Source organism: Durio zibethinus, chromosome 2, assembly GCF_047325235.1.
Source record: "Durio zibethinus cultivar Kanyao isolate XHJ-2024 chromosome 2, ASM4732523v1, whole genome shotgun sequence".
NCBI classification, from domain to species: domain Eukaryota; kingdom Viridiplantae; phylum Streptophyta; class Magnoliopsida; order Malvales; family Malvaceae; genus Durio; species Durio zibethinus.
The window spans coordinates 9,678,004-9,750,092 of NC_143163.1; the positions used below are offsets into that span (position 1 = coordinate 9,678,004).

The window sequence follows — 72,089 nt, forward strand, 5'->3', positions numbered from 1 at the left end:
GTTTTCCCTTTTTACGTTTTCCAACCTTTTTTTTTTACTTTGACTCTAGAAAAACAAAATAATAAAATTAAAAGTTAAACTAAAAAATACAAATAAAATTTAAGATTTAATTTTTAAAATCAAAATTTACTTTTTTTAATTAAGATCTAATTCATAATTCAAAATTTATTTTTAATATCAAAAAAATTTTAAACAAAATAAAATATTTATACTGTAAGGTCGTAACATATTTGCAAAGAAGCTGTGACGACTATAATATTGTAGCAATATTGCCTGGGATGCGTATGGTTTGTGGATAAATCCAAGGCTAATTATTTAGAAATATTGCAGACAAAATTATCACATAAAAAACGAAACCCCCAAAGATGAGGACCACGATCTGTTCCTCGATTCTATTGTCAGGTAGAAGTGTAGTTTTCGTGAATGACATGCACAAGAACAAAAATATGGAGACATCACAAACCAGTGAAGAGTCACCATGAACTGTAGTCGGAAATTCAGTTTATGTGACGTGCCCCAAAGAAGATATCCCAATCACCCACCAGCACAAAAACAAAACAGAGAAGGGGCCAATAGATTCAGACCCTTAACCTTCTGACTTCTGATAGGCCTCTTCTGTCTAACTGGTCATGAAAATTAGTAGTCGTGTTGTTTGTGAGATATGATTGAGGGTCCATGTCCCCAGCACCATTGCCACCCATTAAGCATGTGGAGCACTATGCTGGAGTGCAGACCAAAAAAGTAAATTAAAGCTCTACTCCCCCCACTCATCTTCATTCTTATTATTTCATGCTGCTATGTTTAATTTGACAAGATGAGGAGCAATTCCTAATCCATGAATATTTTGACTATTGTATTGGGTTTTGGTGCATTTTTTAAATTAGATCGTACCATACCACTATCATGTTCATTGCCATCCTCTCTACTCCCACCCTCTCCTTGTTTGCAGGCATGGTTTATACATAAAAAAATGTATAATATTGTTTTACCCTCACTAAACGTTTCCTCACTGATCTCCTTTAAATCCAAAAGCATCAAAATTTTTAACACGTATGCATCTTCTTAAGGATCTTTCTCTGTCTCTCCTTTTTTTAATTGAAATTTTAAAATTTTTAGATAATGATAAGTGTTAAATATTTGCTTTTGCCTCTCTTCCTTTTTCGTGGACGTACCCCTGTTTGTCTCCCTATAAGCTATGAACCAAAAATTTAACCAAAGCTCAGTAATCTGATGGCTTGGTACATATAATATTTCATTTATTTGGAAATTTGATCATTAGATGCATAAATTAGAGCGTTGAGAGTCAATTGGTTACTGAACTAACTTGGATCAAAATTTTATTTGTGTCATTAAACTTTAATTTATTTTAAATTAAAATTGAATTTTGTAAATTATATCAAATCGTTAAATTTTATTCAAAAAATTGACAGTCACATAAGCTATCAACTACCAATTAGCGTCTTTTTGTGCAAATATATCAACATTTTTCAGACACAACAAATGAAAGAAAAAACTTCATAACAAAGTTTCTGCCTAGCTCAATCTTGAATGCTTAATCCTTATTCCAATACCTCAAAACAATAATAACTATCACAATTTCAGCTAAATCAAAGGTAAAATAAAGAAAATTTCATGTTAAAAAAAAAATCTCTATATTTTTCTAAATCTATTAACATCACATCTATCAAAACCACTCATACTCGGCATCCAAAACTCCACCAAAACTCCATCTAAAAATTTGATTATTGACTTGATCTTTCAGTTGATTTATGAATTTTGAAGAGTGTATTTTGAACTTTTAATAAAAATAAAAAAATATTATTGTTCTGATAATACAATCATGATTATTCTCAAGCTTTACTTAAATTTAATTCCATTTTCTAACTATTTTAAAAACACAGCCATATGACTTGCTGCATTCATTAAAACAACCCCCAACCTCCTGCCATGAGCAAAGGCTTGGAGAAATTAAAGGTTGGTGAAAGAGGCTAATCTGGGCCATGAAATGATAGTCACTGGTCCTACACGGCCCTCGCTCTCTGATAAATCCCCGCTGGGCCGCCGGGACACTAACCTTAAACGTAACAGAGAAACAGTTCTGATCTGAATTCTGAAGTAACGTTGGATAATAACAGTAACAAATCTAAATCCCACCTGCAAGAAAACAGAATACAATAAAAAAACCCCTACAACGAACAAACATAGTCAAGTCAAATACTTCGGTGCCGGAGGGAATGCAACACTTGAGATGAATTTATTACAGGTGATCTTGCGTTGCGGTCCTGAGGGAATCCTGCGCAGAAGAAAAGGGAAATATCTCTCCATCTTCACAACAGTCAAAAGGTGAAGCAATAAGTTTGTTTGGAGAATCAAGTTGTAGTCTGCTGTCATAATCATAATCTAAACTCTTGACACATTGCCATTGGTGACAAGTGTCTTTCGCTCACCCTTTCACTTCCGTAGGTTGAAGTGAAATCTAGTAACCCAACAATCAACCCAAACATTTTATTTTCTTTCCGCCCCAAAAACCAAACTCCACACCACCGACCATCCATTAAATCCCAACTTTATTACTCCGGCAGGACCCAAATCCAAAAATCTGGAAATATACCTTTTTTACTATTTCAAAATCAAAACCACACCAAATTCTTAACCATCCATGTTCTCTCTATATATATAGCTTCAGCAACCCACATAACATAAATAACATAGCAAAATCCCTTGCTTGTGTTGTGTGTTGAAAACAGTTCTGGCACTCAAGAAAAAAAAAAAAAAAAACTAGTCAACAGCTCAATATTTCATTTTCTTAATTTCCTAAAACATGGGTTTGGGAAAGGTCGTTTTGGTTTCCTTGGTTTTGGTCGAGGTATTGCTGGTCCATGCAATGGCTGATAAATCCAAGGTAAAACCATCCGAGATTAAGGTTCGTAATGAGGATGTGCCAGGTTGGGTGGTGACTAGAGAAGCAGACGAGCCTGCCACAAGTCCTGCCGAGTCGTCTAATGAGACCAAAGATGCTGAAGCACCAGAGATCAGACGGCTCGGAAAGCATCATTTACCAGATAAGTCTGTGGCTGGTGGTGGTGTCATTATTGGTGGACTTGTCACCGCTATTTTCGCAGCTGTTTTTGCCTACATTCGAGTTACAAGAAAATAAAATGGTGTAAAACTTTGAGCTTTAATCGTTTCCTTTGTTGACTCTAAATTTTATGCTTTTTAATTTGAGTTTATATTTAATCAATTTTTAAAATAAATATTTTTAAAAAAATTTACTCATTAATAAGATATTATTATCTTATTCACTTAATTAATAAAATAACATCATCTTATTCACTAATAATATATAAAATTTATATGTTAACAATACATCAAATATAATTCCTTTTAGTTTTCACAATTTTCTTTTTCTCCTTTGTTTCATAAAACTATAGGTAGAAGAAAAGTAACGAACTTCATACATAATTATTTCACTACAATAGGAATTGTTATTCTTTTTTGTAATGTCAGGCGAATATCAGATTGAAAATTGAAAATGTATCCTTATAGCGTGAAATTTTTACTTTTGCGTTTCGTCTACTCTGTCTATATATGAGAACAAATTACAAGTGTGTGACACTTCCATTGTTTTTCTAATTTCGTTTTAATTTTTTTGAAATAGTTAAATATGATAATTTTAAATATGATATGATATGAAAGAATATGATATGATTTAAATTTTAACAAAAATTATATATGAAATTTTGTAAAAATAAAAAATATATTTTATATTTGAAATGTTGATATGATTTTATTATGGATATGATAACTTTTATATTTTATATATGTTAATCATTGCTTAAATACATAAACTATCATATCTATTTGATTTTAATATTATACATAATCAAGGAAGGAGTTGATTTTGAGAGTTGCATTTTAAGAGTTGGTCCCATATTAGGAAAAAATGCAAATCTTTCATTTTTACATGAATAATGGAGAATCATTGACATGGTAGTCAGCAGATTATTTTTTTCTCTATTTTAGCAGGAAAGTGGATCTATCAGAGATGCTGCTCTTGCCTGCTCCTTAATTTAAGAATCATCTTTCACATGAAACTGTTGGGTGTTATTTTAGTGCTCGGATCTGATAGTCCATGGTCCGATCTAATTTCTTTAGAGCAGGAATCTTCCAAGTTTGTTTCTCCTAATAAGAGTGAATATTCTATTCTTTCTTGCTTGTTTCAAAGTGTCCTGGTTTCCACGGTGCGTGAATTATGGTATCGGCCAACTTTATTATTTCAGCTAAATTAAAAATTTGAGTCGTAACTTTATTGTGCTTGTACTATATGAAGAAGGAAAGCTGAAACAGAACACGCAATTTTAGCCTACCAGACCAGGCCACCACAGGGCGCAATTATTAGCCGAAAGCTGTCTTTAGTTTTTTGCATGGCGTTTCTGAATAAATAGGGAACCTGTCAAGCACCACAAATTAAATGAATGCTAAGAAATTAGCTTCGGGGTTTTCGAAACACCGAAGCCTAAACAATTTGGTTGCAGCCTTGCAGGCATAATTTAACACCACCCAAGTTAGTTAAGACCATTAAGTCTCCTCGAGAAGGTATTACGGGATCATGTGCTCTGTAACCAAATTCTTGTACATGTCTCTATCATGCCTTAGCAGCCATTTATGGTCCTTCAACCTCTCTATTAGCAAAAATTAGATTTGGTGATAGATATTCCACGTTGACTGAAGTTCAGATCTTCAACCACAGGTTGGCAACAGATGTTGATGTTAAGTTCATTCTTAAAGAGCAAAGTGGTTGCATAATCAATTGATGAATAACTAACATTTTCGTAGTAAACGATCTTGCGAATGAAATTTGCGAAATCGTTGACAACATTTATAGAGAAATTATTAAACATACTGTACAATTTTTAGATTTTATAACTGAAATTCATAAGTGACATGTACCTTTTAAAGTATATTTAAAAAAATAAAAAAATAAATTAAAAATAAAAATATGATATATTTTAATTTTTTAATACCACTAGTAAAATTAAAAATTTACACTTGTAGTTTATCAAAGAAGTATATCACTTACAATAATTATATTACAATTAACCAATTAAATTAGTGTTGGATCCTCACATAATTTTTTGTTATGATTAAATAATTTTAATGTTATAATAAAAAGAATTATAGTTGAAATGCTTCAACGTATCAAATACTAAATCTTATTTATAGTCACTAGAGTTACACCCCTGCCATATTGCGGGATAATTTTTTATTATCTTTTTGAAAAGAAATTTTAAATATTTTATATTCTTTAATATATACTAATATCAATGTAAAATAAATTATTCATATATATTAATAATAGAAATTTATTTATGAAGTTATTTATATTCACATGTCATTTGTGTATGGAATTAAGAATTTTAGCGTTTTGTTTAATAATATTTATAGAATAAATAAGTAAAAATTTAGTTTGATAATTAGCAAAAAAATTTTTTTGATAAATAAAATGTCTCATAGAACAATTTAATAAATCACAACACCAAAAAAAAGAAAACATATGAAGCATGAGCTTAAATCCTTTCGTAAATCTGGTACATTAAGCATTTTACATAATCATATTATATCTGTGTTCAATTGTTCAAACACAACAAATCAGAATTCCATGATCAAACAAAAGAGAGAAAAATCCTAAAATAGCTCGAATATCCATTATTGTACATAGTTACATATGTTGTTACAATACACTCGCCATATACTCAAGTGTTAAACATAGGAGAAGGCAGCCCTAGACGAAATAAAACCTCGTAAATTTATCCCTTAACAAAAAGCCACACCACAACCATAGATGACAAAAAAATTGAAAACAAAGATAACGGATCAAGGCAAAATGCATTTATAAGCCAACAAAGATTACTTCTGATATATAAGGAAAGAAAGGACTTGTATTATTCAGGTGCATGCTTGAATATATCTTTAACTCTCGATAAGAAACTCATAGGAATTAAAGGATATAAAACATATCACAACCACACACATACATATAAAAAACCAATTTAAAAATGTTTTTTTCCACCAAAATATAATGTAGAAACATAATAAAAATATATAGGTATCAAATGCTACGGCCCATTTGGAATAAGAAACTTATAGGTAGAGGAGTTCATGGGTTGGACAGGATCGAGTTTAGGCTGGACTTATGTTTGTTGTTAATAGTTTATATACTTATTTAGGCTTGGTTCGATCTGAAATTTTGGGTTTCAAAATTTTTTCAAATACAACTTAAATTGAAAAAATAAATTTCAAATCCATCAATTAAACTTAATTTTTATAATAAAAAATTTAAAAATAATTAAATTAAATTTAATGGGATTATATTTAATTCATATATATATATAAAATAAAATATATTATATATATAAATTAAAAATTAAAATTATATAAAAATTAAAATTTAATTTAATAAAATATATATTTTTAATTTTTAATTTATATATATTTGTGATTAATTTATATACAATTCACGTATATAGAAAAATAAAAATTTTATACATATAAGAATTCACATCGGGTTGGGCCAGACTCGAGATTTAAATCTTTTATCCAAAGTCTAGTACGAAATTTAAATGAGTTTAAAAATTATATCAACCCATTTAACGGATTTTAATTTTTTGTTAAAACATTCTCAAAACTTAGATAGACTTTTGGATTTGAGCAGATAATCCAACCTTTAAACAAATCTACCTATATGGAATCAAATGGTTATAAAACAAAATAAAAAACAACAAATTGCATAGAAACATATTAAAGACCATTTAAAAATGAAATTTTGTAACTAAAATAATGCAATCTTAAGAATTAGAAAAATATGAAAAGGATATTGAAAGACTTGGCTATGGACCCATGCACAATCAATACAATCAAGTAAAAACAAAAAGGGAAAAAATACAAAAAAATCATATTTTTTTTTCAAAATTCAAAAAATATAAAATTGATTGCAAAAATAAAATAGTATACCTTGAAATTTACAAAACAAAGAGTTTAATTAGTAAAATTACCTACAAAAAGAACTGCAAAGAGTGTAATTAATTAACAACTTCCTACTTAAATGGGAATACAAAAAAGCATAATAAGTGAAAAAATTAAAAAAGTAATCCAAATAAATATTAAAAAATAAAGTAATTGCACATTAGAATTCCATAATTAGAATGGTTTCCATTTATTTTCTAATTTATTAAATTTTAATGATGGAATAAAAAATAACTTTGCAAAATAAAATTAGATTAACCATTTTATTTTATTATTTCTTCAAGGTTCCTAAAAATATCTTATTTTCAATTTTCAATTTGATTTATTCTTTTCCATTTGTTTATTTTTTAAATGTTAATTAGTGATATTAGAGTTTCCCTCTAAATTTTTCATAATTATGGTAAAATTTAAAAGAATTTTCTCATTCAAAACATCCTTAGAAAGCAGCACATTAATTATTATTTAGAATTTTTATCATTGGGATGATTTTCACTTATTATCATGTAGGCATCCTATTTTGCCAAGAAAATTTTCAGAAATCCATTAGGTTTCAAATTTTAGATCTTAATACAAAATTTTGGGCTTAAAAGATTAAAAGCCTAATAAGGTATTGATTTGGAGTTTGAATTTAATTGGTTTTAATTTGGATTGTGATCTTTTAATTTTAATTTTAATTTTTGGTTTAATGTTGTTTTGGTCAAAAATTGTCAAAAAGTGAAAAGTAAAAAAAAAAAAAAAAAAATCACATCAGAAAGAAAATCAGAAGAAAATTGTGTGGATTTTGGCAAAAGGAAATGGTAGATGCTAGGATTTATTAATTGATCATGCATGGAAAATTCTTAGGGTTTAATCTACTCAAAAGAAAAAGACTACAAAAAATCAAATCATGAAAATTTTCCTAGATTTGACAGGGCTTAAACTTTTCCAAATTAGAAAGGGTTGAATCTTTATGTAAACAACTCTAATCTGTAATAAGGAAATGGGAGCCTTACAAAGAATTCATAATTAATATAAAGGCAGTTTTAGGCAAATTTAAAAAAAAAAAGCAATTAGACAAAGGCAAATATAGAGCAGCATAATCAGGCTTTACTTAACAGCAAATAGGTAATTAAAAGGCAATCATAGAAGAATGATCATCAATAATGAGGAATCAAGAGCAAGATTAACCAAGCAGTAAAAACAAGCTCAATTTCCAAAGACAATTAGTAGACATAAGTAGTTTTCAACCAATCACAAGCAATTCAACAAGAAAGTAGGAATCGATTTGACAATAAGTAGCAAGATCAAACATATAGCAACAACTTTAATTTTTATAAGCAAATAAGCTCGCAATAGGAGGAAGGGCATGCATCGAGCAATCAAGTAGTAAGCAAAAAGAAACAACACATCAGCAACACATAAAGGTATTATTATGAGAAAATAAATAAAAGACAAGCAACAAGTAAATTCCCTAGAAAATTTTTAAAACTATGAATGAGTAACTCCGTGGCTTTGGTAGCAACAGCTTATGGTAGAGCTTGGAGTTTGTTTGAATAAGATGGAAGAGGAAAGCTAAAAGAAAGTGTAGGATCTAACAATTAACACTTGACGTAATTATTGGAAGCCTGATTCAAGTTTTAGCCTTAAAGCAAGCATAAGCTTTTGTCTAAGTCCAATTTTGGTAATTTTCTTTCTTATTTTTTTTTCTTCTTTTGATTTTGTTATTTATATTTTTATGAATATCTTTAAAATTAAAAAAAAAAACTTTGAAAAGATATTTTATAATATGATTTTTTTATGATTTTAATTGCATGATTATATATTTAGTTGCCTGATTAATTATTATTTGCATGATTATATATTTAATTGTATTATTTGCATGATTAATATTATATTTGCATAGTTAATATATTTGCATGGTAATTAATATTTTACATAGTATTTTATATTATTGCATGATATTTTTGCATGGATATTTTGGTATGATTTTGACATGATTTTATAATTATGGCACGATATCTTGGCAAGATTTTTGGTTTTTTTTTTTATATTGTCATGATATTTTTATTATAGCATGATTGCATGATATGATTTATGATAGAATTTTCTTGTATGACAAGGTTGTGTAAATAAATAAAAAGATTGGAATTGTTTTTATTTGCATGATCAAAACTATTTTTAATTAAGGCTTAGGTAATTTAATACATAATTAACTTAGTACCAATTTTTGGCATAATAGGGTACCAATACCTTTCCTGCACATAACCGACTTCCAAACCTTATATCTGTGATATAGACTATAACCTATTCTTTTTATGGTCTCTCATTTTATACTTAGGATAACCTTAGAAAGGATAGATTCACCTAAGTGGCCAATCACACATAACTAAAACTATTAGTGATAGCTCCATGATTTTTATGTCTAATGGATAGGTTTTCCTAACCTAAAAATTATGACAGTTTGGCGATTCCACTGAAGACATTAGAGAGTCAAGCCAATAATTAGTTATAAGTTATCTTAAGGCTTATTTTGATGGTTTTATTATGTAATTATTTGTGATTTTCATATTACTAACCTATTTATTTTCTTGTTTTGCATCAATTTATTTGATTATTTGGTGTGTCCCTTTACACACACCACTCTTGCATTCATGTATAAGCTCTAGATGCAGGTTTTATCCTTTATTAGGATGGAATAACTATTTACACTCTTATGCGATGATAATCTTTATGTGCGTTGTGAAAACTTCCAATGAAATTGAACATTTTTCATTTGAGTGTATGATGGTGGGTGAGAATTGAAGTGTTTTACTAGTTTATAATAGATGATAATGTAAGAAATAATTTGAAAACTTTTAGAGTGTCTGACTTTTAAACCCAGCATGTACATAAACTGTAAGAATCAGAACCTAAGTTAGAGTTCTACCCTTCCTTTTGTTAAAAAACCCTAAATAGGACACATGATGGGACATTTATTATTTTGCTTATAAAATTATAAATTGTTTCCTATATATATATTATGTGCATAATAACCTGTTATATTGTTTTTTGTATATATTATGTTATATTGTTCGTTGTATATATTATGAATCCTAATACTTTCCTTTTACTGTATATGTATGCTTTTACATCATTAAATATTTTTAGGGTATTCATGCATACATGCATTCATAAACTAAAGATAGGATGGTTTCATGAACATCTTTCTAAATATGCACCATAATTATGGTAAATCAAGGTTTAAGGATAGCTCAAATTTCAAATAATTTGAAGCGCTACAACACTAGATGCCAAATAAGGATCATGGAAGAAAAAAAATACTCTCCGCTTCCAAAAGCTAAAAAAGGCACAAAAAGAACTGAAGGGGTAGTTAGAGACTATTACTGAGTTTCTAAAAAACATGAATAAGGAAAAAAGTGGTGGAAAAGGTACTGATACAAAATAAGACAAATCCATTATATCCTTTTGGCTTTGGCCCATATTTAGTACATGCATCTTAAGGGGCCAAACACCAAATACCATTTACTGTAAGCTACCATTACATACAGATTGACATGCTAACAGCTACTGCTCTTGCTCTCATTAACCCTATTCTTCATATCAAGACATCTGATCCTACATAATTTTAAATCTTGATGACCCAAAAAGTAAAAAAAAATTAAAAATAGGCTTTATAGATGCCAAAAAAAGCTCTTATTCTCAAAAGATGGATCTCATAAAATAGAGGTTTAGAGCCATTGAAGAGATAAATTTTTATGGGTCAATGGATGCTACTGGATTATGCTTGGTTTTTGATATCGTGATTCCACTAAAGTTCAAGGTGCTTGAGTTTAAGAAGTATTATAAAACCAAATGCCCTGTTACACATATGACTATGTATTGTCACAATATGGCTGCATACATGCATAATGAGAAGTTGTTTATCTATGTTTTCTAGGATAGTCTTACTTATTCAATTGCTAGGTGGTATGTGCAATTGGATAAAGCTCATATCCATGGATGGATAGAACTTGCAAGGGTTTTCACTACACAATATAAGCATATTATAGATTTGACACCATACCACATGTCTCTACAAAGATGAAAAAGAATGATACTAAGAGTTTTAAAGAATGCTTAGAAGTGAAGAGATGCTATTGGTCAAGTTTAATCCTTGTTGATTGAAAAATAAGCTATAGTTATATTTTTTAACATTTTTTAGGCTCCTTATTATGAGAGGATGATTGGCAATGCTACCAAGAACTTTGTTAATATAGTAATTTCTAAAGAAATCATTGATAATACTATCAAGAATGGCAAGCTTGAAGGTGGTGATACAGCTAATGAAAAGAAAGAGATTATATTGAAAAAGAAAAAAAAAATACTCAAGTAGTAATTCATAAGGGGCAATAGGTGGGAGGCTTTAACCTATATTATCCTTATTCAATGTACCAGCCTTATTACCTAAGCATAAACAACATTTCCTAAAGTCTTCATGCTTATCAACTAGTCATGTAACCACCCAAATTTGCACTTTCAAATTAGCCAGCTGCTCAATCTAAGAATTGGTCCTTCAACTCATTGAGAACAACTTGGTCGCACCAATTTATTTAGAACCTATGAGGCCTCTTTATTACAAATGGTATGATGCTAATGCTAATTATGACTATTATCCTGGGATTGTTAGCTACAAAAAATTGCATAGCATTGAAGTATAAAGTGTAAAGTTTGATCAAAATTATATTGGTGAATTTTGATCAAGAAGCAAAGATATATGTTATCAAGAACCCTTTACTTAACGACACTAGGGCATAATCTTGAAAAAGTCTTTATGAATGCTTGTAAATTTAGGAAATAATGCAAGTATTTATAAATATTTTGAGAGTTTTTTATGTTAGTCTTTTTTTTATCTTTCATCATTTCAATAAAATGACAAATGCATTTTCATTACATTTTCTCATTTATTCCATTACCTTCTTATATGCCTATCATATTTCACCCATTTTCTTATTCTAAATAATGAATGTTTAAAGAATCATGACAATAATTTAAGATTCAATTTTGAAAAAATTGTTCATGTTGATGTGATTGATAAGTTGAGGTTCTTAATCTATTGGGACTATTAAAGTAAAAGAAGGTATATTTCATGAAATAAGCAAGGAATTTCAATCATTGAAAGATGAAAGTGATGCAGCTTGTGATTTTTTTGTAATAATTTATTCACAAGTTTACTCTTAGTCAATAAATATTTTTCATTGAGAGCATTTATGTTTGAAATGAGAAATAGTCATACTTCTTCTATCTTTTACACAAAGAGTAAAATTATCCATTTGCTACCCTATTTAAGCCTATTAAAATTTTTTTTAGAAGAAACCCCAACCAAGGATCACCCTTACATTAGAGGGATAGAGTTTGAAAAGGTTGTCCATAAAAAAAAAAAAGAGGTGAAGGTCCTTAATGATTTTAAAAACAAAGCTATTTTGTTCTTAGATCTTTTTTAAAAAATGATGAAAAATGAAATAAAGTATGATGAGAAAAAAAAAGAATAACAAATTGATGGGGTAAAATGTCAAAGTGTTCTACATGAAAAAAATTATTCTTTGTTTGATTACTCTTCGAATAGCCTACTTTATCAATTTATTTCATAACCTCTTACCTTAGCCACTGTTACATCTTTTAAATGTCTATTTTGATTGAATGTGAATACTAAAATTGAAGTGTTATGAATTGAATTAAGGTAAACTTGTAATATGTTGTCTAAGATTTTGATCAAAATGTCACTGATGAATCAAGAGGAAAGAAAATAAAGAGAAAAAAATGTGCATAAAAAAAGAAAATAAAGCAAAAAAAGCAAAAAAAAAAAGTAAAAAGAAAATAAAAAAAGGAAGACTTAAACTGAAAACTCGAAAATGGTGATTTAAGTAAAACAAAGACTTAGGAAAATAACTTTAATGAAGATCCCATAAGATATGCATAATGCCTGAATTAGTGAGCTCAATGATCAAGGATATCAATGGAATAAGTTTTTGAAAAAGAATTCATAATTAATTTGTTTAAAATTGTTTTGATATTCATTATCTTAGATGTGGTAAGCCTTTCCCTATATTTATCTTGATGAATTACTTTGGAATGGTTTCTTGGCCTATTTATTCTTTCCTAAATTTGTTATTATATTGAATATCTTTTTTTTAATTTTTCTTGTTCTTTATATTTATTCCTTAAGGAAGTCTGATGGATTACATTTGTTATTGAATTGGAATGATAATGAATAAACAAATGACTGATGCAAAAGATCATTGCTTTATTTAAAAAAACTTGAAAGTGATTGGGGCAAATAAAAAATGAAGGGTAAATGATGAAATAAGTCAAAGGATGTTGGTCTTTAGGGCTTACAAATGAAAAGAAAAAGTTAAAAATGATTGAGGTAGATTGAAAATGAAATGAGAATGATAAAAGAGGTTTAAAAGGATATTGATCCTTGTGGCTTATAAATGAAAAAAAAAACATTTCAAATGCTGAGATCAAATGATGAAATTAGAGAATTTTGGTCATAAATTAGCTAATACATTTGCTAGTTAGCTCAAAAAAAGTTAAAGAAGAACATGATAGAAAGTTAAAAAAGAGAGAAAACATGAAAAAAAGTCTTGAAAAGCATTTATCATAATTAGAGATACATGATACTGACCTTTGCATTACATTCATTGCATGCATTATAGTCATTGCATTCATGCATCATGATAAGATTTTTGCATTTCAGGCATTGTATTCACTGCATTCATTGCATCCATTACATGTTACATATATTATGTTGAGAATTTTGCATTCATCATATTCATTCTATGCATCATACATGTTTAGAAAGGTAGGAAAACTAAAGTTTAAAATTTGAAATTAAATTTAAGAATTTTGAAAAATCTTTTCATTCTTGTATACATTCGTTGCATATGTTTGGAAAGTAAGAAGAAAAAACTAGATGTTGAGATAATTTTAAAAAGAAACATTGGAAAATGATCAATAAAGATCTAGTTCAAATGATAGAAACCATTTTGTGGTAAGAATTTTAATGTTTCAAGCCTTTATTGAGAATAAGCTTTCCTGGACATGAATTTTAAAGTTTCAAGCATTTGTTAAAAAGGAGCTTTCTTGGTCATGAATTTTATTTAAAGTTTCAAGCCTCAGTTATAGTGGAGCATTTATTTAAAGTTAAAGCCTTAGTAGAGAAGTACTTTATTTGTTCAAAGTTAAAGCATCGACGAAAAAGTACTTTATTTTATCAAAGTTGGCGCTTCGATTAAGGAGTACTTTATTTTTCAAAGTTAAAGGCTCGGTGGAGGAATACTTTATTTTTCAAAAGTTAAAGTCTTGGTGGAAGAGAACTTTATTTTTCAAACTTGAAACCAAGAGTACCATTTATTTTTTCTTTTTCAAAGTTGAAGCCTCAGCAGAGATTATTTTATTTTTTAAAGTTTTCAAGCTTAAGTTGTGGGGTAGCTTTTACAATTTTATTTTTCAATTTTTTTTTTGATCCAAACAAGATGTATGTCTTTTATCTTCATACAATTCCTGTTTCACAGCAAGTGCAAAAAGAAAGGTAGTTGTAGACATTTTATTTTGTCAAAATTTTTTTTTGAAATCCATTAGGCTTTGAATTTTGGGCCTTAATGCAAAATTTTAGGCCTAAAAGATTAAAAGCCTAAAAGGTATTGATTTAGAGTTTGATTTTAATTTTTAATTTGGATTGTGATCTTTTAATTTTAATTTTAATTTTTTAGTTTAATGTTGTTTGGTCAAAATTTTTCAAAAAGTCAAAAGTTAAAAAATGAAAAGGAAAACAAAAAGAAAAAAATGAAATCAGAAGAAAATCATCTGGATTTTAGCAAAAGGGAGTGGCGAATTCGATCTTGATTCCAAAATTTAGCCTCAGGTTCTAGGATTTATTGACTGATCATGCATGGGAAATTCTTAGAGCTCAATTTACTGAAAATGAAAAGATTACAAAAAATCAAATCATGAAAAGTTTCTTAGTTTCGACAGGACCTAAACTTTTCCAAATTAGAATGGGTTGAATCTTTATATAAAGAACTTTAATATGTAATCAGGAAAGGGATATCTCATAGAGAATTTATAATTAATATAGAGGCAATTTTAGGCAAAATTTTGAAACAGGGAGCAATTCGACAATGGCAAACACAAAAGTAGCACAATCGGCCCTTAATCAACAACAAGAGGAAAATAGGCAATTATAAGGCAATCATAGAAAAAAGACCATCAATAGTCCAATGGTAAATAATCAAGGGCAAAAGCAATGAAATAGTAAAAACAAGCTCAATTCCCAAAGGCAGTTAGTAAACATAAGCAGTTTTCAATAAACTACTAGCAGTTTAACAAGAAAACAAGAAGCAATTTGGTAATAAGCAACAAAAAGATCAAATATGCAACAATAAACTTAGTTTCCAAAAGCAAATAAGCTCATACAGAAAGAAAGGTAAGCATCTAGCAATCAAGTATTAAGTAACAAAGAGCAACACATCAGCAACACATAGAGGCAATTATTGTGAGAAAATACATAAAAGACAAGCAGCAAGCAGATTTCTTAAAAAAATTTTTAGACTAGGAACCAACAACTCTATGGCTTTGGCAGCAATAACAAATGATGGAGCTTGATTCTATTTGAATAAGATAGAAGTGGAAAGCTAAAAGAAAGTGTGGGGTTTAATGATTAACACTTGACCTAATTACTAGAAGCCTAATTCAAGTAGGGATGTCAATGGGTAGGGTATGGATAGGATAGAGCATTCCCCATCCCTATACTTAAACTTAATGGATATTTTAAATTTATCCACATCCACATTCCTATCCCTGTGGGTATTTAGTGGATATAGGTAATCCCCATACCTTTAACTTTTTAAAAAATAAAAACTAAAATTTATTTTTTTAACTTTTTTTAATTTTTATCTTGTATATTTAGGTAATTTTTTTTATAAATATATATATTAATACATATTTTCAATAAAAGTATATTAATTCTAATTAATCTAAAATAATAATTTATATTATTTAATAAAAAAACTCTATTTACTAAATATGTATAAATATATATAGGGTATGGGTATGGAGCGGGTACTATATTACCTATCCTTATCCTCATACTCAATAAAAAATTAAAATCATATACATCTTCATCTTCATACTCATAATATAATACCCATCCTTATTTTCATTTAGATAACAAGTCGGCTTCCCCGTTGAGTATGAGTAAGATTAATATCTCTAAATTCGAGTTTCAAACTTCGACCAAACATAAGCTTAAGTCTTGTCTAAGTCCAATTTTGGTAATTTTATTTCTTATTTTTTCCCCTATTTCAATTTTGTTATTTATATTTTTATAAATATCTTTAAAATAAAAAAAACTTCGATAAGATATTTTATAATATGATTTTTTAAAATTTTTATTGCATAATTATATATTTAATTGCATGATTAATTATTAATTACATGATTATATATTTAATTGCATTATAGAAATTTAATTGCATGATTAATTATTACTTACATGATTATATATTTAATTGTATTATTTGCATGATTATATTTCATGATTAATATTATATTTGTATGGTTAATATTTTTGCATGGCAATTAATATTAGCATGGGATTTTATATTATTACATGATATTTTATATTATTGCATGATATTTTTGCATGGATATTTTGGTATGATTTTATATTTATGGCATGATATGTTGGCATCATTTTTGCTTTTTTGTTTTTTTTTTTTTTTTTCTATATTGGCATAATATTTCTTATTATTACATGATTGCATGATAGAATTTATGATAGAAATTTTTTTTTTTGTATAATAAGGTTGTTTAAATAAATAAAAGGATTGAAATTGTTTTATTTGCATGATCAAAAGCTTATTTGATTAAAGCTTAGGTAATATGACACATAATTAACTTGGTATTAATTTTGGGTGTAATGGGATACTAATATCTTTCCTGTACATAATCAACTTCCCAACCTTAGTTCTATAATGTAGATCAAAGTCTATTCTTTTTAGAAATCTTTAGTTTACATTTAGAATAATCTTAAAAATGATATATTCACATAAGTGGCCAATTATGCCTACTTAAAAAAAATTGTTGATGACACCATAATTTTTGTATCTAATAGATAAGTTCTTTCAACCTAAACATTATAACATGCCATATGCTTATATTTTAATTCTCACATCCTTTACCAAGTACATATGATACAAACAAAAAACGTGATAATGTAAGTTAATTCTATTATTAAGTTATTTAATTTTCTTATGCCATATTTAATTTACTCTCTTATTATCATAAAGAAAACTAATCATAATTCTACTAATGCTCAAAGATATTCATATATGTATATATATATATATATAGCATAAACTTGTATATACTTAAATAATGAAATTAGCAAATAAAAGACAAAAATTGTACCACAATGTTAGGTCAAACCCAATTCAATAAAAAGGTACAAAATAGGTGGGTTTGGAACGAGTTAAGATTGAGGATTCATTTGGATAAACAATAAGAGTAGTTCTAGCGAAATTAAAAACAGTAATGGAGGTGAAATTAATTGTTATAGTGATAAGATTAAAATCAATAATAAAAATATGTGTTTGGATACAAACACAATAGTGACGATGAATTAAATTATAATGAGATGAAAGATGACCATTAAAAACATTAGTTTAAAATTTATATGTAATAACAAATTTAAATTACTTAACTTATAAAAATTAATAAATAATAAAAATATTATTATAACATTATATATTGAATTTACAATATTTTTGAAAGGCATATGTAATAAATATTTTAAATTATTTTAAATTTATAAAATTAATAAATTATTAAAAAATGTAAATTATTTTTATGTTAAATAATAGTTTTGCTAGTAAATATTAATAATTAAAAATTTTATCTTATAAAAAAATAAAATCATTTTGAAAACTATTAAATAAAAAATTAAAAATAAACAAAGTTGAAAAAATATAAAACGAAGGAGGATAAAAATGGCAAAAAAGTTGTAATTGAAATTAAAAAAATTTTCACTGGACCAATGAGGCTCCAGTGCGCAACTGAACTCCATCAATCATCACAATGGTACACCGCACTGGTATCACGTAAACACAAAAATTACATGATTCACGTCTTAAATTGCGCCTCACCGTGGCTCCGTTGAAATCCAAATCAAGCATTAATCTTGGATACGGTTTGTTCAAGTTTTTAGGACTGAATCAATTCGAGTTTGGTTCACTGATTTGTACCTGACCCGCCGCAACTCTTTCATTTTTTTCTTTTTGTTTTTCACAACATTCCCCACTCAATCTTTGTAGCCCCGTCTTTCTTTTTTTCTTCTTTCCTTTTTCTTAACCCTAACGTCCATCTCAAACATTCAGACTTTCTTACCTACTCACCATCTTCCTTCTGTTCAACAGTCATTTCCTTACCTTTACACATTTTTTATTAATAAAAAAAATTCAAATATTTTTTAAAAAAAGAAAAAAAAAAATAGCAATGCCATGTGCACAGCTTCCCCAATCTGAAATCTCTATAACTTTAATTGCATGGATATATATTTTTTAGAGTAAGAGTGCTTTTATCCTCAGGATAGATCAAGTCCTTTTGTCTGCCAAACCTGACCTAAGCGTATCTTCTCTTAAACCTGAACATGTCTTGCCTCACCCTAACAGCGGGAGTTCGACCCAACTGAAATATTAATAACCCACATCTTGTCTCGCTCGAAAATTGGTTTTATGATTTTATTTTAATGTAATTTTGATTAAAAACTTTATTTTTAATATAAATTATATTTTAATTATTTTTAAATATATATTATTGAATTAATCTCTTGAATTAGCATCAAATAATAGAGTTTTTAATCTAGTATACATTTATAAGAAATATAAAATTAAATAAAAAATCAAATACATTATTACTGTAAATAAAGGCTCACAAGATACCTTACACTTACCTCAACTCGACTCCCATTTTTTTATTTTTGATCTCGACCTAGCTTATCTCTTCCTTGATTTTGAAATAAAAAAAACCCGTATTGAATTAGGTGAATCGGAGCGTTACAAGTTATTTTATTTTCCCTAAAGCTCAAGCGGTTATGCTTTAGATGATGTGAACATTTTGGGGCTATTTAGGTCTTAAATTGCCCAAGGCCCAAATGCTGAAGCCTGAATCTGGGCCCTTTGGTTTGTCCAAAGTGAAATTCAAGCCAAGCCCAAGAGAAAAGTTTATGTTGTGACTATGTCAGGCGGTGCGATTTATTTATTTCTTCAAGACCTACTCTGTGTCCCTCTCAAAACTCAACTTTCACAGCAGAAAAATGGCCTTTTCTTCAAATTGGTGGCGTGCGCCAGTCTACTTCACCATCTCGGTTTTGTTAGCTTTCCTAGCAATCTCCACAGCGATACATTTACTACCAAAAGATGAACCACTACCGACCAAATCGACCACAGCACCACTCTTTTTAGAAGCCTCTGCCGCTCTAAGAAGAACAGGTAATTTTAACATCATAGCCGCCCTCCTTCAAATCACCCCTGAAATGTTCATTTCCTCTCCACACTCCACAATCTTTGCAATCCCGGACTCTTCCATTGCAAAATCCTCTCACACTTTTTGGCTCTTGAAGCATCTTTTCCAATATCATGCCTCTCCTCTTCAGCTTTCCATGAATGATCTCTTGAAGAAGCACCAAGGTAGTTGCTTCCCTACCATTCTTCATGGAAAGAATGTGGCTATAACGAAGGTTGATGCGAGAGAAAGAGTGGTAGAGATCAATCATGTGTTGGTTTCCCATCCGGATATTTTTCTTGAAGGGCCCTTAACAATTCATGGTGTTCTTGGTCCATTTACCTCTATGGATTCTCTATATGGTGATCGGAGTTGGGATCATATTCAAGCACCGATATGTGATTCTAATCTTAGCTTGGTTTCAGAGGTTACTGATACCAAGAAAATGGTTGAATGGATGCATATTATCCATTGGCTAAGCTCCAAGGGATTCGTTTCGTTTGCAATTGGCCTGAATTCTGTTCTTGATGGGATTCTTGACGATCAAATGAACTTCAATTCTGTTACAGTCTTTGCTCCACCGGAATTTTCGTTTGTAGCATCTCCTTCAGCTTTGCTTGAGAAAATAGTAAGGATTCACATACTACCTCGAAAGTTCACCTTTATGGAACTTGCTTCTTTGCCTGTTAATGCATCACTAAGTACTTTAGTTCCTGATCATGATCTGGTGATATTGGGGGGTGTCAATATTACACAAGAATTGATCATTAACGGAGCTAAGATTGTTGCACCAAATATCTTTCAATCCAAGAAGTTTGTGGTCCATGGAATTTCTCAAGCTTTCGAGTTGGATGAGATTCCTAATTAAAACCTCCAAATAAGTGCAGTTGTATAGTCAAGAGGGTCGAGGCTTGTTAAGTCCATTCTAAGGAGCAGACCTGATTTTCCCATGTTTTTTGAAGCTCCAGATGAATAATCCTTTGATTTCTCTTCAAGAAGTTGTAGTAACGTTGGCTTCCCTGAACTGGAAGAACTGGAACTGCATTATGCAGGTACCGGAGACAAGATTAAAAATCTTTTCACTGAAACATTATCTCCGGAATAGTGTGATAATATTAGTTGGATCAGGATCTCCTCTCTCTCTCTTCAAACTTTGTATTGGTTGGGGCATGAGATTACTCAGAATTGTTCTATAAAGAGCTTCCTAAATTTGCGAACTTGCCACATTTGTTTTTGTTCATGTTCATGTCCTGCGCAAAACAAAAATAGCATTCTTCACCTTGGTTCCGCCATCCCTAAAAGGGAAGCATGTCACTTGGAAAATTGCGTTTGGCAGTGTCAATCAAATCATTAATGTTCTTAATTATTTGGAAATTGGCCAAGTAAATCCTAAATTACAATCGCTTATGTGCTTAGGCATTTTTAAGATCGTGCAATCTCTGACAATGTCAATCAAATCATCTAGTTTGGTTTCATAAAAAAAATCCAGTTTGGTTAATTATAAAATCAAGATAATATTTATATTTAATATACTAACACAGTATAACTACTATTAATTATAAAAGTTTTTAAACTCTATTATCGAGATTATTAATAAATTAATAAAATAAAAAATGACATGATAATAGAGTAAAATTTTCATTGATAGTGCATGAAATAATAATTTTAATATTAATAATGAAAACTGTTTTCATTTAGTATATGTGTGTAATTTATAAAAAGTGTATAGTCAATAGGTAATTTACTTTATAATATAAGATTTCATTTTCATGGACTATAATATGATTTTATTGTGATAGATTAGGTGCTCCCTAATCGTGTTTTATTGGGTTAACAATTGAGCAAGAGGTTTTTCTGGCCAACAATTAAACAAGAGTAAGGTTGGATATCATATAGTACAAAGTTAATGCATATATGTATACTATTTTTAGGATATAAATGAAATCCTGGCCAAATTCCAAAGGAATTTTGGATATAATATGCGAGGTTCTTTGCCCAAGTTATCGTTATGATGAACAATATACGTTTTCAAACAATGAATTTGGCTCACAATTTATTTTATTATTAAATCTTTCATATTTAAGAAAGTTTATTAATCTAATTTGGATGATAGTATAGTTTACAACATACTGCAACACTAACATATGGCAAAATAAATTTCTGTATATTTTTATTTATTTATTTGATTTGAGATTTCAAACAAACTCAAACGCACTTCTCGTTATCACCTTACTTCATTCTTTTGAAAAATTCAAACCTTAATTACCTCACCATTTCTCAACATATAGATTTCACTGAAAAAAATAATATTTGGCAAACGAGAAAGAAAAGAAAAAAAGAAAATACCAATGTTTCAATGAAAACAAGATCTGCAAAGCGAAAGAAGTTTTGGTTTGAAGGCGAAAATGGGATTGACAGGATCACTGATCTCCCTGACGTTGTTCTCCATCACATTCTTTTCCATCTTCCTATCAAAACCATAGCACAAACCAGTGTCTTATCAAAAAGATGGAGATCTTTGTGGTCATCCTTCCCTGACCTTGACTTCACCTCCATTAACCCAATTGGATCAGTTCCTTCAACAAACATCAAGCCTAGTAATGAGAAAAGATCATCCCCCGATTCTTCCTCTGCTAAAAGAATGGACTTCATTAGCCAGGTATTAGCTCTCCGCAACAAGCATTCCGATATAAGGATCCTTCGTTTCCGTGCTTCTTTGAGTTTTTCACGTCTAAATGGCTTGATCCGTCGTGCCGTAAGGCAGAATGTGCAGGAATTAGATGTTGAGGTGGCCACGGATGATTATTTTAATTTCCCCCGAAGTGTTATCACAAGTGAATCTTTGCGGGTCTTCAAGTTGAGATCTCGTTATCCTGGTTTCAGGTTGCCTCCTCCACCGGTTATGAAAGGTGGTTTCCGCTCGCTCCACACTTTATCTCTCTCTCTTGTCATTTTATACAGCCAACCCTCTCTTTCAGATTTGTTTACGGATTCGTCATTTCCTCGGCTCAAGAAATTGAATCTCGATGCTTGCTTCGGGTTGAAACATCTAAAGGTTAGTTGCATGGTCCTCGAAGATTTGACCCTAGAAAATTGTTTCCAGTTACATGCCTTGGAAGTTTCCGGGGCAAAATTAAAGAGATTGCAAGTTGCAAGCTGTTTTGATGCTTATTTTGACAAGAGTTGGGTGAAGATTAATGCTCCAAGCCTCAGAATTATGGTTTGGGAATATAATGCCATCACCGAAACTAGCTCGTTAGAGAATTTGATTTCGGTGCATGAGGCCTCCATTGGTTTCTTTGTACTTCATGAAGATAAAAGTGTAACAAAGCTTCAGAGTGTATCTAATCTTTTGTCAGGACTCTCTCGGGTCCATTGCCTAACACTTGAAACCCAATGCGTTGAGGTACATTTTCTTCTTTATTATTGGATGGTGACTATCCATGCATGGTAATTAATAAAGTGTAGTTTTTCTTAGAAGTTGATTTATTCCCCTATATGCATGAAACTTATATTTAATTATACTTTTTTTGAAGTGTTTGGAGAAAGGATTTAGTTTCACTAATTTTTTGGATATTGTCAAACATTTTCTACTAAGAAGATCATGATGTTCACAAATCTTCCTCTCAACTGTTCACCATTGAACTCATGCATCTAAAACGATTTTTTTTTTTTTTGCAACAATGATTAGGTTGCATCATATTTACTTAAAGGAAATCCAATGCAAGAACCCCTCTAAAAAGATTTGTGAAACATTTTTTTCGGAGCAATTAAACTTGCATTAATTACATTTACCTAAAGCCATTCATGAATAGTCAAAATTTGTCCATAACTGCCTTCCTCTGGATGTAAACCTTACCTGTAGTTGTCAATATAGCAGATGTTGTCAAGCAAGAATAATTATATTGCAAATGTAATGCAATATCCATTCAACAATCTCAAATCTCTGGAGATTCAAACTGGCTTCAACAAACATAACTTCCCTGGATTAGCTTATCTATTCAAGAGCTCTCCCATATTACACACTCTAATTCTCAAGATTGTAAATGATTACAAGATTGAAAGAAGAGTAAGTGCCACAAAATTTTCATTTCTTTTTTCGTTTATATTATATATAAGCTTCCTAGTTGAAGTTCAATTTGATTCACCTGGTCATTTTCGCCTTTTTGTTTTTTGGTTTTCACTAATTTTCAGAAATGGAACAAGGACTTGTGGGACATGCCTACCTCAGAGGAAGAACAATTTTGGGAATCTCAAACCCAGTCTTTGAAATCCTTCCTAAACCACCTTAGTGTTCTAAAAATCCACGGATTCTTCGAATATGAGAACGAAGTTAGTCTAGCAAAGTTTTTGTTGAAGCATGGAAAGGCATTGCAAGAAGTGACTCTTTTCTCAGGAAATTGCAACTGCGGAGATTCCCTACGAAGACAAAAGATTAGATCTCAGATGATGGGGTTTTCCCGCGCCTCTTCTAATGCTAAGATTGCATTTCTCTAGAGTCTCTAGACTTAAGATCTGTCCGGATGGTACGGCTAATTAAGGCTGTTAGTGAGTCGCATTCCAGTGATTATAACTGTTTTAATCAATTCTATGGGAAACAGATGTTTGATGTAGATTTGCAGCATCAACGAGGATTGGAAACTTCATAGTGACTTCTGATAGCTGTCAGCCAAAATTTTCCAAGAAAATGGGTTTCTTCAGCACTTGTTGCATGAGACATTTGGTATTTCCGTATTAGTAATTAGCAAATTTCTCAGCTTCGTTGATTGCTAATATATCACGGTTTTATGCAGACAGAAGAAAGAAAAGGCTGAAAATCAGATTCCTGATTGATTGCCATGGCACTGAATGATTGATGTCCGATATTAATTAGTCAGTGAAATTGTTGATCACTCAAGACACTTACTATTAGACGGTGAAGTAGAGCCAACCTAGTTCTATAATTAGTTTAGCCATTGGCTGTTCAACTTTCGTGATATTTGCAAGACTTGTAATGCTATTGCACTAGAAAGCAGCTTTTCTAACTACAACGGTGGTCAAGAATTTAATTTACAAGGCCACCTGCACAAAACAACAATGGTTAATTTAACAGTTCTAATTCGGAAGGGGACATGTGGGGCATTGCCATCCAAGTAATGTGGTTATAACTTTTAAGTCCTTGCGTGCATCTGCAGGAAGCTGTTTTTCATATTCCAGTGCTAATAACTCGATCGAGAACTGTCCCGTCTCATATTCAACATCAAAATTTTTGGGTCTCATTATTGGTATTGAATAAGAATATATTACTGACATGTAAATTAGATGTTTATACAGAAAAAAAAAAGGGTTACGTAATTGGGCTTAATTTGTTGAAAATACCAGTCTAAGTTATGATATGATGGTTTTCTAAGGGTCACCCAGTATTGGAAAGTCAATTTGTGAAAAAAAAAAAAAAAACATTTGAAAAGAAACTATTATATATATATATATATATATGTAAGTCTAACGTAGTAACTTGGTTCTCAAATAATATCTATTTAAAATTATTAAAAATACTTAGTGTGTATTTGAATGAACAATGTGATTCATATGATACAATAACTGATGCAGTACACCCTTTTTAACATGACTAGTGCAGCGGTGAGGATTAAATCACTATAAGAAATCTGACATATAGTGACGTCCAATTAAGCGTCGATAAAATCTTAAAATTCATCAGTATAGCACTATAAACTCTCTATATTGACAGTTAAAATGTGCATTTTATTGAATTTTTAATTGTTAATATATCCCTTATCGATATAGACCTATACTGACAATTTTTAAGGTATCGAAATAACTTGCAGAGATATACCTATGGTTCAAGACCGTCAATAAATGTATATATGTTAATATAGCATCTGTTGTGTATTACATCATTATACTTTTTACCGACGATTAATACCCGTTAGTATAAACTTGTATATTTTAATTTTTCTTATCTATACTGACGGTTAATGATTGTTAGTATAAACTTGTAATTTTTTTACCTATATTGATGTTTAAAGCCCGTCAGTATAGATTTTTATATTTTAATTTTCTCACCTATACCGACGGCTAATGCCCGTTAGTATAAACTTATATGTTTTAATTTTTCTAACCTATACTGACAGTTAATGCCTGTCAATATAGACTTATAATTTTTTTTACCTATATCACCACTCAACATTCGTTAGTATAAACTTGTATTTTTTAATTTTTTTACTTATACCGACGGTTAGAGATTGTCAATATAGAATTGTATGCTTTAATTTTCTTACCTTTACCTATTGTTAGAGATTCTCAGTATAGACTTATATGTTTTAATTTTTTTATTATATTTTACTAACTGTTAGTATTGCCTGAAATATTCCAACAATCAAGTATATCAGTATAAATGTTAAGACGTTGGTAAATTTTTTTTAAATTATATTCTTAATTATTAATATTAATTAATTTATAATCATAATATGATATCTTTTCATATAAACAAAAAAAAATAAAATAAAAGATATTTAATAACATTAAAACTACAAGTAAATTATCTATAATCCACAACTTAGTATAAATGAAAAACTAAAGTCATTACTATGTCTAATAAAACAAATATCAATAAAACAGACATAGATAAATAGTTACACTACCTCACCCTAAAAAACACAATCATAAGTTTGCACCACCAGACACCTAAAGACCTTTTGATCACCTTAAAACTTCAACAAAACTCTGAACAAAATAATTTTAAAAAACTTGTAAATGAACAAACAATTGCAAAAAAACCTCAATAAGAAAAAACATACATGCAACTATTACAAACCCTTTCCAAAACCAAAATATTTTAATTTATACAAAATATCACAAGTCTTGAAAAAATCAACAAGTATAGCTACATCATATAACTAACAAGCTCAATGAACCCAACTCATTAATAGTATTCAATATACCAATCAAGCATAAAAAAACACAATAGTTTTATTTCAACAAAGTGCATAACATCCAAAATAAAACCAAATCCTCATACGAACATAATGCTCTGAGTAAATAAACAACTTCCTAAAATAAATGATCCCATCATAAATTTCTACAAAGAAGCATCTATATAGCATAAAAAATTTCAATTAGAATTCTTGTACATTATTTTATATATACAGAGGTAAGAATATAATCATCTATTCATATATCAGTAGAAATAATTTTATAAATATCTTATTCATTCATATATACAAAAGGTAATCATCCATTTATATACCAACAAAAATAATTTTATAAATATCATATTCATTAGTGTAATGCATGAATGAATAAGAAATAACCTAATTTGCATGTGTAATCTCCTCATTCTTTTAATTTAATTCCAAACAATAACTTAATGAAACTAACCTCAGATTATTTTAGTCAACAGAACTATCATTAAACAAATATTTTCACTATAATATTCAAGTCTACAACTACAATGCGTGCTTATATCATAAGGAAGCCTTTTCAAAGGAACAAAAAAAAAAAAAAAGGCAAGAAAGTCTTCTCAAGGGAAAAAGAACAGGTTTTAAATCATAATGTGATTTAATGATTATGGAAAATACGATAGATAATGTTTCAATATCACAATTACATGATTCAAAACTTAGATTCAAAATTGATTTTGGCATTCTATTTTAAGAAACAAGTATCAAGTAAAGCATTTTCACATATTTATCATATGATGACGAGTTTACCATTTTCATTTTCATTAGGTTGATGAGCTGAATTTGGAGAACAATAGTTTTCACATGCGATTTTTAGAGCGCTACTAGCATTAGAAACCTAAAATTAATTCAAAAGAAATTTCAATAAGATTCAAGATTTATGAGCAAGATGACAATTTACATACATATAAACTAAAATAAATGTTATATACACCTTTTTATTTACCATGTGAGTAACAGTACCCAAGATATTCATATTCTCATTAGAAAATTATCTTTTAAGTACTGATAAGATAGTATTTAAAATTTCTTTCAAGTTTTTAATTTCAACCTTTAACTCTTGTACCTTTTTCTTATGCTGAACCAATTTAGAATATGAAGGACCATATTGTTTAAATGATGTAGATACTATACCCATGCAACGAACATGCCCTTTTCTCTCTAATCCTTTAACTTTTGAATAAACATCATCTTTTCAAAAAACCCCTTCAGAATTCTGAGCACTAGTTTCACTCAAACCTTATTTCATGAGTTCATAAAATTGTAAACAAATATTTTAATATAAAGAAACTAAACATAAGTAAAAGCAAGTAATAACTAAATTAAATACCACAATTTCAACTGCCTTGTCATTCACAACACTTCCACTTTATGTGTATAAGAAAGAATATACACCTCAACACGTGATGATGGAATTCCATTAGCTTTTTATTTCTATAAAGGTACAATATTAATTATTGTAATGACAAAATCGCACATATAAAAAGTAAACTTCATATTTATTTAACTGAATATGAATAAGAAAAATTGATATATGTACCAAGATTTCAATGATCCTCGAGATTGATTTTGTTCTTATGCAATGAGGCTCATCTAATTTTGAGCAGTTTGTTTTGTTCGTCTTACTTTGTTCCTTTAAACAAATGAATAAGAAAAGATATATTATAATAACCTTGTAATTATTATCATAGTGTTAAAATAAAGTAAATAGTATATTTTGTAAACATTTACCTTCGTTTTATTAGTCAACCAATGTGTAACAAGAAACAAGAATTGACTTTTATCTACTCGAGAATCATCAACCTTTGCAGCCATTTCCCCTGATGTCTTGTGTTCATTATAAAATTTAAACTTCAATTCATTCTTCCATTGCCTCCACTTAGCACCCATGTTTCCTAGTGCCCAAGATTTAATTTTTTGAAATATTTCTTCATCAACAAGCTTATCATAATCAAATTTGTAAAATTTAAACTTTAACTGCAATTTGACAAAGGTAATTGGAAAGAAAATGTCAATATATATTATATGAATTGCTACTATTAACTTGAAACTAAAAGATTATTGTCATGGCATTAGCTAGTAACTAAAATGTTATCATATTGATACCTTTAATGTTTTTCACATATCTTCCTTCTTATCATCCAACATTTCATGCCAATTTGTATAATTAATTGGTGCAAAGCTAGTCATTTTCACCATGCTACCAACGAATCAAGTTAAAGAGCAAGATTCATTACCGATAGGTATAACATCATCATTGACCTTAACAACAACATGTTCCTTTTCTTCCAAATCCTAAATATCAACTATACATGTAAAACCTTGAGTTTTTTTATGTTGAACATTTCTTACATAGAAAAATTACATGTAAAGAAAGTAATTAAATTCATTAAAAATTGTAATTGTACAACATTATAACACATAAAGAATTGTACTAACAGAATATAGTATTTTTATATCTAAATTATGTTCAACTTGTTCATCTTGATTTTCATTATTTGTAGATTGAGAAATTGGTTCTTGAAATTCTTGTAAAGGCTTATATTGTGAAGCTTTTGGATCTACAGGCATATATTATTCTTCATATTGTGTTTTCAGTTCAGAACTAGAGGCATGATTTGCCCTAATGACATCCATTTGTCTACGTTTTGCCATCTCAAGTATAATAATACACAAAATATACTAAATACAATATAACAAAGAACTTGATAGTGGCAAACCATATGAAGCACTAAGTACAATTTAATATATTACATGATCACAAAAAATTAAGTAATTCAAGCTAGTAACACAAAAACAAAATATTAGTGAACTATGTCTTACGTTGCAAAACCTTAACCACAATTTAAACTATTACATAGAATTAAAAAATGTCCTTTCAATTATGTTTATCTATGGAATCTTCTTCTATTAGCTTATTTTCCATCTTTGGTGTGACCTCCATTCCTTCATCATCAACTTCACTTCTAACCCAATTTGAAGTACCATGTGTGTCATCAAATTCAACATAGATTTCTCCATTCTCTTACTCTTTATATAAAGATGATTCATCACCTATATCAAATACATCTCTAAGTTTTGCATGCTTGACAAGAACTCAACTATCATGTCTTTCATCCTTCACATAAAAAACTTTCCTAGCTTGTGATGCCAAGATAAAAGGATCATGAACTAAATTAGTTCCACTATAAGCTAGATGTGAAAAATTCACAAGAGTAAAACTAAATTTATCCTTCTTGTAACCTCTATTTATGTTAATCCAATCACATTTAAATAACATAACTTTCATTTTACTAGTTTAATTCAACTGAATAATGTCTTTTAAAACCCTATAATAGTTAACTTCTCCCTCAATAGGTTATGCATCTCTTGTACTTGCATAACTCATCATCTTGGTTGTTATAACAATCCCATTGTTTTGAGTTTTCAAGTATCTCTCACGTGCCTTGGTATGAAATCTAAAATCATTAACAATATAACCAGTTTATTTCTTAACAATATCAGTTGGACCACGAACAAGCCATCTAAGTTGATCTGTGATATTTGCATCTCCTTATTGACACAAATTAGCACCTATCCAATTTTATATTTGGTTAAAATAATAATCTAACTATAAAAACTTTAATTTCTTATTCCAAACCATGATGTGCGACTTACATGATCACGAGACTAATTATGAAAAATGTCACTTTGTTACTTTTGTATCTTATATTGTGTAAGTTGAGGAGACCGATTACGCCTCTTAATAAATTGTTTATGTTTTTTGCATGAAATTTTTTTTAAAGACTATATAATGTACTATAAAAGAAAATTATCAAGTATAATATACATGTAGATAAATGATCTTACTTTATAAAAGGATCAACCTTAGTAGAATTAAATAGCACATATTGATATGCTTGAACAAAAGTTATAGCATTAAGTACAATTCATGAGATCCTTTTATGCTTGTTAACATTAAAACCTTTACATTTTAATGTTCTTAACAGTTTTCCTATAGTAGTAAGAATGGATATTTCTTTTTCTATAAAGGGATTTTTATCTTCATTTTGGATGGGTCGATTAAAAATAATTTTCATCCTATCAAAGAATCTTGAACAAAAAGTTATGCATTCATTTGCTAAGTACCCTTTTGCAATTGAACCTTCAAGATAAGCTCTATTGCGAACATATGATTTAAGAGTAAGAAGAAACCTATATAAATGAAAGTCCAATAGAAAAGATCATTAGAAACATCATAGTTGAAATTTAAGTAAAAAAATTTATAACACTTTAAGGTATACCTCTCTATAAGATACATCCATCGATAAATGATTAGACAGGCAATTTTTGCTTTATTTGCCAAATGGATAACTAAGTGTACCATTATTATAAAAAAAGATAGAGGGATAATATTTTTTATTTCATATAAAATTGATGCAGCCCAAGACTTAAGTAATTTAGGCTTATGTTTTTTGAGAACTTTAGAACAAAGTTCTTTAAAAAAGGTACACAAATCAATAAGAACCAAGCACACCTTACCAGGTAAAGACCATCGTATTGCTACAGGAAAAAAACTTTTTCATTAAAAGATGATAATCATAACTTTTGAGCCCCATTAGCTTTTGTTGTTTAAGTTGTACACAACGTGAGATATTTGAAGAGTATTCATCTAAAGTTTTCATTTCCTTGATAGTATTTAAAAAAGAATTTTTTTTCAATTAAGCTCATTTGATATGAAGCTTGAGGCAAGCATTGGGTGTTAGTGCCAGGACGAGTCTTTGGATAAAGAACACTCCTTATACCTATTTCTACAAGGTCAAATCACATTTTGTAGTTATCCTTTGACTTCTTTTCTTGCCCAATCAATGTACCAATAATGTTATCACAAACATTTTTTTCTATATACATCACATCAAAATTGTGATGCAATAGAATATGTTCCCAATAAGGTAATGTGAACCAAATACTCTTTTTCTTCTATGGCCCATCTTCATTACCATTCCATTATTTTAACCATCTCAATACTTCACTCTCGGATGGTGGTGAATGAGCATTTCTAAATTTTTTAGTCTCATCAAATGAGTTTTTATCATTCCGAAACCTATGATTAAGTTGTAACCATTTACGATAACACATGTAATAATACTTTCTACCATGTTGTAACTACTTAGATGCAATATGAAATCCATAACAAGTACATGTATACTTGAAGACACCTATTTTATTTTATTTTTTCTTTTTTTTTCTTTTTTTGGCATCTTTTCTGCCAGCCACCTGATAGCCACCAGTCACCTTCTGACAGCTGCTTATAGCCATCCTAGTAGCCACCCTAACCTAGGCAACCAAATCCCAGAGCTTTTGGGATTTTGATTTTAATTTTGCTCTATAAATAGAGCCATAAAAATCAGAGTAAAAATAACGAAAAAAGGGGAGCCTGCAAAAAAAAAATTCTTTCTGCCAAAAAAAAAAAAAAAAAAAAACACACAAAGTCATTCCCGTAGGGAGGAACCATCAGCGCCAAGCTCCAACAACCAAAAACCAAAAGTCAATTTTGGTGTATAAAAAAAGAGAAGAGAGAAAAGAGATCAAAACTTTAAGCCCAAATCTACGTCGATCGGGGTTGTTTCCGATGAAAAGAACATTGGATCCTAAAAGAGGGCATCAATGAGAGCTTTTTGAAGGATTTTGGCATTTTTCGACCACCGACAACCATTGACAGCGATTGTCAACGATGATCGGCGTGGTGGTCCAAAAGTCGAACGGTGCAAAGCTCTGGGGCTCTCCTTGGGGCTCTGAATTTTTTTTTCTAAAAGGGGTTTGGAATGAACTAAAAAAAAATTTTGGTTTTATATAGAAAGCCAAAGCCCAAAATGACGTTGTCTTGGGACCCCAGGGTCCACGCGTTGACTCACGACCCAACCTGGGGTTCGCGCCAACCGACCCATTGACCCATTCCTTCGATAGCCTTTAACCAGTCTAGTTGAACCGGATTAGACTAAACTAAATCGTAGATCGAATCGTTGAATCATTGATTGGATCGCAGAACCACTCAAATCGCCGAATTGATGTTGACCGGATCGTTGACTGGTCGAATTTATGTAAAAAAATATTTTTAATTTTTTAAAATATTTTTTAAAATATTATTTTTTATTTTAAAATTTTATTATTAATATTTATACATGTTAAAATATTTAATTTGCTAGAATAAATTTTTGTTTTTTTATTTTATAATAATTATTAATAAAAATAAATAATGAAATATATAGTAAAAATTTGTGATAATTTTGTTATTTTTGAAAATAAACTTTATAATAATAATAAAAAATTAATAAAGATGCAAGAAAAGAAAATTTTTATCCGACGATGAGATTCAAGGGTACTTCGAGTAGTGATACCTATGAAATCTCTAGGTGAAAATATCTTTTTTAAATACTACCAATGTATTGGAGTATTTATAAAAAGTTTTCAATACAATAAAATTTTTTTATTAATAAAAAATAAAATTAACTAATAAACTATAAAATAAGGTGATAAAAAAAAAAGAAAAAAGAAATTTTATCCGATGACGGGACTTTAAAGGTATTTCGAGTAGTGATACTTTACGAAATCCCCAGGTGAGAAGTTTTTTTTAAATATTACCAGTATATTAGAATATTTATAGATAATCTTCAATATCATAAAACTTTCTCTTTACTGCAAAGATTTAAATAAAAATAAAAATTAATAAAATTTCTAAAAAGTAAAATAAAATATATGCATCAACATGTTAGCATTTGCATTAAATACACGACATAATTTTTTTATGAAAAATAAATTTAGACCTCCGAAGATGAGGTCTAAGGTATTCCGAAGAGTGATGCCTAAGAAATCTCTAGGTCAAAAAAAGTTCTTTTAATGTTACCAACGTCCTGGAATATTTTAAGAATGATTTCAATAAAAAGGTTTTAATTTATTTTTCTCGAATAATATTTGAATAAAAAAATCAATTCCCAATAAATGAAAAAATCAAGAGAATTATTTTTCAAACATTGAAAATAAGACTGTTTTTTATCAAAATCAACAGATAACATGTAATTAATTGGTACCGTTTTAAACGGGCGTTGTGAGGGTGTTAATCCTTCCCTACATGTAACCGACTCCCAAACCCAAATTGTTGTACAGACCTTAAAATTATCCTTTTAATAAATTTTAATTAATTTTAAGATTCATTAAGAGGATATGTTTTAATAGGTGGCCAATCACATTTAGCCAAAAAAGATTGGTGGTGACTCCATTTTTCGTTCTTTTCATTTCATTTTCAAATTTCTTGAGTGGATACAAACCGTTACAATAGCTTGGCGACTCCACTGGGGATGCCATTTGTTTTCGAGAGTCAAGCCAAAATTAACTACGTGTTATCCTCAAATTTTGATTTAAACAGTCCTAATCGAGTTTTTAGATTTTCTTTTTTCACTTTTAGCAAAAAGTCAAAGAAAAAAAATCAAAAACAAAAAAAAAAAATTCATACATGTTTCTTTTACTAAGCCTTTTAAGCTTTATTTTTCTGTAAATATTACTCTCAATAAATTATGATATATTTGCACACACAATAACATGATGCATCACATGCATAAGTTTTATACTTGAGCTCTGTCCCTTATAAGAGGAAGTAGAGTACCTATGCCCTCATGAGGTGATAACCTGTACAATGGCAAGTGAAATACTTTCACTCAAATTGAACCCTTTATGTTCATAGCCTGTAATGGGTGAGGATCGAGGTGTCTTATTGATCCAGTGTAGATGATAGTGAGGAATAATTTGGGAACCTTTAGACATATGTCAATCCAAATCCAGCATGTAATAAGCCTAAAAACTAGCCTTAGGTAGAGCCTCATTCACCTTCTTATAGGAAATACTTATGTCTAATACAAAACAAAACAAAAAATCTCAAAAACACAAAAAAATATTTTTCTCAAACCACATCCTCACACTAACTCGATTTTGTTTTTTTTTTTCTTTTTTGCATAATCATATCATACAGTTTTGCATCGAGGTATTTGTTCTAGGACATCTTTCTCTCGAGAAGTTCTTCATAAATCTTATAGAACTATAGATTGCTCAAATCTCATGTAACAAAAGTTGTATGGAATTAATGAGAATTTTTAATGTTGAAATTTGTCTAAGAGCAAATATTTCCCACTTGCATTCATGCATCGTGTGCATCATTTTTTTAAAAAAATCAAAAATAAAAAAATGAAATTTTTAACACATGGCATTCTGATTTTAAAATTTTTTTTTGTTGGTAATAAAGATTCAAGAATAGCTCACTCACCTAAAAATTTTGACTCAACCTATTCGTCACTCATACAACACCAGAGCTTAAACAAGAATCATGGAATAAGAACATGCTAGTCGATTTAAGAGAATCAAGAAAGCTCAAAAAGAACTAAGAAAGGATCTTAGTATAATAATGGATATGCTAAAAAAAAACTTAACAAGGGAAAAGTAGTGGAAATAAATCCTAGCCTCCAAGAGCAATCATTAGATATGGTAGATCCTATTTATCATTTCGAGTTTGAGCTACGCCAACCCTACCAAAGTGTAAATTTCTACTCTCGGAGGATATTTCAATCTTTATCTAAGAATGACATCCACACCTACTCCAGGATAATTTCAAAATTTTATCAATCCTATTATGATAAAAAAACCACCTGAGCCAATCTTGGTTCCTGATTTAGATGATCCTAAGGAGAGAAAAAAGACAGGGATAAAGATACCTGAGAAAGCGAAAGATACTAGTGCCTGAGACAATATGAAGTTATTAGAAGAAAGGCTTAAGGCCATAGAGGGAATGAATTTTTATGGCTCCACGATGCAGCCGACCTTTGTTTGGTCCCAGATGTGGTCATTCCACCAAAATTTAAAGTCTCTAAATTTAAAAAATATGATGGTACAAAATGCCCAATGACTCATTACACCATGTATTGTCACAAGATGGTGGTACATGCTCGTGATGAGAAGCTGTTAATACATGTATTTTAGGACAATCTTATGGGATCTGCAGTCAAATGATATGTTCAACTAGACAGAACTCATATTTATTCTTGGTAAAAGCTCATAAAAGCATTTCTTATACAATATCAACACATCATAGATCTAGCTCCAGATCGTTTGTCTCTACAAAACATGAAAAAGAAAGCAACAGAAAGCTTCAAAGAGTATGCATAAAGATGGAGAGATATTGTTACACAAGTAAAACCTCTTTTCACTGAGAAAGAGATAACTGCCTTATTTGTGAACATTCTAAAAATACCATACAATGCGAGACTAATAGGCAATGCAGTCAAAAACTTTACAAACATGATGATATTTGGTGAGATTATTGAAAATGCCATAAAGAATGGTAAGCTCGATGCAGGAAAGATAAGCGAAATAAAGAAAGGTGAAGCTTCCAAAAAAAAAAAAAATAAAGCCCAAGCAATGAACTATATGGGGCAACAATTCGAAAGTTTCACCCCATAGCCTACACCAGTGTACCAAACCCCTTACCCACCTATAAACAATGTTACATCCATCCCTTATCCTTGTCAATCGTATCAACCACTACAATAATTAACTTATCCACCCTATTGCCAGCCATCTTTTTAGATACTCAACTATTCGTACAACCATCCCACTACACCTACTAAATCAAAACGAAGATCCAATCCAAGTAGACCCAAGAAAGAACCATTTTCAACCTTATTCCCATATCTTATCTAGAATTGTTACCTTGACTTATCCAGAATCAACTTTTAGAGCCTGTCCATCTAGAACCCCTTTAACCCCCGTACCCAAAATGGTATGATCCTAATGCAAAATGTGATTACCATAGTGAAAATCAGGGCCATAATAGAAAATTGTCCCGCACTGAAATATAAGGTTAGAGATTTTATTAAAGTTGGAAAAATAAAATTTGAAACTAACGGTTATCATTGTGTCTTTGATATATTGGAAAAAAGGTGAACCGAGGGTGTTAAAGCATTGATATGAATAATTTACATGTAATGGACAGATGAAGAATTGGAGAATGGTTCTGTGGGTTTTCTAAAAAAATGATGGTTCGTTGGGTGTTGCAAAGAGGTGGATTGATTTTAAAAGTGTGCAGCTTTTGTTTTCTTTTTCACTTATGTATCAAACATACATATGAACTTCTTGACTTGTATGAAAGTTGAATTTAAATGCTAATTGAGAGAGTTTTTTTTTTTTTTTTTTGCTCAAATTTAAAAAAAAAAATCTTTTCTCTTCATAATAAAAGTCTCAAAAAATTGGTGGTCATTATTATGAATCTACCTGAATAAAATATTCTCGTGTCCTTTTCATGTCTCAAAATCACTTGAAAAATCATAATGCTCCAAAGGATACAAGTTTGAACTTTGTGATACCTCTCGTCAAGGCAACAAACATTGAAATGATCAATTTGGAAAAACCTTCTGAGTTATTTGAAAATCAGACTAATATGATGTTTTTTTTTTATCTAGTTGATTGATGAGTTGATAGGTGTCAAGACTATGCTTCAAATAAAAAGTCATAGCCACGAATACATAATACATTTTTTTATCTATGAGGCATGTTGACAAAAGAGAATGATTGTCCCAAAATTACCAAGTTCATGCCACTATCCGATTTGGTGATGATGTGCACAATTGAGACCTAAATAGATCATTTTAACTTGATATAAGATAAAGATTGATTGTCATATGAGTTGTAAAAAAAAATCAAAAATAAATAAAAAATATTAATGGTTACATTGTGCACTTTGGATATTCAAACGATCCTAAAACAACAGAAAAAAAAAAAAAGAGAGGTGATAAAAATAAATTTTAGGAATTATTCTTCAATACAAGTGACCAAGCTTATGATGACAAATGGCCATTTTTCTTCATCCTTTCATAAAACAAAAATTATCCATTTGCTACCCCTTTGAGCCTAGTGAATTCTTTCTAAATGAACCTTGATCAAGGATCACCTTTCACATTAAGAGAAAAATACAAAGAAAGATTCATCTGATGAAGTCATTCTTCGACAACAAAGGAAGAATGCTTTAAGTTGTAAGGGCAGATGTCAAACAAATTGAGTTTTGAACATATGCAAGAAAAAGTAAAAGTGGAAGCAAAAGCAAACAAAGAGAAGAAAGACAAAGAGAAAAAAAGAATGAGATAACTGAATGTTATGACTGAAGAAATAAAAAGAAAGAATGTCCAAAAGAAAACCCTTCGCAGGATATGAAATGATCAATGGTCTAATCACCTTCAAACACATGATTTGGGCCACTTATCCATTACTTCAAACCTCAAACCCTGGCCTATATTACATACCTTGAAAAGTCCATTTTGATCAAACTTGGACATTTGAACTAAGAATTTATTCCTTGCAGAATCTTCATGACCAATTTCACTTTTATCTATTTTCTTTACAAGTTTTTCTCTTTCATAAAAGTACTTGAGCGCACGATGAAATCATCAAAAAAAAAAGAAAAAATAAGAGAAAAGTAAAAAAATAAAGCCCTAGGGTGAAAACCTAAAAAAAAAAGGGTAGTCTAGAGTAAAAATGAGATTGCAGCATGAAAACTCATTACAACCAATGATTGAGATAAAAAATCTTGGCATTTCCCAATATGATCTTGAATTTACCACAGCTAGTCTTGACATCTATTAAAATATCACATTGTGATACTAAAAGGGTGTCAAATCTGATTTAACCATAAAAGAACTTTCAAAAAGAATTTATTGTTGAGCCTGGATAAAAATTCAATTTTCCATATAAAGTTGCAGGCTTCATTTTGACAATTAATCATCCAAGCCATTTGAAAAGTTGAAATTGCCATTCTATTCAAACATGTGCATAATAATTATCACCATTTTTTATAGACTTAAGAGTGACATTATTTCATAAAGGTTGACTAAGGTAGTTTTTTGTGAGAATTTTATCTTTAAAATGTTTTTGAGGAAAAAAAAACTTTGAAGAAAATAAATGACATTATGGGAAACACTTTTTAATACAATAGTATGTTTAATCAGTTGAGTTGCACCATAGTTCGATGGCTTATTTTTTTCAATTCACTTTCACTAAGTTCTGGTTGATCATAAGCATGTTTGATTTAAAGATAAAAATGGAAACAAAAGTCGAGAAATCCAAATTGTGAAGAAAGAAAGCAAAAATTGATGAAAAATGAGCAAAAAATAAAAGGATTTGGAATTGAAATAAGATGAATGATTTAAGTTTGAAAGAAAAAGAACTTTAAAAATTTTAAGAAAATAAGATTTTAGGTAGTTGCATATCTTGACTTGGCTATTTTTGAAAAGAAAATTTTGAGCATTTGAATCTTTGGACTTTGTATTTGCATCATTAGCTTGTCCAACATTGATAGGAAAGTATGCATTAGTATTTTTAGAAAAGACATTTGCATTTCATGTACATATTTTAAGAAAAGACATTTTCATCTCATGAGCACCATTTAAGAAAAGACGTTTGCATTTCATTTGCATCATAATGGTGTTCACCAATTTTGGAAACATTAAAGAAGAAAAAAAATAGGTCAAACACATATTCAAAAGATCAAAAGTTTTTAAGAATTTCAACGATATGGCACAAGATGAAAGCTTTAAGCCCAACCTGGCTAGCAGGAAAGTTGTTGACCTAATGAAATTGGCTTCAGTCAAGAAAAATATTGCAATAAATTATTTTCAAAGTTCTCGGTGGTGATATCCGAGTATTAAAATATGAATTGCATTTTCTCGATGGTGATGTTTGAGATTAGTTTCATTCGATGGTGATATCCAAAATCATTTGTATATTTTCAGTGGTGATATTCGAGTGTTAAAGCTTAAATTACATTTTCTCGATAATGATATTTGAGATCATTTTTTCCTTTAATGGCGATATCCAAAGTTACTTGCATCTTTTCGGTGGTGATATCCTAGTGTTAAGGCTTTATTTACAGTTTCTCAATGTTTGATATATGAGTTTTCTTTAGTGGCGATATCCGATATCATTTGCATCTTCTTGGTGGTGATATCCGAGTGTTAAAGTTATTTGCATTTTCTCGATGGTGATATTCAGTTTCCTTCGGTGGTGATATCCAAAATTATTTACATCTTTTTTATAGTGATATCCGAGTTTAAAGTTTGAATTTACATTTTTTCTCTGCATTTGCATTTTCTCAATGATGATATTTGAGTTTCTTTGGTGATGATATCCAAAGTTATTTGCATTTTCTCGATGGTGATATTTGAGTTTCCTTCGGTAGCGATATCCGAAGTCATTTGCATATTCTCGATGGTGATATCCGAGTGTTAAAGCTTTATTTGTATTTTCTCGATGGTGATATTTGAGTTTCCTTCGGTAGCGATATCCGAAGTCATTTGCATATTCTCGATGGTGATATCCGAGTGTTAAAGCTTTATTTGTATTTTCTCGATGGTGATATTTGAGTTTCCTTCGGTGGTGATATCCAAAATTATTTACATTTTTTTGATAGTGATATCCGAGTTTAAAGTTTGAATTTACATTTTTTCTCTGCATTTGCATTTTCTCAATGATGATATTTGAGTTTCTTTGGTGATGATATCCAAAGTTATTTGCATTTTCTCGATGGTGATATTCAGTTTCCTTCGGTGGTGATATCCAAAATTATTTACATCTTTTTTATAGTGATATCCGAGTTTAAAGTTTGAATTTACATTTTTTCTCTGCATTTGCATTTTCTCAATGATGATATTTGAGTTTCTTTGGTGATGATATCCAAAGTTATTTGCATTTTCTCGATGGTGATATTTGAGTTTCCTTCGGTAGCGATATCCGAGTGTTAAAGCTTTATTTGTATTTTCTCGATGGTGATATTTGAGTTTCTTTCGATGGTAATATCCGAAGTCATTTGTATATTCTCAGTGGTGATATTCGAGTGTTAAAGCTTTATTTGCATTTTCTCGATGAGGATATTCCAGTTTCCTTTAGTGGTGATATCCAAGGCATTTTCGAAATTACTCGATCGTGATATCAGAGTTTAAAGTTTGAATTTACACTTGTATTTTCTCAGTGGTGATATCCGAGCATTAAAAAAATCATTTGCATATTCTCAGTTGTGATATCCGAGTGTTAAAGCTTGAATTACATTTTCTCAATGATGATATCCGAGTTTCTTTCAATGATGGTATCCGAAGTCATTCACATCCTCTCGATGGTGATATCCGAGTGTAAAAAAAATCATTTGCATTTTCTTCAATGGTGATATCCAAAGTCATTAACATATTCTCATTGGTGATATTTGAGATTGAGTCCCCTTTTATGGTAATATTCAAAGTTATTTTTCAAGATGAAATTTTAAAGTTGTTGAACCTCTACTTAGAGAGCTTTTCCAAGATGAGAATTTTGAAGTTGTTGAGCCTCTGTTAAGAAGAGCTTTTTCAAGAAAAATTTTTAAAGTTGTTGAGCCTCTATTGAGAGAAGCTTTTTCAAGATAGATTTTTAAAGTTGTTGAGCCTCTACTTAGAGGAGCTTTTTCAAGATGATGAATTTTAAAGTTGTTGAGCTTTTGCTTAGAGCAGTTTTACCAAGATGATGAATTTTAAAGTTGTTGAGCCTTTGATTAGAAGAGCCTTTTAAATTTCAAAAAAAAAAAAGTTTTATGCTCAATGTTTCTTCTTTTCAAATAAAATGGTTGTCTATTAGTCTTTGCCTTATTCCTAATTTTCAAAAATAGGCAAAGATGGGTAATTGAAGACACCCATTTTATTTTATTTCATTTTATTTTTTGGCATCTTTTCTGTCAGTCGCCTGACAGCCACCGGTAGCCATCCTTGTAGCCACCCTAACCTAGGTAGCCAAAATCTTAGATCTTCTGGGATTTTGATTTTAATATGACTCTATAAATAGAGCCATAAAAATCAGAGTAAAAAGAACGAAAAAAAAGGGAGCCTAAAAAACATTTTCAGAATAAAAAAAAATTTTTTCTGCAAAAAAAACCAAAATAAAAAAAACACAAAGTCCTTCCCGTAGGAAAGAACCATTAGCGCCAAGCCCTAGCAACCAAAAACCAAAAAGTTAGTTTTTGTGTATAAAAAAAAGAGGAGAGAGAAGGGAGATCGAAACTTTAAGCCTTGATCTATGCTGATCGGGGTTGTTTATGATGAAAAGAATATCGGATCTGAAAAGAAAGCATCAAGAAGAGCTTTTTGGAGGATTTTGCCATTTTTTGGCCATCAGCGAGCACCGACAGCAATCGTCGATAGTGACCTTGATGACGACCGATGCGATCGTCCGAAAATCGAACAGTGCAGAGCTTTGGGGCTCTCCTTAGGGCTCTGAAAATTTTTTTTTCTGAAGGGATTTTGGAATGAACTGAAAAAAAAATGGTTTTATATAGAAAGCCAAAGCCCAAAACGACGTCGTCTTGAAACCCCAGGGTCCACGCATTAACTCGTGACCTGACCCGGGGTCCGCACCAATGGACCCATTGACCCGTTCCTTCGACAGGCTCTGATCAGTCCAGTTGAACCGAATCAAACTAAATCAAACCGTTGACCGAACCACTGAACCATTGACTAGATCGCAGAATCTCTTGAATCGGTGTTGATCGAACCGTTAACCAATCCGATTCAGGTAAAAAAATATTTTTTAAATTTTTTTAAAGATTTTTTTATATATTATTTTTTATTTTAAATTTTTATTATTAATATTTATGCATGTTAAAATATTTAAATTTGCTAGAATAAATATTTGTTGTTTTGTTTTATAATAATAATTAATAAAAATAAATAATGAAATATAAAGTAAAAATTTGTGATAACTTTGTTATTTTTGAAAATAAACTTTATAACAATAATACAAAATTAATAAAGATGCAAGAAAAGGATATTTTATCTGATGATAAGATTAAAGGGTACTTCAAGTAGTAATACCTACGAAATCTTTAGGTGAGAAGATCTTTTTTAAATACTATAAATGTATTGGAGTATTTATAAAAAATTTTCAATATAATAAAATTTCTTTTCCATTAATAACAAATAAAATTAACTAATAAACTAAAAAAATAAGGTGATAAAAAAATAAGGAAAAAGAAAATTTTATCCGATAACAGGACTCTAAAGGTATTCCGAGTAGTGATGCTTTACGAATTCCCTAGGTGAGAAGTTTTTTTAAAATATTATCAGTATATTGAAATATTTATAAAAAATCTTCACTATCATAAAACTTCTTCTTTACTTCAAAGATTTAAATAAAAATAAAAATTAATAAATTTTCTAAAGAGTAAAATATAATATATGCATCAACATATTAGCATTTGTATTAAATGCATGACATAATTTTTTTATGAAAAATAAATTCGGACCTTCGAAGATGAGATTCTATGGTATTTCGAAAAGCAATGCCTAAGAAATCTCTAGAAGGAAAAAAGTTCTTCTAATGTTACCAACGTACTAGAATAATTTAAGAATTATTTCAATAAAAAGGTTTTAATTTATTTTTCTCAAATAATATTTGAATAAAAAAATCAATTCCCAATAAATGAAAAAATAAAAAAAATTATTTTTCAAACATCGAAAAGAAGACTATTTTTTATCAAAATCAACGGATAAAACATAATTAATTGGTACCATTTTAAACAGGCGTTGTGGGGATGCTAATCCTTCATCACACGTAACCGACTCTCAAACTCAGATTGTTGCATAGACTTTAAAATTATCATTTTAATAAATTTTAATAAATTTTAAGATTTCATTAAGAGAATATGTTTTAATAGGTGGCCAATCACACCTAGCCAAAAAAGATTGGTGGCAACTCCGTTTTTCATTTTTTTCATTTCATTTTCAAATTCGTTGGGCGGACACAAAACCATTACGATAATACTCTCTCATAGTATTCCACCCAGAAAAATTAGCATACGCAGGAAAGTCATTAATAGTCCAAATTAATATTGCACGTAATTAAAATTTTTGAATTTTTAAGGTATCAAAAGTTTGAACACCAACTTACCAAAGTTCTTGCAACTCTTCTACCAAAAGTTGTAGGTATATATCTATATTATTTTCAGGACCTTTTAGACTAGGAATAAATGGGAAAAGAATAAAGTTTGGCTATTTCATGTACATGCATAGAGGCAAGTTATAAGGTATCAATATAAGAAGCCAAGTGCTATGTGTCACATTCATAGTTTTGAAAAAGTTAAAGCCATCAGAAGCTAATCCCAACCGAATATTATGAGGGTCAAAAGAAAACTCAAGATATCAAGAATATAATTCTTTCCAAGCTAGAAAATCTATAAAATGTCTTACACGTCCATCATTAGTATGCTTATATTCATGCTAAGTCATCAAGGGAGTAGTTTTTGAAGACATGAATAACCTTTGCAATCTTGAAATTAAAGGAAATCAACATAAAATCTTCGTAGCTTTTTTTTTTTGACACTGTATCTTGGGGATCACTTTCTACATCATTCAAGCTCTTTTTTTTCCTAAAAGTGTCACATTTTGAACATATTTCTTCATTTGCATTATCTTTCCAAAATAATATGCAATCATTGAGACAAGCATGGATTTTTTCATATCCCAAACTTAAGGAAAAAATCATCTTTTTCTATTCTTAATAAGACTTTGGCAATATATTACCCTTTAGTAGAGCAAGTTTCAAAACCTTTAACAATATTGTGAAAGATTTATTTGTCCAACCATTAAAACACTTAATGTGAAACAAATAGATTACAAAGGAAAACTTTGTGAAGTTTTTACAATTTAGATATAGTTTTTCCTCTGCATCTTTAAGTAAACTATAAAACTTGTCACTATCAATTCTATGACCATGATGTTGCTCTGTACTAGTATCTCTAGCTTATATGTTATCCATATCAACATTCATAGTTCTTTCAGCCATTATATCATGCAATAAATCATGAATGTCAGGACCTAGCCTTCTTTCTTCATCATTAGTTGTTTTAGTAGGTAAATATGCATCCAAGACCTCCCCATAAAATACCCATCGAACATATCATTTGAGAAAACCATCACATATTATGTAATCAAATACATCTTTCCTACAAACTCTAAATGTGTTGACACATTTAACACAATAACACCAAAATTTTCCATCTTTAGATGATATTATAAAGGTAAAGTCTAAAAAACTATTGACTCCTTTCATGTATTCTTTACTAGCTCTTGACGTGAGATTTATCCACGCCCTATCCATAGAATGTAAGATGATTTGCCCTAGTAATAAAATTATATTTAATTTAAAAACTTAAATAAAAACAATAGCATTTAATTTAAGCACTAAATAAAATTTGACTATGTAAACATAATGTCACATTTTCATTAAGAATAATATTTCAAACATACCTTTGTAATTAAACTTATGTATTTTTAGAAGAAGCATAACCAAGATCAATTTTGATTGAATAAGCAAGAGAAAGGTAGAGGATAGAAGAAATGTAGCTCAAAACAAAAACAAGAAAGTTATATATGTGAAATAGGATTACTAATGTAGGGTTATTTGGGTTGGGTTTTAGGGTAATAGGGAATATTTGAAATAACTCACAATTCCAAAAGGATAAAATTTGGGTAGCTTGTAAAAACTGTGCAGAAATGAGGGTTTTTTGCAAGGAAAACAAAGTTTTAAAGCTTGAAAATTTAAACAAGAATTTTAGCTACAAAGTTAAAAAGATCAAAGGTAAGAGAGAATAGACGAGATAAACTTCAGGCGACGAAAGGACTAAAAGACAAGGTAAGGATGTGGGAACAAAATTTTCACTACTTTTGTTTTAATAAGTTAAGATATTTTTAAAAGGTTTTCATTCCCAAGACGTGGGAGCATAAGGTAAGGATGGTGGATTATTGAAAGCATTTTTTACTAGAAAATACCTTGAATAATCTTTTAGAAATCTTGGCAACTAGTTATTCAAGGTGTTTATGGCAAAAAAAAGCCTTGAATAATCCTCAAAAATTTTTTATAAAAAATTATTGAAGGCATTTTTTGTAAAAAAATACCTTCAATAATCTCCTTTATTTTTTATAAGAAGATTAATCAAGGCGTTTTAGCCTAAAAAATACCTTGAATAATCCTCTTATATTTTTTATGAATGAATTATTCAAAGCATTTTTAGCAAAAAATACCTTGAATAATTCCCTCCAATTTTTTAAAAGGGATTCTTCAAGGCATTTTCTATCAAAATGGCTTTCAATAATCCCATTCCCTTTTTTTGGGATCATTCAAGGCATTTTTGTGATAAAATGCCTTGAATAATCCCTTGAGATTAGTCAAGACATTTATGGCTAAAAACACCTTGAATAATCCATTTCAGGCATTTATAAGGAGATTATTAAAAGCGTTTTTGCCCAAAAAATGCCTTCAATAATCTTTAACAAAATATTGAATAGAGTTATTAAATGCGTTTTTGGCAAAAAATGCCTTCAATAATTCTTGGATTATTTAAGGCATTTTTGGCCAAAAATACCTTTAATAATCCCCTTCAATTTTTTAGAGGGGTTTTATTTGAAGCATTTTATGCCAAAAACACCTTCAATAATTCCCTCACATTTTTTTTGAATCAATCAAGGCATTTTTGTGATAAAATGCTTTAAATAATCCCTTGGAGTTAGTTAAGACATTTATAGTAAAAAATGCCTTAATAATCCCCTTCAGGTGTTTATAAGGAGATTATTTAAGGTGTTTTTTCCCAAAAAATATATTGAATAATCTCTAACAAAATACTGAATGGGGTTATTGAAGGCATTTTTAGCCAAAATGCCTTGAATAATTCTTAGATTATTGAAGGCGATTTTGGCAAAAAATGCCTTGTAAAATTTCTTCTAATTTTTTAAAGGGGATTATTCGAGGTTTTTTCTACTAAAAATGCCTTCAATAATTCATGGTTTTTTTATTAGGATTATTCAAGGCATTTTTGCCTAGAAAACACTTTGAATATTTTCTTACAAAAAATTGAAGGTATTTTTTTTGGTAAAATGCCTTTAGTGATCATTTTTAAAATTTATTCCCATGTTTTGAACTTTAAAATCCCAAACTGCTATTATAAAGAATGATTAAAAGCTGCATTGCAACCAAACCAAAACCGCTAAACCCATTTAATTTGTCTTTTGGTTCTTTATCTCTCTTGTTGCCATCGACCTTTAATAACTCAACATTGACACATCTCTCTTTTTATCGATATGCCCTTATTTTATTTATTTTTTGTATTATTTATATTCTTTGATATATGTATTTTTTTTGTTCCTTACTATATATATTTTTTATTCATTCCACCGTCACTTTAATCATCCAAGCTCCCTTCATTGCATGTTTGCTGTTTATTTGTAATTTGGTTTAAATATTATGGTTTGCTTAATGATATTGTGGAAATTATGTGTATTTTTTTACTTATCATTTTTTTTGCATGAAACTCTTATTTACAGTGGGAATCATAGTATGGCTTGTACTCGTAAAAAATTATTGGTTTGAGGATATTTTATGTATATTAGTGTAGTAACTATAGTATGATTATTACATATTGTGTGAAATTTAAAGAGATAGTTTGGTGTATTTTGTATAATTATGATAAAAATCACAGGTATTATAGAATCTGAACAACATACTTCTCCTACTATTGAACATAAAGAAGACACACCTGTAGTAAAAAAAAAAAAATAAGGGGATGAAATAAACAAATTCAAGTGACTAACTTGAAAATTCATGTTAACTTCAATCAAAGTAGACAGCCTATATCTAATAGAGCTACTAAGTTAGCTAATCATATTGGAGTGGTTGTCTATAGTAACATTTCTATTACATACCATAATTGGCAACGAGTTCCTGATGATTTAAAAGATCATATATAGGAGTTAGTTGTGGTAGGTTTATTCAACTATTTCATAAAAATTGTTAAATGGTCATTTAATTGAAATTTAATGTGTTCATACTAATTTTGTTAAATTTATTAAGAATGGTTCTATGTCCCAATTGAGTGTAAAAAATTTGTGTTGCAATCGGTTGGAAAAGCATTCAAAGACTTTAAAAGTAGATTAACAACCCAATATATTTTACTATTTGTTGATCATAATGATATCTTAGTTGTTCTACCTTTATTATATGTTGATGTTATAAGTTATCAAGATTAGATGAATTTTGTTTAAGATCGACTATCAGAAAAATTCTCGATACGCATACCTATTACAAAAAATTATTTATAAGATTTTATGTAATATATTCGATATCTTAATATGTGATTTATGTAATTTTTTTTTTTAGAAAATCAAAGAACAACAAAAAAATATTCGGGCCAAACAAGCATATTATCATCAAAAATCGAGAAAGGGTTATACAAATGTCAAACATGAGCTTGTAAGTATTCACACACTTATTTTACACTCATAAATGAATATCTATGAACATTCGTTTAATAGATTATGATTCTTATATAATGTTAATTTATTAGGAATCATCTAGCTCTAGCACTAAAGTGTCTAGATGGGATGTGTGGAAGTAAGGACATATGTAGAAGGATTAATCATTTATAGATGAAACAGCCAAAGAAATGGCAACACAGATTGTATTTATAACTGCTCATTATATCACGTATGATTGGCCTTGTGCTTGTATGCATGACTCTATACTTTTATAGATTTATAGTCATGACCTATCTTATTATTGTCTTTCAGAATGATTTGTTACTAAATTTAAATTCGATGAACTGGCAACCCACCATGGCGAAGATCTTTTGTCTTTAGCATTAGGAGCAAAAGAAAGATATGGTCAAGTTTATGGGGTTAGTAGATTTGTGTTGCCTTCAAAGTTCTTCAGTAATCAACCTAAAACCCTTCAAATGACAAATGAACAATATGAAGCAATCATTAAGTAACAATAGCAAAGACTTGATGACTAAGAGCAATGCTTGAATGATCAAAGATGACTCATAGTTTTGGGGGTGATGTTGGCAGCAATGCAACCTAGCATGCCTATAAGTCAGTCGGATAGCATCATCCAGCTAGGACAAGCTTCCGTTGCAAGTCAGGTAGAAAACCTAACCTCTACTACTAGCCATGAAGTGTGAATTTGTTTATTCATTTAATATTTTTTTTATTTATTATATTTATTGATTTGGTTTTAATACTTATATTTCATTATATATTGTAGCAGGATGTTGGACTTAAAGAATGACTTTTGCTCAAGCTGCCATTGATGTGTTATCTAATTATTCACTTGATCATTTATCTAGAGGAAACTGCATTATCATTGAGTCCAAGGATGGGCTATGTGATCATCCATCAGTTTCTTACTTTGGGGGGCCTGAGATTAAGGAATTTTGTACCCTGGATGAAATATCATCTTTTGATATTATTGCCTATATGATTTTAGCTTATAAATTTAAATATGCAAAGTCAATATGTATTAATCTATATTACGGTGTATTACTAACTAATATTGTTGATTGTTATTGTGTAGCTTCTTATATAGGAGATCAAGGCAAGACAAATAACCCATAGATTTAGATTCATTGACCTAAATTTCATCAGCGAGCAAAGTGGCACCGTCATTTTTCATAGTCGTTATGTGAGTCAATGCATGAAAAAATAGGCTGATAATTTTTTGCTCTTATATAATGCTACGTAAGTTATATTCATACAAATAATTATTCCAACCTTACTTGAATCTGAGATGATGCCTAATCTGAGTATATTATTCTTATTATTTTACAGTTGTCATTGGCAGCTTATTGTGATTGATACTAATCTTTTACGACATATTTATTTAATTTTGCTCAACCAACAATGAAGCCTAACCTCAATATTCAAAATTTTATAAAGAGGTATTACATATTATTATATTATCTTTTATTTCTTCACAATTACTTTTATTTTTGTATTAAGTACTTTTTTTCTTTTTAATTTAAGGGAATGTCTGCAATTGATAAAAAAGCAAAGATAAATTGGGTGTCATTACCAATAAATGTGAAATTTATTCTTTTATGTTGAGTTTGTTTAGATAAATGTTTTCTAAACCCACTAAATTTATTTTTCAAATACCTCATCAACCAGGATACACTGAATGTGGATATTATGTTCTTCATTTTATGAGGGAGATAGTTTTATATGATTTTATGACCACACCATTCAAGGTTAGTATTAATTTCATACAATCATAATATCTTCAAAAAAAAAAAGCTAAATTGTGTTCTCTTTTATTAATATTTACTTTTATTTTTTTTTATAGTGGGAGAGTAAAGGAAGCTTCATGATCGGCGAACTTGATGAAATTCGTAAAAAGCGATCTGAATATGTATTATCATTCGCTACAGCTTGAGGTTGGAGATTGTCGATTGGATGTAAATATATGTATTTCATTTTTTATAATGTTTTTAACATGCCATGTTGAATGGATAACTTAAATTTCTATTGGGGTATTGGTTTAATATTATTGGTATATATTTATTTTATATCAATTGACAGCTTATATGAATACACATATATTGAGTACAATTATTTGAAAAAAGTATATTTATATGACAACGTTATCAGCTATAAATTCAGATGTGTAGTAAATTTATTGAAATACTATAATGTTCGTGATGTAAATTTCAAAATGTAATTCATAGTATCACATATATAAACTAAATGCTTTTTAGGCAAAAACGTACAACTAACTTGCATTCATTTTCAGACATGCTTTTTAAAATAGTAACAGCTATTTTCCCTTTTTTTAGTCAAGTTAAATGGCTTAAATTGAAGGTGTTTCTGGCCAGAAATATTTTGAATAATTCTCTTAAATTTTTATGAGTAGATTATTGAAAGTGTTTTTGACCAAAAATGCCTTGAATAATCCCCTCTAATTTTTTAGATAGAATTATTGAAGTTGTTTTTGGCTAAAAATGCCTTCAATAATCTTTTTCCATTTTTTTTTGGATCATTCAATTGTTTTTGTGAGAAAACACCTTGAATAACCTTTAGAAAAAATTGAATGGGGTTAGTCAAGGCATTTATGGCCAAAAATACCTTAAATAATCCCATTCAATTTTTATGATCGGATTCTTGAAGGCATTTTTAGTTAGAAAATGCCTTGAATAATCCCTTACAAAATATTGAATGGGGTTATTGAAGCGTTTCTGACTAAAAATGTTTTGAATAATTTGTGGATTATTCAAAGTATTTTTGGCTAAAAACGCTTTCAATAATCCATGAATTATTTATTTAAAGGGGATTATTCAAGGCATTTTTTGTAAAACAAAAAAAAAAAGACACCTTCAATAATCCCAGTATTTTTTTTTTAGAATATTCAAGGCATTTTTGCTCGTAAAACACCTTGAATATTCCCTTACAAAAAATAGAAAGCATTTTTTTTTTGTCAAATGCCTTGTGATCATTTTTAAAATTCATTCCCCTTTTTTAAACTTTGGAATACTAAACTACTAATATAGTGAACGATAAATATTATTTTATAAAAAAAACTTTTACAAATAACATAGAAAAATATTTATATGAATATAAATACTATTATATATGTAGATTATTTATAATTTGACTTTCAATCTAGAATGATTTTAAAATTTATGAAACCATATTAAAACTAAAATATTAATTGAAACCAAATTAATATAATATTTAAATTTTAAAACTTTTTAGTCTAATATTTAATTATAAATTTATTAATTAATATAATACTTACAAATTTTATTTAAAACTTCTTATCATTTAAAATTAATTAAGTTACAAATTTTACTTATAATAATTATAGCTTTTATCAAATTATAGTTTTTGAAAATTTTTATTAGAGGGAAATATTATGAATTAATATTTTTTAAAAAAGAAATTAGCAGTAAATATTTTTTTAACTTATATTGACAGTTATTATAATCGTTAATATATAACATATTTATACTAATGGATATTTATATGCCATCAAAAAAAGTTTACCTCTATCGACAGATTTATAAAGTGTTGGTATGGCACTGTCTATACTGATGGTAACAAAAATTCGTTAGTATAAATACTTTTTACTTACATAATTTGACCGTTAATATAGATAAGTGTCAGTATATAGCATATTTATACTAACAGATAGTTATATATCGTTAGAAAAAGTTTATCTAGACGGTTGTATAAAGTATTGGTAAAGTTATGATATATTCTGATGGTATTAAAAAACCATCAGCAGAAGTCTCTTTTACTGATGCAATTTGATCGTCAATATAATCAAGTATCAGTATATGAAAAATATTTTATAATGTATTAACTAGTAGGCTTCACCTGCCTCACTAAGTGATTTTTTTAAAAATAAAATCATTAAAAAATAAATAAAAAATAAAAAAAGAAGATATTTGAGATTAAATTTAGAGATTTGATTACGGGTTTTCACATGGATTCATATTTTTTTTTTGAATTAGATAAAAAATCTATAATAATATTTTTTCTAAATTTACTCTTCTCTAATAACAATACGGTCATATACTGTCATTCGTTGACATAAAAAATTCTCAAAAAATTAAAAAAAAATCCTCTTGACTTCCTTTATTTTTTTCTCGAATCAAATTTTTTTTGAAAAGCTCAAAAAATTGATTTAAATTTAAGTTCAAACTCATGATTATTACCTAAAAAAAACTCTTCTTCCTTTGCTAAAAATGCTTCCATCTTCCACTGTCTTTTTCCTTTTCAAGATCTTCTCCTTTTCCAAAAATCAAAGTCCAAAACACCCTAAATGTCCTAAACCTAAACTGTAGGAGATTTGTTTTTACTTTTTTTTGTGTTTTTTTTTTTTTTATGATTCCACTTATTGGGGATGAAACTGAATTGTAGGAATTTTTTGTCTTTTTTGGATTAAGGTGATAATGGAAGGTTTTTTTGGTGTGTGTTAATTGTATGAGGTTTTTTTTTATAATGAAGATAGAATGTGATGGTGGGTGGTAATGGTACAGTGTCAAGTATAAATTATTCTTAATTTAAAATAATATTACTAATTTGATTTGGTTTTTAAATTTATTTTAGTTATTTAAACATTCAAAAGTAATAAATCATCACATAATTATTTTCAAGATTCATCTTGTAAATAAGGGTGTTTTGGGATGCTTAAAAAATAAATTACAACCTTATAATATTTTTTCCATTGTCATGATATTATATATAAATGGATTAGATGTACAAATTATTTTATGTTTGGTTTTGTATTATTTTGGGTACTTCTTTCTTTTTTCTTTTGTGTTAAGATCATTCAGATTAGTTACTCATTATAGTTGCGTAATAATTTTTTTAAAATTATTTTGAAAAGAAATTTTAAAATTAAGCAAAATTTTTAAAAAATTTAATGTTTTGGATTTCTTTTTTAAGTTTTGGCTATTAGTATTAGTTCTATTATAGTTTAAATTATATATATATATGTATTTGTATATACTTTTATATATATATATATTTAGTTTTTGTTATGATATCAATGTATGTACAAAATTTTCATTATATTTTATCATGAAATAAAAAAGCAAGCTAGGTTTTTTATAAACAATTTTTTTTTACTATTTCTTTTTAGTTTTCTATTAAATTTTTTTTCATTTATTTTTTGAAAAGAAAAGCCAAAAAGTAAAAAATAAAACCGTTGAACAAACGAAACCTATTGAAATTTATAACAACATATGCTATTTTTTAGATTAATCATTAAATTAATTTTCCCCCTTCTTTTTTATGAGTCAAAGTGAAATACACCTTTACTTTTTTTTTAACCAAATTACCTCCATTGCTTTCACGGTAAAATAGTCTTTTTGTATGATAAACACTTGTCAAGTATATAATTCTTAAAAGGATTCTTTTTATATATAGGTATATAGAAAAGGGCTAATGCATGATATTTTACAAATTTATTTTATCTTTTAATAATTCATAAAATTATAAAATGAAATATATTATTTCGTGTTCATCTTTTTTATTTGATTATATTTTTTATTGATTTTATTTTAATTAACCAAAATATTTTTTATTTTATTCATTTTCCCCAAAACTTGTGATTTAATTTAATAATGTTGAGTATTTTATTTTTTTCACATTTTAAAAATATGTAAAAATACCAGTATCAAATAGTTTTCAATATTCTAAAGGACTAGCATTTAGTTTATTAAACATTATTTTAACTTATCTTCACATTACTTTTTAAACAATTATACTTGAACAACACCTTTTAGAAAAGTTCTGATTTAAGAAACCATAATTAAATTTAAATTTAGAGACAGAAAATATTACATTCCAATGGAATTTATAGAAAAAGAAAAACTCCACATTTCATAGCAAGGCTAGTTGTAAAAACTTTAGAACAAAATTCTACCCTAGATGAATGGACTATGTATTATCTATGGTTATTTCAGATGACATCTTCTCCCTCGTGGTTATTGAAGTACTGCAAATACTATAAAATTAAATATACCATCACTAAGAGAAAATGAATATTTAGTAAAGATTAAAATCATCGCAAAATACCACTTTATTGTTGCTAAAATTTTTTTAAAATGACTTTTTGTTGTTACGAGATCATTGCTATTAACTTCGTTAATAAAAAGTTAATGCAACAAATTCTATTGTCATTGAAAAAAAGAAAAACATATTGCCATGACTTTTAGTTGTTGTCATATAAATCATGTTTTCACAATTAAATCATGTTTTCACAATGATAAAATGTCATTGTGTAAACTTTATTTTAGCAATTATATATTTTGATTACAAAAATTTTTATGTAACCATATTATTTTGGTTGCAAAAATTTTTACATAACAATATTAATTTGGTTTCCAAATTTTTTATGTAAAAATAAAATTGTAGTTTCTAAAAAAGATTTTGCAATAATAAAATGTTGTTATATAAATTTCATTTTAGCAACCATAAAATTTGATTACAAAAACTCTTACATAAAAAAATTATTTTGGCTATAAAAATTTGTACATAACAATATTAATTTTGTTGGCAAATTTTTTATGTAACAACAATATTGTGGTTGCTAAATAATATTTTGCAACAAGTCTTTATTTGGTTGTATATCATATTTTGGAACGATTAAATGTCATTATTTTAACTTTATTTTAGCAACCTTATATTTCAATTACAAAAACTATTAGCCTTGAATTTATCTTTATTTTGAAACAAAAAAAAATTAAGATAAATAAGCTTGATTAAATTTTGAAAAAGATTTGTTTAGTATACACTACCAAAAAAATGACTTTTACCAATGGAAATTTTCATCGGTAAAAATTAATATTCTGTTAGTAATATTTTTACTGACGACAAAAATTTTGTCGATAGTAAACAAGTCAGCAATGCTATTCTATCGGTGAAAGTCAAATTTCGTCAACAATTACCGATCGGTAAAAATTTCATCAATAAATTATGTTAATAATCCTTCACTAAAGTTGGTTAGTAATCCATCAATAATCTATCAATAATTGACTGAAAATCAATCACTGATTCTATCGATAATGTAATCCATCAGTATAATTTTAATTTTATTCATAATTTGATTAATTTCATTTATAATAATTTAAAAAACCTGTAAACATGTGTACTTAATTAAAAAGCTTATTATTTCTATTATTATTAATAAAAAAATCCATATATCAAATCCACATAATAACCATTAAATAAATCCAAATTATAAATTTAACATTCTTAACATCTATAACATCCAAAAAATATAATACTAAAAGTCAATTCATAACATCTATAAAAATATCCATAACATCACAAAATATCCATAACATCTACATCCTTAAAAATATCCATAAAGATAAGCACTCACTATGTTATAGCATCGCTGATCTAAAATCGGTGTTATTGTCGTCAAGTTTAGAAATTTTTGTTAGAGGAAATTGTTTAGACCCTATCAATTACTCTTAGTAATTTAAACTAAAAAATAAGCAATTAAAAGTCAATTTTAAGTAATTATGGAATTTTAAGCAATCATAGAATTTTAAATTGAAAAAAGATAAAATTTCCTATTTCATCCTTTTTTATAGCTTTTTATAGAATTGTTTGTGGAAAAGAATTATGTAACAAAATTGAACACTTTCATTTTTTATTGGCTAATCATTGTGAACAAATGGTTCATGATTATCAAAATGAATATTATTACTCAAACAGATATATTAAGGCAATGTTCAAAATTTTCCTTTCTTAACTATGAATTATATGTATGCCAACAATAGTATAATTTAATGATAAAGGTGTTCAATTTTTAATTTTAATGTTTAAAATTTAACTTTTAATAATCTTATATAAAAAAAAAATTTGCATGGATGATCCTAAAACAAAAATGCAAGTATCAATTTTGAAATATGAGACTGAAAAGACCTAATATTTTTCTCATAATATGTATAGTTTCTCTATATAATTTTTGGCATCAAAATTTAAAATAAATTACTAAAATGAGTATATGATTAGCATTTAGGACTTAATTGTCAAACTTTTAAATCAAATCTTTAAAATTATATAACAAACATTGCATTCAAGTGATTCAAAATTCTTAATTACTTAAACTTTTAAGTTTATTTAATTTATTACATTTAAGTTATTTAATTGATTCATGTTACATATTAATGTAAATCTTGTCAAAATACAATTATAGTAAAAGGAATTTTTTAATATTCTTATTTTTAAATGTCACCTTACTATTTTTGTAATGTTATTAAAAAATAATACAGTTTTTTTAGCCATCAAATATGATAAATGCATACTATTCATTTATCTATCAAAAAAATGAAAATCAACAAACTAAGTAATGAAATTATACCTTGGCAAAGATGTTGCAATCACAGGCTCAAGGGCAGCATTGGGAAAAGGGTAGCATGTACAGACCTAAAGACGGTATCAAAAAAAGGGAATGGGCTTCAGGGCAGACGTATGGGCTGAAGGTTGGCATGAAGAGGACAACATAGGCACCAGGGCCAACGGGGATTACCGATGAGAGAAAAGGAGAGGAGAAAGGAAAGAGAGAGAAAACAAGAATTAAGGATTGGAATCTGGGAGGAAAGGAAAGGTAAAAGGGATTTTGATTAAAAATAGACTTTTAGCGATGGATTACATATGAAATCCATCATTAATGCCTACTTTTAGTGATGGATTATTGATGGAATCAGTGGTTAAAAAAATTTTAAAAATTCCCCTTTAAAAAATTTTTTAACTTTTTTTTGCCAAAATTCCTTTTAGCGATGGATTTTTTACCATTGATAATTTGTCATTAAATAGCGATGAATTATCGACGAAAAAAATCTCACTAAAAGTGGCACCAAATGCTTATTCTCTCACTTCAACTTTTAGTGAAGAATTATCAATGGAATTTTTTACATCGGTATTCTGTTAATAAAAAAAAAATTTTGTATTTTTGTCTGTAAACCGTTGCAAAATTATTGACAGAAAAATTTCATCGGTAATGGACTTATTTCTAGTAGTGACATGTTCTTAAGTTTTATTATTTTTATTGTACTAAATAAAAAATATGTTTTTCAAAATGATATTTGATTTGAAAAATATCTTGGAAATTATTTTAAAATATTGGTCTTAATGTTTATATCAATAATACAAATTTCTAAGATTGAGAATTCTTTGAAATATGTTTTTCAAAGTTTAAACAAACATTTTTTTTTTTATGTTTTTGTATTTCTCAAATCAAAACTATCTTTAAGGATTATTTATTTGAGGTTAAATGAAAGTCCAATTGTTATTTGTAAAGTGAATTTATTCATCTTGGACTCAATACAATTTTGATAATATTGGTTTGGAGAAATAGATTAACTAGAAAAAGATGTTCTAGAGAATAAGGTTTCCAACATTGAATTTGATTAATTTACAAATTTTAATGTTTGAAATTTATATACAATTTTGGTTCTATTGGTTTGGAGAAATGGATTAACTAGAAAAAGATGTTTTAGAGAATAAGGTTTCCAACATTGAATTTGATTAATTGACAAATTTTAATATTTGAAATTTATATGGATGGAAAACTCTTTGAGTTTAATTCTAATCGATCAAACAAAATCAAAATCGAAATTTTCTAAGAAAAAATTTTGATTTTTTACTAAAGATTATGTAATTGTCTCACAACTGCACAAATGATAGATTTGAAAATTCACTATAATTTTTATACATAGAATTACATGATGAATTTTATATGAATAGAAAGCCCCTTAAGTTTAGTTTCTAAATCTTCAAATGGATCTTGATTTAAAGTTGTATAACTTAATATATGATCAAATTAGTAAGTAAGTACAAAATAAAATACATCTAAATGCACTATTCATCCAAAATATCCCTGTATGCAAAATTAGCAAAAACCAATCGATCAAGTACAAAAAGGGATAGATCTATTTTGCTGTAATGGTCAAATTTTGAGTGAAATTCAAGAACCAATCAATCTCTGATCAAAATCAATTGATTCATTTGACTAAAATAGCCTCTAACAACTAATTTTTAAGAAATAAATGTGTATTTTCTTCTCCAAACAATTTCCAATGGCTCCAAACATATTTTCTCTATAAATTAGGCTATTCTAACACCATTGAAGCCAAAAGACAACACCTAAAGAGCAATGATTCAATTTCTTCAAGCAATTCAAGAAAAAATCAAAATGTTTAGAGCTTAAATTCTTTATCATGTATTCAACATCCATTTGTATCTGTTTAGTCTCTTCTTGTACTTAAATTAGGCAAACATTCAACCTTTGAGAGATATTTTATAGTTTGCAAAAGCCTTTGTATTCAAAGGGAACTTGGTGAGTTAAGAGGTGAGGTATTATTTTGAGAGCTTTATGAGGGATTAAGTAAAATCCTACAAAAGGGTAGAGGTTGCTATCTTAACATTGAAAAGATAAAGATTATATCTTGTAAGAGATTTCTCGATCAACGGATTAAGCTTGGCTAGAAGAGCTAAAAGAGAAAGCATAGGTGCCTTTAGAGAAGAATCAAACCTCTATAAGTCTTTGAGTTTATTTCTCTATCCTTACTCTTTTATTTTTCATTGTTGTTCATATGTGCTTCACTTTTCTTTATTATTATTAATCTCATCAAATTCACATCAAAGATTTTATTGATTTCAATTTTTCATTTAATTTATTTGAAATTTATTTTGGGAAATAATTTGGAGAAAATTCAATCTACCCCCTTCTTAGATTATTATCTATACTTGAGCTAGCAAGCACCTTTTACATAGCAATATTATTTTGGTTGCCTTAAAATATTTTGCAACATAAGCTTATTTAGGTGCAAATTACCTTTAGCATCATGACTTTTATTGTTATGATAAATAATTTTAACAATGATTATAATCATTAAAAAATTTTTTACATATCTACTTTTGTCGTTAGTAAAATTATTTTTGTAATGATTTTTTTTTAATTTTACCATATATTTTATTATTGCAAAATTTTTAACACAACTATTTTTCTTAATTGCAGAAATGACTATTATTGTTACAAAAAAATTATAAATTTTCTTGATACTTTTTGCAACAATTTTGTTGTTGCCAATTATAAAATCATTTCATTTATTATTTTATTCATGAATATAATAATAAATATATTTCAAATATATAAACTATATTTTATTCTTTATTTTAATTAATACTAATCCTAAAATTTTATTTAAATACAATAATTGGTAAAAAAATCCAATAAAATTAATATTAACATAAAAAGAATACATTTTGTTATGAATTACAATACATTTTTCTTAAAACATATGCAACAATTATAATTTCTTAAATTAAAACTATTATACAAAAACAAAATTTTAATTAAATGCACAAATGAAAATAATTGCCTAATGCAGAAATGACAACTGCAACTGTATATATATATATATTTTTAGAAAGGAGTAAACAATGTATTTTTTCTTAACATAAAATAAAAAATAGATCGAAAAAAGCCAAGTTTAACCTTTTATAAGCCTCAAATTTTTGTCACAACTGAACAATTTTAGCTTTTGCAACAACTAAACCTTTTGGTGGGATATCACTTCAGCATCATTAACTATCTTAACCTGTAATTCTAAATTTTGCTCATTAAAGATAGGATTTCATGACTTGTAGTAGGTTTCTCCTCTAATTATGTAAACATGTGGTCCGAAATTTATCTTGTCACTTTTATTAATATTCTGCACCAAAGTGATAATAGCAAGAGTAAGGTACCAATGAATGCCATGTTCGAATAACAAAAGTTAGAAAATTATTGATTTTTTATAACTTAGATAGTAGAATTAATGTTTGAAAATATAAAAAAGCTTTATGCAAAAATGAAAATAAATAAAATATAAATACAAAAATAAAGTATACATACAATGCATGAATATCATGTTTCATTATTTGCATTTCATGTATATCAGTCAATTATGAAAAAATAGATGATAACCTCCGAAAGTTAGATTTTAAAAAAATTCAAATAGTAATTTTTAAAAAATTTCTAGGTGCGAAAAATCTTTTTAATGTTATCATTGTACTGAAATATTTTAAGAGTTTTTCAACAATAGGGTTCAAATTTATTTTCTTTCCAAATAAAATGGAATAATTTTTATTAAACAAAAAAGGAAAATAAAATATTTTGGTAAAAAAATAAATTAAAATAAATAAATCCAAAATTATAATGATTAAAAGAGAGTGAAGGAAATATTTTAAATACCCAAAATTAACACCATGTTGTCAAGACTGTAAGATAAAACATAATTAATTGATACTGTTTTAAAACGAAAGTTGTGAAGGTGCTAATAGTTTTGACATGTAATTATACTCTCAAACCAAAATTATTTACAAAAAATCAAAAATTATTTTTTTAATAAATTTTAATTGAATTTAAAATTTTATTAAAAAGATAAATTTTAGTATATGACAAATCACATTTGACCCAAAAATATTGGTAAAAATCTTTATATTTTTAAAATTATCTAGAGATCTCCAAAATTCGAGCATACTTATATATATGTTTCATTTCATTGTCTAAATCAATGCTGAATTGTCAACGACTTGACGACAGCACTTGGAGGGTTGTCCAAGTTTCAGATATAATCCCTTCCTTGCCCAGCTAAGTTCCTATAGACAATGGGGTCGGGTGGGATCCAAGATAAGGTAAAGTAGAATAGGAATTTAAAAAAAAAAATTTAATGTTGAATTGCTGATCTAAGATGTGTAAAAATTATATATTGGTGGGTTTACTCAAATTACAAAACCAAAAGTAACTGTGAATTTTGATAAATATTTGAAATTCAAAACATATATATAGTAATGATAGTACATATTCCTTGTTATCAAGGGGGCAACAAAGATAAGGAAATATAGAAAGGCGGAGAAGGCCAAAGAGGAGGAGACGTAGAAAATTGGAGGTTAGATTTTTTAGGAAATAGGGTCCAAATGCATGTAAAACAAATAGAGAAAGAGAGGTGAATAAGCATCACGTCGTCTTGGAATTGAGCCTCAAGTCGGGAGAAATGAAGGAGAAGGCATCATTACTTTATGTACTTCATGTAGTGCCCTTTTATCCCTTGCTCGGAGACCATGAATTTGATGCATTGTCTTCTATAAAACGTCATGTATGTCAGAAGCAGCTCCTTTTTCCCCAACTATGCAAACATATATCATCCTTGGAAGATTTATATCACTATATATTTGGAGAATTTGAAGAGCAAACATAGTTATGTGTTTTGTCGCCTTTAGTCTTTGTGAATTTTATAGAAGCCGCGTAATTATGTTAAGTGAAGATGAATGGCACACAAACTCCATCACTTAGGAAAAAGGAATTAATAACCTTACAAAAGTACTATTGAGCGGCAATTCAGTTTAAGATGGTTGCAAAATGGCAATCATTAAGTTGAAAGGAGGATGGCATGATACAAATAACGTTTTGTTGATCCTTCATTGGCTCACTGCTCGAACATTATTTGAACTGACATTCCAAATCTTCCACAACCAATGAAGAGCCCCTTTTGTGAATGACCGCATTTATTGTCCAAAAGCTTTACTATGGCTAATGATTAGTGCTTGATCTGCTGCACTGGTCTTCTCATGTGGTCTGAAGCTATTTCCCTTTTCTTTTCTTTTTTTCACCAAAAGGCCTCAAACTGATAAATTGTAGGGTAAATAACATACTCCATTCTTGATTTCTTATGCCAACAGCCATTCCCATTAAGAAAACAGTAAAAAATGCACTAACATACTTTTAAAAGATATCAATTTTCATTAATCAATCATTATTAGTATTATCTCTTTCTAAACCTAATAACAATACCAATAACATATAGTAGTTATCTTTTAAAAAACACCAAACATGTTTTATTTATTTTAAAAAAAATCATATTGTTTTATTTAAATATTGTATGGATGCCCATGTCACTTTGAGATGATAAATTTCATCATATTTTAATGACTGTCAACAAAATCGATGAATTTAAAATATTTTATAAAATTTTAGATGCAAAATTTGATTTTTAAAAGTCATGCACTAAAAAAGTATTGCACAAAGGTCATGAAAATATTGACCTAAGAATATTATATATATTGAAACAAAAATTTTGTTTGCCTTGACTATTTTATTTTTGGTTTAATTATGTTGGAATTCAGAATGTTAGTAAGTGTTATTTTATTTTCAAATAATAATTAATATCATATTTTATTATTTATCGTAGGCAAGTACATAACTACTAATAGTTTTATCTTAGGAGTTTTTTGTGGTTTTATTTCATCCAAAATAACAGAAAAAATAAAAGTGTTCTTATTATAAGATATTTTTATAAATTATAAGTGGAATGTATATATTTAATTGTTTTTTAAGAGTTTTTTTTTTATTACATCAGAAGAGCATAGCCCTTGTATAATTAAAGAGAAGGAGGAGAGATTTGGTTCAAAACTGACTCTTAATGTCTCTTCAAACACCTTTAATCACTAGGCTAAAAGTTTGAAAACTGTTTTTAAGAGTTAAAGACTCAATAGTAAAAAGTTATTTAGTAATCATTTATAACTATATAAATAAGCTTGATTTATTATTATATTTAAATATACAATGAATTATAACACTATGATTGAATAGTGACTTTAGTATATATATATATATATATATAATTAATGTGAACTGCATATTCCAAATAGGAAAACCTTATAAATTTGTCAAACTCCATTAAAGCTTCTGGTTTAACCTAAAACTTGGTAAACATGAATCATATCTTAAAGTCTGTTATGGATATTAAAGTTAAATAAACAAAATTAATTAAATGATTTGGTGTAATAATTATAAATATATATTATGATTTACATTAAAAGTTATTTATTATTAAAAAAGTTAAATTTTTATTATTTTAAATTTCATTGCAAATAATAATATTGACATATTATATTTAAATATTACCAATGTGCAGTAGTTTAATTTGAAAAGGACAAATTTGACAGAAGCACAGCGTAAAACCACTGTAAAGACAATTGGCAAAAAAAAAAAAAGAAAAGAAAAAGAAAAGAGAGAACACTTGTAAAGACAAAATGGATAAGATAAGAGGTGAGAAAAATATGAGTCAATAATTCACTACCGAAATTTTTTGCCCACTGATAATCACTACAGATCAGACAGATGATAACAAGAAGATTAAGATTACTCTTGGGCTGTACTCTGGGCTTGACTAATAATGGTGCCTAACTTCCCGAAGTTTAGGCAAAGATAGAGGCATAGAGCAATATCCAATACAGCCCAATATATAGCATTGCCTAAAACGAATAAAATATCACTAAAATAGCCCTCATTTTTTAATATAAAGATTAATTCAATTAATTCATATAATTATTTTTATAAAAAATAATATTTTGTATATTTAAAATTTAAATTTCAGCACAGATAATTTATTTTTTTCTTTAGTTTATTTGTTTTAATAAAAGAATTGTAATACTCATCAATTCGGGGAAATAGAACTGATAAGGCTTAGAATGTTTGCAAGGCAATCCCCTACCCACATTTCATCTGAGCTAGGATGCATAGCATATCTAGCTATCCTTTGGCATCAATATTGGCATTCTTACTAACATGTTACACCTGAAAAAAGGAAAAGGATCTTTTCTTGTTTTTGATATCTGTCAAGATGTTACCCATATCAGAGAGGTCCTCTGATGCTGAACTAGTCCCATTAGCATACCGTATTCACCAAAGATTTAAATAGCAGTCAGATAGTGGTATAGCGACCGTTATTTCGTAGTCGTATCACCATCCGCCACCGTTATTGAAGACAAAATGGAAGAAAATTTGAATCTCATCTATAGCGGACGTATTGTGGCTGCGAATTACGGTATAATGTTGAATAGCAGTAATAGTGATCCATTATTATCCATTACTCCGTTTTTCATTCAAAAATTCAAGAAAAAAATTTTCATTTGATTTTGTTTAAAAACTTAAAATAAAAACATCAAGAAAGAAAATAAACATCAATTTACAAATTCAGGAAAAAAAAACCTACAAAACTTAAACTTTAAAAAATATCAATTCTCTCAAATTCAACTTCAGTCAAGATCAAGTATATGCTGTTTAAGGTCAACAATTAATTCAGCACTCAAATTACCTTTTTTTTTTATAATTTTCAAATTTGCCATGATTTTGTGTGTTTGGGATTAGATTGGGCTATGGTGCATTGGTAGAAGGAGGCGGGAGTTGCTGGGACTTAAATGAGAGACAAGAGATGAGAGTGAAACTTGAGGTTGATGGAGATGAGTAGATAGCACACACTAAAAAAAAAAGAGAACTGAGAGATGGGGATGAGGATGAAAGTTTGGAGAAAAAAATTATTGAATGCAAGGAGAGGGGATGAGAAGTTGTATGGGTCTGTGCAATTGAGTCAAGAGGTAGAGGAAGTAGACTTGAAGCTATTATTGTTGAAGATTACCCACAACATGGAGGCTACCAAGTTTGATTTACTGTAAGCCCATAAAAAGCAATTCTCTTGACCCATAAATAGTAATACTCTTACTTAATTTATAGATGTCTAATCACTTATTATTCGATTTATGCATAATATAGTTTGCTAATAATTTGATGAGTACGATAATTAAATAATTAAATATATCACTCATTATGATTATTTATTTTTCACATGTTTATTTATCTCTTGTTATTTTCTAATTATCATATGAATAATTTTTTAAATATGAATATTTTACTATAAATAGTTTTTCTTAAATAAATAAAACACATGATATGATATAAATTACTTTAAAAATCATAAAATAAGAGGTTTTGTGATTAATAATTAAAATTATTATATTTTATAGGAAGTTGAGCAAAATTTAAAAAATTCACAACTGTGATAGTCGCAATGACTGTGAAGGTCTTCATTATATCCGTAACTATGATAAACGCGATGCAATCGAGAACATGACTATTACCACAATTTAAATCTTTGGTATTCACACTCCAATTCCACCCAGTTTACTTGCTAGGTTAAGAGCACCATCAAAATTAACTTTTGATATATCCCCCCGATGATGGTTCCCATACTATTTCTATCATAACGCCACTTGTTACTTGAGTATCATTTGCTTGTCTGAATTCTTATAAGTAACCTGCAGTGAACTGCACCATTGTTTCTGGTTTCTGGTACTCTTCCCCTTTAACAACAAGGTTCCTGCTGTGCCACAATGCCTAACATAGAACCAGTCCACGCTTTGACTCATTAAGGCCACCTACCTTAGCAATCTCATCAAGCCCCCCGTGATCTGGGTTAACCTCAGTCCACTTTATTGGAAGATTAGCCAAGGTCCATGCCTCTTTGATCTTATCACAATCCTAGATGGCATGAACGACCTTTTTTCCTGACGTTTCCATTTTTGGTAAGTAATTTGTGTTATAAGATGCTTTGGTTTTGGTTTGATAATCTTAAATAGTTACACACCAAAAGAATAGCTAAGTGAGTAGGCTATTAAAGGGTGTAATTGGGTTTTGGGTTAAGTTTTGAGTAAGGAGTTTTTGGTGACTTTTCTCATTCCAAAAGTCTTACAATTGTAAAAATTTATTTGTTAGTGGATTAGGTTTGGAGTAGACCATTTTGAGTTAGGCCAAAACAAATATATTTGTGGGTTTTTATTTTTTATTTGAGTTTGCTATTTTGTTCGTAGGTGTCGCGTGTGCGTGGTGATTTTTCAACAAGTGCTATCAGAGCTGTAGTAATCCCTAACAAATGATATCAGAGCTGTGATAATCCCTAACAAGTGGTATTAGAGCTTAAGGCTTAAGACATGGGAAGAGACAAGCTTAGAAGAGCTCAATTCAAGGAAAAAGTTTGAGTTCATGCTTTGAGGATCAGTTTACACGAAACGTGAATACATACAAGAGAAGATGATTGTGATCATTGCTGGTGGAGTCAAGCATGTCTAGCATGAAAACAATGATTTGATGAAATTTGAATTAAGATGGAGATGACGCGAACCCATAAGAGATTTTTTTATGATTTGTTAGATATTACTTGATGGATAAGAAGACTTGCAGAAAAAGAATTTTAAAAGGAAAAAGATTCTTACTAGGCAAGTTTGATTTGTAGAAAAAAATTTTAAAAGAAAAAAGATTCTTAATAGGTAAGTTTATATGGTTATAAATAGATAAAATCTCTACAGGGTTAGGTATGAGAAAAAGATGCAAGAGAGTTGTAAGATTTTATGGGATAGACATCCCATAAGACTACTGGAGATTTTATGTTTTATAGATGTGTATGTTTGTATGTTTATGAGTAGATTAAAAGAGATTGAGAGGATCTATATAGGTATGGTGTATGCGAGTCAACTAAAGGAGATTGAGAGGGTCCATATAAGTATGATGTATGGGTGCATATAGGTATACATTTGATTGTGTTGAAATGGTGCACATGGGCATGTGTTTGTTTGGGTTGAGAATACTTTATAGGACTAAAGGAGACACTGAATTTTGTTTGAAATATTTTTTAACATGATTGATCTAGGGCTCATCTGCTAACAAAAGGTAAAGACCATTTATAAGGACCATTTAAGACCCATAAAGACCTCATAAATTTGCCTATTCAAAACCCAAAGTCAACTCGGGTTAAAATGAGTCAAACAAAGTTAAATTATATAAAATTCGGTCAAAATGAATAGAATGCAGGTTAATTCTGAAATTTTAAAATCTCATTGAAATCAAGGTTTTATTAAATTGAATTTGAGATTTTTTTTTCAAAACACTAAAATTTTCGTTGTGCTCGAGAAATGTTAAATTACCAAAATACCCTTATAAGAGTTATTTTTGTAATTTGACCTTTTCGAGCTTAGATTTTCATGAAACCTTACAGATCTTAATCTTATAATATTTCATGATTTTTTATGCATTTAAAATCAGAGCAGTACCCTGAAAAGTTTAAAATTACCAAAATAACCTTATAAAGGTATTTTCACAATTTAGTCTTCCCAAGCTCAGAATTTTATGAAATTATTCAGATCATAATCCTATAATATTTTATGATTTTTGGTGTTTTAAATCCTAAAAATGATAGTGAGAATCTTGATTTCTAAGGAAAAAGCCTAAATACTGAAAAACTTTGCAACTAAGGTAAAATAGTCTTTTCACATGTTTAGAGGGCATAAAAATATCATCTTTGCAGTAATTAATATGGAGCATTGGATCTTTATTTGATCTTGATCTAATGGTCAAAGATGGCTCCTTTGAAGGAATAAAAGAGCAAACTTTGACCCTTGGATGAAATCTTATCCAAGGGTCCATGTCTATCAAGATCAAGATTTTTTCTTTCTTACCCGACCATTAAGGAGGCGGTGGGGGTTTAGGGAAAAAAAGAGAGGGAAGAAGCATCTAGAAAAAAAAAGAGAAAGAAAGTTGAAAACAAAAAATTCAAAATGTGAGACAACTTATACCAAGACTAAGTCTTGCTAATTATATCATGTATTTTAAACTAATTTTGCTCCTGTCATGATCTTTTCTGCAAGTGTTCTTATTTATTCCTTTCATGCTTTGGTGTTTGGTGTGTATGTTGATAAAATTTCAAGCCTTGTTTGTTTTAAGTTTCTGTTTCATTTTTTCCAAGCTAGATGGAACACCATTGTTTTTCTAGTGTTGTCAAATAGCTGCTTTTTCTTCTCTTGGCACTAGCTGTTTGGTCATGCCATAAATTCTTCCACCCCTCTTTTCATCCTTCTTAACCAACCTTTAGTTGGTCTAAGCTAAAGTAAACAAAGAAAAGGAAATTAGCTTGGACTAAACCAAACTGTGCTGCTTAACTCCCCATGGGAAATCACAGTTTGGTCAATCTTTCAAACAAATTTTGTAACCTATTTTTGTTGTTGCCTAAAGTAATTTTAGCACCTCTTTTACTTTCTTTCTTTGCATGAGACATGGGCTTACTAGTAAGGTCAAAAAGGGCTCATGATTGAAAGTTGTTTAAACCATGGTTTTGTTTTGAAAGCTAAAAGGGAGAAAGTTGGAAGTCTGAAGTTTATGACTTTCGGTTATAATCCATTTGAGCTATATAAGACATCAATGGGCAGCTTCATAGCTATTTGCTCTTCAACATGGAATGGAGTTCTTTTTCTTGTCTAGTTTGTTTTCTTTATATGAAAGGTTTTGCACAAGCTATAAAGCTTCCAGTTTTTTGTATTTTTCATGGTTTCTTCCCTATGCGTGAGGGCTATCTTGGCTTGTTTTTATGGTTGATAACATAAAGAATGAAAGCTGAAAATAGGCTATAGGTAGTGAGTTTCACGTGAACTATGTTATTCCACCTTTATGTTTGATTTTAATTATACTCATACAATTTGTTTATGATTGTTTAAATTTAATTATAAGTTTAATTCTATTCACTATTAATTTCTTTGTTGTTTAGATTCTCATGCTTGTTTTAATTTTTTATCTCGTGTTTAAATTCATGTTTGATACATTTTCCATGCATATAGTAATGACATAAATGAAATTTTTTGAGAATGATATTTTAGAGAAGTTCGAGTAGAAATTCTCTAAAACATCTAGGTGAGGATATTTTTCTAAAATATAATCAAAGAAATGGAGTATTTAGGAAAATATTCAATATAAAAAAAGTTTCATTTATATTTTTTCTAAAATTTTGATAGATGTTATTAATAATATATATTGATTTCTTTAGGTAATGAAACTGATATGATCAAAGTTTAAAAATATAACTAAGTAGGAAAGAACAAAATGAATAAAATTTTTCGAGGATGGGATTCTAAGGAAGTTCAAGTAGAGATTCCTAAGAAATTCCTAGGTGAGAAAATTTTTTTAAAATATCGCCAAAGTATCGGGGTATCTAAGAAAATTTTCATCAAATTATATTTACTTTGTTCCTTCCAAAAGTGTTAATTAGGAAATAATTAAGATTATTAAGGCATAATCAATATATTATGTTGTATGCATGATTGTTCATATTATATAATTCTATTTTATTTCCTTTATTCCTTTCAAATTTTTGATGATAATTAGAGAATGTTTCTAATGAATATATTTTTCTTGTTCATATTATACTCTATTGTTTGCATTACATATTTTTAAATAATTTTTTTATGATACAATTTTGAGAAATCTGAGTAGTGATTCCTAAGAATTTCCTAGGCAAGAAAAGTCTTTTAAAAATTGCCAAAGTATTAGAATATTTAGAAGTTTCTTTTCAATATGAAAATTTTTCATTTTATAATCATTTTCTTTAACTTGAATAGTCTTTTTTAATAAATAGGATAATGTTTTTAAGAAATAAATATATTTGTGGATAATTATATTGTTACATGATTTTTAATGTTTTTCTAAAAAAACATACAAAAAATCTCTGAGAATAAGATCCTAAAAAAATTTAAGTAGTGATTCTTTAGGAATCTTTAAGTAAAAAAATCTATCTAAAATGCCGCCAGCGTATTGGAGCATTTAGATTAAATTTTTATAAAGATTTCTCGTTTTTTAGAAATAAGTCCCATAAAATATTATTTATTTTCAAATTACTTACTACTTTATGTTTTTAAATAACTATTGAAAATGAATATGAACCATCGAAGATAGGATTTTTGAGAATTCTACGTAGTAATTCTTAAACATCTCTTAGGTGTGATGTTCCTTTTAATATTCCCAGCGTATTGGGATATTTTTAGGAATTTTTCAATATAAGGTTCTTATTTATTTTAAGTTTACTAAAAGTATAAAAATATGTTTTTTTAAAATAAAAATAAAAAAATATATGTGTAGGAAAATTAATTTTTTAAATACCAAGACCAAGACCATTTTTGTCAATATTAAAAATAACACATAATTTATTGGTATTGTTTTTAAATGGATGTCGTAAGGGTACTAATTCTTTCTCATGCGTAACTGACTCCCGAACCCAATCTGTTTTTCGTAGACCAAAACTATCTTTTTAATAAAACTTTAAATATGTCTTTATTGTTTTATTAAAGGATAAATTTTTTGGGTGGTGGCCAATCACACCCTAAAAAATGATTGGTGGCGACTCTATTTCTTTCATTTTTTTCAAATTTGTCTAGTGATCCCCAAAACTATTATGACAGCTTGGCGACTCTACTAGGGAAGTCATTTTTCTTAGAAAATCAAGCCAAAAGTTAATAATGTGTTATCTTTAGTTTTGCTTTAATGGTCTTAATTGGTATTTAACATTAATTTTCATGATTTTGATTTTGTTTTTAAATAACAATAGTAATAAAAATTTACATCATTTCATTTTAATTATGTCATGTATTCATTATTTATTTTATGTATATGTTATTCTCAATAATTTGTAGGGCATGTAGGATGGAGATTATGATTTTTTTTCTCCCACACACATGATGACACATTCATGCATGAGCTCTATACCCGGGCTCCAATCCTTTTAAGAGGGAGTAAAATACCTATGCTTTTCGTGAGATGATAACCTCCATAATGGCAACTGAAATACTCCCACTCAAATTAAACCCTTTCCATTCATAGCCTGCAATAAGTGTGGATTAGGATGCCTTACTAGTCTTACATGGATGCCAGTAAGGAACAATTTGAGAACTTTTAAACATGTAAATCCAAACCTAACATATTGAGAACTTTAGGATACCAACCTTAGATAGAGCCATACCAATCCATTTTGTAGAAAATTACCCTTATTAGGGCACAAAGAAACATTCCAATACAATTTATATTTAGGTGTATAAATAGTGTAAATAAAACAATAATGGTGTAGATAAATTTAAAGTTCTGAAAAATAAATAAAAAAGCATTTTTTGAAAAAAAAAAGAAAAATTTTCTTTTGACATAAAGTTTATTCATTTTATGGTTAACCAAAATTTGTATTTTCATAAATGTTTTAAAATAAAAAAAATTTTATTTAGCATTATCAAATCAAAACAAAAAAGACAAAAAAACAAACAAACAAATTTTTCAAAAAAAAAATTTAAGTCTCTTGCCAAATAAAATTAATTTTCAGGTCTTAGTTATTTTGTGGAAAAAAAATGTTTTTTCTTTTCAAAAACAAAAAAAAAAATTTGAATATGGTTTCATCTTTCACATTTTCACTTAATCTATTACATACATTTTTCATCATGTTCAAAAAAAAAAAAAATAAAGAATAATAATCGGATAGTATATACGCCCCATCCCATGCATCATAATAGATAGTATATGTATCCTATCTGATTACACTATAATAAGATAATACATGTATTGCATCGCATCCACATCAATGGATAGTACATACATCTCATTCACATCAATGGATAGTATATGCATCCCATTTTATGCATATGTTGATAAATGATACATGCCTTCCATGCATATCTTAATAGATAGTGCATGCACACTGTCTCATTGCATATCTTAAAGTAATGTTGACCTCATTAGGTCAATACAACACATGCATTGCATTTCATATAGACATATCTCATGCATACGGTAGGTCTTTGAATTTCATACAAGTATGTTATAGAGGTACATCTCATCACCCATGTAAGTATGTCATTGCATTTCATGCATATGGATTCATGAATGGTAGAGTTTTGTAGAACATGCATTGCATTTCATTACATTCCTTGAATACACATGCATGGATAAGGAAACTTTTAGCATTTGGGGCCTTATAAAAAAAATTCCTTATCTTGGACATATATGCATTTCATGACATTCTTTAGTCATCATATTCATGTATTCATAAACATGTTCTGTGTGTCATTATTTTTGTGGCATTCATTCAATAATGGTAATAATATAGAATTTTTGGGTCTAAATCTTAGAATAAGATGATTGTCTTGGTGGGAAGTAGAATGGAAAAAATAAGAGATCAATTGGAAGCAAGGATTAGTACATTAGAGTTAAATCAAAAGGAATTATAGCTCGAGCTTCGAGAGATAAAACAACAGATGGCCCAATTGATAGAAATGATTAAAGGTAGTGGTGGGATTGAGTTTTTTCTTCTCAAGGATTATTGTCACTTCCAATTCCATTAAATCAAAACCAACTGGCTCCTGTTAGTTCTAGCACTTTTCTCAAGCATACTAAGGCATTGGGTGATTCAAACAGTGATCAAAGTTTGGGTGACCTCGAGAAAGGAATGAGTGAATTAGTCACACAAATGATTGAACTCAAAAGTTTGATTTTCAAGCTGGAGTCACCTGGCTTCAAACAACCATCACCAGCTGTCCTGAG

At 28.6% G+C, this 72,089-nt stretch overlaps 2 protein-coding genes across 2 annotated transcripts; both read left to right on the plus strand.

The window, feature by feature from the left end:
• The first annotated feature begins 19,245 nt into the window (after window positions 1-19,245).
• On the plus strand, window positions 19,246-20,820 carry FLA21 (FASCICLIN-like arabinogalactan protein 21 precursor). Its single transcript, XM_022906746.2, has one exon. It carries the CDS (start codon window positions 19,355-19,357, stop codon window positions 20,408-20,410), a length of 1,056 nt encoding a protein of 351 aa, XP_022762481.2. The 5' UTR covers window positions 19,246-19,354; the 3' UTR covers window positions 20,411-20,820.
• An 875-nt stretch (window positions 20,821-21,695) lies between these two features.
• On the plus strand, window positions 21,696-24,077 carry LOC111308423 (putative F-box/FBD/LRR-repeat protein At4g03220). The gene is made up of 3 exons (XM_022906747.2): window positions 21,696-22,948; window positions 23,423-23,611; window positions 23,737-24,077. The coding sequence occupies exons 1-3, from the start codon at window positions 21,899-21,901 to the stop codon at window positions 24,037-24,039; spliced, it is 1,542 nt and encodes a 513-aa protein (XP_022762482.2). The 5' UTR covers window positions 21,696-21,898; the 3' UTR covers window positions 24,040-24,077.
• Window positions 24,078-72,089: the final 48,012 nt, after the last annotated feature.

Coding starts and splice junctions, on each gene's coding strand:
- FLA21 (XM_022906746.2), top strand. CDS start 19,355: ATGGCCTTTTCTTCAAATTGGTGGCGTGCGCCAGTCTACTTCACCATC.
- LOC111308423 (XM_022906747.2), top strand. CDS start 21,899: ATGAAAACAAGATCTGCAAAGCGAAAGAAGTTTTGGTTTGAAGGCGAA. Junction 22,949..23,422: donor TTGAAACCCAATGCGTTGAG/GTACATTTTCTT, acceptor TCAATATAGCAG/ATGTTGTCAAGCAAGAATAA. Junction 23,612..23,736: donor ATTACAAGATTGAAAGAAGA/GTAAGTGCCACA, acceptor ACTAATTTTCAG/AAATGGAACAAGGACTTGTG.